Source organism: Leptodactylus fuscus, chromosome 7 (genome assembly GCF_031893055.1).
Source record: "Leptodactylus fuscus isolate aLepFus1 chromosome 7, aLepFus1.hap2, whole genome shotgun sequence".
Classification (NCBI taxonomy): Eukaryota; Metazoa; Chordata; class Amphibia; order Anura; family Leptodactylidae; genus Leptodactylus; species Leptodactylus fuscus.
The window spans coordinates 155136755-155191148 of NC_134271.1; the positions used below are offsets into that span (position 1 = coordinate 155136755).

The 54394-nt window shown below is 47.4% G+C and overlaps 1 protein-coding gene across 1 annotated transcript; it reads right to left on the bottom strand.

The window, feature by feature from the left end:
- Window positions 1-2881: 2881 nt before the first annotated feature.
- Window positions 2882-24331, bottom strand: CHRNB2 (cholinergic receptor nicotinic beta 2 subunit). Its single transcript, XM_075283324.1, has 6 exons — window positions 24169-24331; window positions 16889-17034; window positions 15923-15967; window positions 15733-15842; window positions 5762-6737; window positions 2882-3942 (listed from the first exon to the last, which is right to left on the bottom strand). Exons 1-6 carry the CDS (start codon window positions 24218-24220, stop codon window positions 3772-3774), a joined length of 1500 nt encoding a protein of 499 aa, XP_075139425.1. The 5' UTR covers window positions 24221-24331; the 3' UTR covers window positions 2882-3771.
- Between the last annotated feature and the right edge of the window lie 30063 nt (window positions 24332-54394).

Below are 54394 nucleotides of genomic sequence, written 5' to 3' on the forward strand. Positions count from 1 at the left end.
ATAAATTAAAGTGACACAATAAAGAATGTTAAATCCGGTCCCGTCGTTTGGTTCTTGTCCTGGTGGGTGGGGCTGGTCATGTGGGTGGGCGGAGCTTTCATGTAAAAAATTTGGCTAATTCATTGTAATACCGCGATGCTCCACAAGGTGGTGCCTGAGAACGGATATCTGTTAGGTTGGTATCTACCCACACGCATCGGAATCTCCTGCTGTCTCCTTGGCGGCACAAACATCTGATAAACTTGTGACGTTACGGTACAATGGTATGGACGTATACACGTAAAATGTAACCGGCGTTAAGAATATGGCGGCGATCGTATTAAATGGGGCCCCTATGAGGTTCGATTTGTTTGGCAATATATAACCCCCCCCCCCCCCCCCCCCCACAGGTGTATGACTGGAAAAGCAAAAATTCTTGTGATTTTATAGATTATGTAACATGAGGCAAAACAGGCTTCCGAATATTGATGAGAGATCCTGTTTGTTCGAGTTTTGGGGTCTGGTGCTCTGGACCCCACAGATCAGCTGTTTGGGGAGCACTGTGGCCTCCTCACTGAAGCACAGCGCCATCCATTGTATAGTAGAAGTGTTTGGTATTGCAGCTCAACTCCATTCACTCGTGTGGTGTCTCCTGACCTATTGAGGTTTATCCTTTATAGTGAGGAGTCCTGGTATTGGAGGTCTATCCTCTATAGTGAGGAGTCCTGAAATGGTGGTCTATCCTCTATAGTGATGGGTCCTGGAATGGAGGTCTATCCTCTATAGTGAGGAGTCCTGGAATGGAGGTCTATCCTCTATAGTGAGGAGTCCTGGTATTGGAGGTCTATCCTCTATAGTGAGGAGTCCTGAAATGGTGGTCTATCCTCTATAGTGATGGGTCCTGGAATGGAGGTCTATCCTCTATAGTGAGGAGTCCTGGAATGGAGGTCTATCCTCTATAGTGAGGAGTCCTGGAATGGGGGTCTATCCTCTATAGTGAGGAGTCCTGGAATGGAGGTCTATCCTCTATAGTGAGGAGTCCTGGAATGGAGGTCTATCCTCTATAGTGAGGAGTCCTGGAATGGTGGTCTATCCTCTATAGTGATGGGTCCTGGAATGGAGGTCTATCTTCTACAGTGAGGATTCCTGTAATGGAGGTCTATCCTCTATAGTGAGGTGTCCTGGAATGGAGGTCTATCCTCTACAGTGAGGTGTCCTGGAATGGAGGTCTATCCTCTACAGTGAGGAGTCCTGGAATGGAGGTCTATCCTCTACAGTGATGTGTCCTGGAATGGAGGTCTATCCTCTATAGTGATGTGTCCTGGAATGGAGGTCTATCCTCTATAGTGATGAGTCCTGGAATGGAGGTCTATCCTCTATAGTGAGGAGTCCTGGAATGGAGGTCTATCCTCTATAGTGAGGAGTCCTGGAATGGAGGTCTATCCTCTATAGTGATGAGTCCTGGAATGGAGGTCTATCCTCTATAGTGAGGAGTCCTGGAATGGAGGTCTATCCTCTATAGTGAGGAGTCCTGGAATGGAGGTCTATCCTCTATAGTGATGTGTCCTGGTATTGGAGGTCTATCCTCTATAGTGAGGAGTCCTGGAATGGAGGTCTATCCTCTGTAGCGAGGAGTCCTGGAATGGAGGTCTATCCTCTGTAGCGAGGAGTCCTGGAATGGAGGTCTATCCTCTATAGTGAGGAGTCCTGGAATGGAGGTCTATCCTCTGTAGCGAGGAGTCCCCTGGTATTGGAGGTCTATCCTCTGTAGCGAGGAGTCCTGGAATGGAGGTCTATCCTCTGTAGCGAGGAGTCCCCTGGTATTGGAGGTCTATCCTCTATGGTGAGGAGTCCTGGAATGGAGGTCTATCCTCTGTAGCGAGGAGTCCCCTGGAATGGAGGTCTATCCTCTATAGTGATGGGTCCTGGAATGGAGGTCTATCCTCTATAGTGAGGAGTCCTGGAATGGAGGTCTATCCTCTATAGTGAGGAGTCCTGGAATGGAGGTCTATTCTCTATAGCAAGGAGTCCTGGAATGGAGGTCTATCCTCTATAGTGATGTGTCCTGGAATGGAGGTCTATCCTCTATAGTGATGTGTCCTGGAATGGAGGTCTATCCTCTATAGTGATGGGTCCTGGAATGGAGGTCTATCCTCTATAGTGAGGAGTCCTGGTATTGGAGGTCTATCCTCTATAGTGAGGAGTCCTGGAATGGAGTTCTATCCTCTATAGTGATGGGTCCTGGAATGGAGGTCTATCCTCCATAGTGATGTGTCCTGGAATGGAGGTCTATCCTCTGTAGCGAGGAGTCCTGGAATGGAGGTCTATCCTCTATGGTGAGGAGTCCCACGTTGTCTCAAACTCAGCGATAGCCGGAGATTGGTCAGGAGACCACGTGGGCAACAGCATGAAGGTACCTTCACAAAGGGCCATCACACCGGACTTACTCCTGAATTGTTCTCATCCCTTCATTGTCTCAGAATCCTTTACAACAGGGCTCCGGATTGTGCCCCTGTGAGCAGCTGCATAGCCTAAACCTGCACCCGTGTCTTGCAGCCTCTGGTCATTGAGGACTGTACTTTTGGGTAGTGTACTCCTAGGTGAGAGATCCTCCGTCCTCTATAGTGATGGAGCCAGGATGTGTTTGGGATCTGATGGTCAGGTTGGAGTTTGGAGGACTCAGACTGAGCGCCTCAGTCCTGCCTGTACTGTGGGGTGACACAATGCCCCCTGCTGGTGTGATGATGTGGGGGCCATCACCTAGGACATCCGGTCACCCCAAGGAGTGACTGATAGGAGGACACTAACCAGTGACATTTGACCTCAGTGGTGACCGCCGATTTCCCCGTGCCCCACCCCCTTGTACAACAAACCACAGCCGTGAGACGTTTGATACAAACAGTTTATCCTTTTATATGAGAACCTGCGGTGAACAGTGTACGCCCGGCCCCTGAGCTCGCACATGGGGGATGGGGGGGTTGTGTGCGGCGCTGACTGCATCCCCACGTACAAATCTTTTCCCCCCTCTGAAAATTATGGAATAAGTGATCTCAGTCCTGGGGTCACATGACATGGGTGAGTGGCGGCCGCCCGGTCAGCGCTCCTACAATACAACAGACGGGTGCAGAACTACGGGGACCAAACAGGTGAGGGGCAAGGAGAGGGGAAAGAGATGACCCCGGGGGGGAGAGAGAAGGGACACATTTCTAAATACAGGGGTGCAAAGTGATCCTCCCCAGTATAGAGGTCCTCCAGCCGGCCCCTTCCATCAACTCTCTGCTTGCTGGCTCAATAACAGCAAGCAGAGAGCGTGAACGTGGTGAAAATCTGTAAGTGCTGCACAGTTCTCCATCAGAGAGCACATAAAGAGAATTGTGCAGCACAGTTTGCAGATTTCCAAGGATGGGAGAACCCTGTACCCGGCGACCAACTTTCCATTCCTGACGTACAGACAGAGTTTGCGGCCTTGGCTGCAGCTTTTCCCCCTCGTGTTTTATTGCTCGGAATAAGAAGTGATTTCCGCATGATACACGCCCCCCCTCCCCCTCCTTGTTTTTCGGGTTGTGCTGGGATCTTTGCCATCATCATGAAGCTTCCATCGGTGAAGGGCCTGTCCTTGGCAGAAATCCTATAGTAAGAGTGGTGATGGGGGGGCGCGCCTCGCCTCGCCCCTGGACAAGAGTAAAGGGTTAGCTCATGTGGTTTTGGCTGGAAGAGCATCAGTTTAGTTTATTCTTAATAAGTCATGTCCATGTTCAGGTTGCAGCATGGTGAGTGCGCCCCCCTGCAAGATTAGTTGGAGGCGGGAACTGCGTGGTTCAGCTGTAGTAACGTGTTCGATGTGTAGTTCTGGAAGAGCGGCTGCAGGAACATGCCAATCGTCCCGAAGACACAGACAAAGACGAAGATCCACAGGAAGAGGCGGTCAATCACCATGGCCACGTACTTCCAGTCCTCGCTCACCTGCAGTGGGCGGAGACATAAATGTCACATGGCGACAAATCGTATGTTAGTTACAGGGGGCGGGGCTGTGACAACCTCTCAGACATGATATATACAGGCTGGTTGTCAGTAACAGGAGGCGGGGCTGTGACAACCTCTCAGACATGATATATACAGGCTGGTTGTCAGTAACAGGGGGCGGGGCTGTGACTACCTCTCAGACATGATATATACAGGCTGGTTGTCAGTAACAGGGGGCGGGGCTGTGACAACCTCTCAGACATGATATATACAGCTGGTTGTCAGTAACAGGGGGCGGGGCTGTGACTACCTCTCAGACATGATATATACAGGCTGGTTGTCAGTGACAGGGGGCGGGGCTGTGAATACCTCTCAGACATGATATATACAGCTGGTTGTCAGTAACAGGGGGCGGGGCTGTGACAACCTCTCACACATGATATATACAGGCTGGTTGTCAGTACCAGGGGGCGGGGCTGTGACAACCTCTCACACATGATATATACAGGCTGGGTGTCAGTAACGGGGCGGAGCTGTGACAACCTCTCAGACATGATATATACAGCTGGTTGTCAGTACCAGGGGGCGGGGCTGTGACAACCTCTCAGACATGATATATACAGGCTGGTTGTCAGTACCAGGGGGCGGGGCTGTGACTACCTCTCAGACATGATATATACAGGCTGGTTGTCAGTGACAGGGGGCGGGGATGTGACTACCTCTCAGACATGATATATACAGGTGGTTGTCAGTAACAGGGGGCGGGGCTGTGACAACCTGTCAGATATAATATATACAGGCTGGTTGTCAGTAACAGGGGGCGGGGCTGTGACAACCTCTCAGACATGATATATACAGGCTGGTTGTCAGTACCAGGGGGCGGGGCTGTGACAACCTCTCAGACATGATATATACAGCTGGTTGTCAGTAACAGGGGGCGGGGCTGTGACAACCTGTCAGATATAATATATACAGGCTGGTTGTCAGTAACAGGGGGCGGGGCTGTGACTACCTCTCAGACATGATATATACAGGCTGGTTGTCAGTAACAGGGGGCGGGGCTGTGACAACCCCTCACACATGATATATACAGGCTGGTTGTCAGTAACAGGGGGCGGGGCTGTGACAACCTCTCAGACATGATATATACAGGCTGGTTGTCAGTAACAGGGGGCGGGGCTGTGACAACCTCTCAGACATGATATATACAGGCTGGTTGTCAGTAACAGGGGGCGGGGCTGTGACAACCTCTCAGACATGATATATACAGGCTGGTTGTCAGTAACAGGGGGCGGGGCTGTGACAACCCCTCACACATGATATATACAGGCTGGTTGTCAGTAACAGGGGGCGGGGCTGTGACAACCCCTCAGACATGATATATACAGGCTGGTTGTCAGTAACAGGGGGCGGGGCTGTGACAACCTCTCAGACATGATATATACAGGTGGTTGTCAGTAACAGGGGGCGGGGCTGTGACAACCTCTCACACATGATATATACAGCTGGTTGTCAGTAACAGGGGGCGGGGCTGTGACAACCTCTCACACATGATATATACAGGCTGGTTGTCAGTAACAGGGGGCGGGGCTGTGACAACCCCTCACACATGATATATACAGCTGGTTGTCAGTAACAGGGGGCGGGGCTGTGACAACCCCTCAGACATGATATATACAGGCTGGTTGTCAGTAACAGGGGGCGGGGCTGTGACAACCCCTCACACATGATATATACAGGCTGGTTGTCAGTAACAGGGGGCGGGGCTGTGACAACCCCTCACACATGATATATACAGGCTGGTTGTCAGTATACTCACGCTCTGATCGTCATCCTCACTCTTCATGTGGTCTGCGATGAAGCGCACTCCGTCCACGGCCTCCTCCAGACCGCAAAGACATTGCCGGACTTTTCCCTGCCTATCCCGGAAGCCGTTCACCCCCTCCGGTAATTCCGGCAGCGCCCCGCCACCATATTTTTTGACTGTGGCTTGGTTGACATAACAGGTGCACGATTTGGCGCTATCTCGGAGGAAGAAGCTCCCCGTCGCCCTCTCCTGGCTCTGCCTCTGCTGGCGTAGGCGCTGCCGGGCGCAGTTCTGCCTGGGTTGTTTCATGAATAGGAGCGTGGGCAGCTTGTCCAGGAAGACGACCTTCACCCACGGCGGCATGGTGTGTGTGGTGGGGGAGCGGTGGTGAACGTTGAGGACGCAGACGCTGGTGACAATGGAAAACGTCACGAGGACCATGGTGAACATCAGGTACTTCCCGACGAGTGGGACATCCAGGGACGTAGGGGGCACAATCTTAGATATAAGCAATAAGAAGACAGTGAGTGCCAGGAGCACAGAAATACAGAGCGTCATCTTCTCACCACAGTCTGAGGGCAGGTAAAAGACCAAGATGGCCAGCGAGGTGATGAGGATGCAGGGGATGATGAGGTTGATGGTGTAGAATAGCGGCTTGCGTCTAATGATGAAGTCGTAGGTGATATCCACGTAGGTGGAGTCCTCGGGGTTCTCGTTCCTCCTCCCTGGCAGGGCGATGATGTCCCATTCTCCGCTGGGGGTGAAGTCGTCCAGGCTGGCCACGTCACTTTTCAGCACCAAGTCGAGCTCTGTGCGGTCGTACGTCCACGATCGGAACTTCATGGTGCAGTTCTGCTGGTCAAAGGGGAAGTGCTTGACCTCGATCTTACAGGCACTCTTGTAGATGGCGGGAGGAAGCCAGAAGATGCTCCCGTCGTAGGAGACCACCGCATTGGAGTAGAAGGAAACCTCATACATCCCGTCAGCGCTGGAAGAAAACGAAGCGTTGTTAGTCTGTGTACAAGGTTCTATACAAGGACAGGAGGTTCTGTACGACAAGGAGATGAGGCTCTGTACCACAAGGGCAGGAGGTTCTATACAAGGACAGGAGGCTCTGTACGACAAGGATGGGAGATTCTGTACAACAAGGGCGGGAGGTTCTATACAAGGACAGGAGGCTCTGTACAACAAGAAGGGGAGGCTCTGTACGACAAGGATGGCAGATTCTGTACAACAAGGACGGGAGGTTCTATACAAGGACAGGAGGCTCTGTACCATAAGGACGGGAGGTTCTGTACAAGGATGGGAAGTTCTGTACAACAAGGAGAGGAGGCTCTGTATGACAAGGACGGGAGGTTCTGTACGACAAGGAGAGGAGGCTCTGTATGACAAGGACGGGAGGTTCTGTACAACAAGGACGGGAGGCTCTGTACCACAAGGGCGGAAGGTTCTGTATGACAAGGACGGGAGGTTCTGTACGACAAGGAGAGGAGGCTCTGTATGACAAGGACGGGAGGTTCTGTACAACAAGGACGGGAGGTTCTGTATGACAAGGACGGGAGGTTCTTTACAACAAGGAGATGAGGCTCTGTACCACAAGGACGGGAGGTTCTGTACAACGACAAGGACGGAAGGATCTATACAACAAGGATAGGAGGTTCTGTGTGACAAGGACGGAGGCTCTGTACCACAAGGACGGGAGGCTCTGTACCACAAGGACGGGGAGGCTCTGTACAAGGATGGGAGGTTCTATACCACAAGGACGGGAGGCTCTGTACAAGGATGGGAGGCTCTGTACAACGACAAGGACGGGAGGCTCTGTACAACAAGGACGGGAGGTTCTATACAAGGACGGGAGGTTCTATATAACAAGGACGGGAGGCTCTGTACAAGGATGGGAGGCTCTGTACAACGACAAGGACGGGAGGCTCTGTACAACAAGGACGGGAGGTTCTATACAAGGACGGGAGGTTCTACACAAGGACGGGAGGTTCTGTACAACAAGGAGATGAGGCTCTGTACTACAAGGGCGGGAGGTTCTATACAAGGACGGGAGGCTCTGTATGACAAGAAGGGGAGGTTCTGTACGACAAGGATGGGAGATTCTGTACAACAAGGACGGGAGGTTCTATACAAGGACAGGAGGCTCTGTACCATAAGGACGGGAGGTTCTGTACAAGGACGGGAAGTTCTGTACAACAAGGATGGGAGGATCTGTAGGACAAGGACGAGAGGTACTGTACAAGGACGGGAGGATCCGATCTGTACAAGGACGGAAGGTTCTGTACGACAAGGGCGGGAGGCTCTGTACCACAAGGACGGGAGGCCGTATACAACAAGGATGGGAGGTTCTATACAACAACAAGGACGGGAGGCTCTGTACAAGGATGGGAGGTTCTATACCACAAGGACGGGAGGCTCTGTACAAGGATGGGAGGCTCTGTACAACGACAAGGACGGGAGGCTCTGTACAACAAGGACGGGAGGTTCTATACAAGGACGGGAGGTTCTATATAACAAGGACGGGAGGCTCTGTACAAGGATGGGAGGCTCTGTACAACGACAAGGACGGGAGGCTCTGTACAACAAGGACGGGAGGTTCTATACAAGGACGGGAGGTTCTACACAAGGACGGGAGGTTCTGTACAACAAGGAGATGAGGCTCTGTACTACAAGGGCGGGAGGTTCTATACAAGGACGGGAGGCTCTGTATGACAAGAAGGGGAGGTTCTGTACGACAAGGATGGGAGATTCTGTACAACAAGGACGGGAGGTTCTATACAAGGACAGGAGGCTCTGTACCATAAGGACGGGAGGTTCTGTACAAGGACGGGAAGTTCTGTACAACAAGGATGGGAGGATCTGTAGGACAAGGACGAGAGGTACTGTACAAGGACGGGAGGATCCGATCTGTACAAGGACGGAAGGTTCTGTACGACAAGGGCGGGAGGCTCTGTACCACAAGGACGGGAGGCCGTATACAACAAGGATGGGAGGTTCTATACAACAACAAGGACGGGAGGTTCTGCGCGACAAGGACGGGAGGTTCTGCGCGACAAGGACGGGAGGTTCTGCGCGACAAGGACGGGAGGTTCTGTCTGAAAAGGACGGGAGGTTCTGTGCGACAAGGACGGGAGGTTCTGTGCGACAAGGAGGGGAGGATCTGTCTGAAAAGGACGGGAGGTTCTGTCTGAAAAGGACGGGAGGTTCTGTGTGAAAAGGAGGGGAGGATCTGTCTGAAAAGGACGGGAGGTTCTGTCTGAAAAGGACGGGAGGTTCTGTGCGACAAGGAGGGGAGGATCTGTCTGAAAAGGACGGGAGGTTCTGTACAAAAAGGATCTGTACATTTGACATTAACACCACCTGAGATAGGGCGTGAATGAATTTAGGAGTGTTTCCTGCAGGATGAATTAATGAACGGGGTTCTCCTTAGGACAAGTCACCAACATCGGCTAAGTCAGGTTCAACACCCAGTAACCCCATCAGCAGGTCAGAGCACAGTGTACAGAAGCAAATACTGCAGCTCACTAGGCATTGCACTGAACAGCAGTGGTGGGGGTCTGAATTACTATAGGGATCTAATTTAGGTTCTGAATTACTACAAGGATCTGCTGTGGAGTCTGAATTACTATAGGGATCTGGTGTGGGGTCTGAATTACTATAGGGATCTGGTGTGGGGTCTGAATTACTATAGGGATCTGATTTAGGTTCTGAATTACTACAGGGATCTGCTCTGGAGTCTGAATTACTATAGGGATCTGGTGTGGGGTCTGAATTACTCTAGGGATCTGATTTAGGTTCTGAATTACTACAGGGATCTGCTGTGGGATCTGAATTACTACAGGACTGCTGTGGAGGCTGAATTACTACAGGGATCTGCTGTGGAGTCTGAATTACTACAGGGATCTGGTGTGGGGCCTGAATTACTATAGGGATCTGATTTAGGTTCTGAATTACTATAGGGATCTGCAGTGGTATCTGAATTACTAGAGATCTGCTGTGGGATCTGAATTACTACAGGGATCTGCTGTGGAGTCTGAATTACTACAGGGATTTGGTGTGGTATCTGAATTACTATAGGGATCTGATTTAGGTTCTGAATTACTACAGGGATCTGCTGTGGGATCTGAATTACTACAGGGATCTGCTATGGGGACTGAATTACTATAGGGATCTGCTGTGGAGTCGGATTTACTGAAGGTATCTGCTGTGGGATCTGAATTACTACAGGGAATTGCTGTGGGATCTGAATTGCTACAGGGATCTGCTGTGGGATCTGAATTACTACAGGGATCTGCTGTGGAATCTGAATTACTATAAGGATCTGCTGTGGGATCTGAATTACTAGAAGGATCTGGTGTGGAGTCTGAATTACTACAGGGATCTGCTGTGGGATCTGAATTACTACAGAGATCTGCTGTGGAGTCTGAATTACTATAGGGATCTGCTGTGGAGTCTGAATTACTATAGGGATCTGAATTACTACAGGGATCTGCTGTGGGATCTGAATTACTAAAGGGAATTGCTGTGGTATCTGAATTACTATAGGGATCTGCAGTGGAGTATGAATTAATATAGGGATCTGAATTACTACAGGAATCTGCTGTGGGATCTGAATTACTATAGGGATCTGCTGTGGGATCTGAATTACTACAGGGATCTGGTGTGGTATCTGAATTACTACAGGGATCTGCTGTGGAGTCTGAATTACTATAGGGTTCTGCTATGGGGTCTCAATTACAATAAGGATCTGCTGTGGGATCTGTATTACTACAGGGATCTGGTGTGGGATCTGAATTACTATAGGGATCTGCTGTGGGATCTGAATTACTACAGGGATATGATTTAGGTTCTGAATTACTATAGGGATCTGCTGTGGGGTCTAAATTACTATAGGGATCTGCTGTGGTATCTGAATTACTACAGAGATCTGCTGTGGGATCTGAATTACTACAGGGATCTGCTGTGGAGTCTGAATTACTACAGGGATTTGGTGTGGTATCTGAATTACTATAGGGATCTGATTTAGGTTCTGAATTACTATAGGGATCTGCTGTGGGGTCTGAATTACTATAGGGATCTGCTGTGGAGTCTGAATTACTACAGGGATCTGCTGTGGGATCTGAATTACTACAGGGATCTGCTATGGGGACTGAATTACTATAGGGATCTGCTGTGGAGTCTGAATTACTACAGGGATCTGGTGTGGAGTCTGATTTACTGAAGGTATCTGCTGTGGGATCTGAATTGCTACAGTGATCTGCTGTGGGATCTGAATTACTACAGGGATCTGCTGTGGGATCTGAATTACTACAGAGATCTGCTGTGGAGTCTGAATTACTATAGGGATCTGCTGTGGGATCTGAATTACTAAAGGGATCTGCTGTGGGATCTGAATTACTAAAGGGAATTGCTGTGGAGGCTGAATTAGTATAGGGATCTGCTGGGGGATCTGAATTACTAAAGGGAATTGCTGTGGTATCGGAATTACTATAGGGATCTGCCGTGGAGGCTGAATTACTATAGGGATCTGCAGTGGGATCTGAATTACTATAAGGATCTGCTGTGGAGTCTGAATTACTACAGGGATCTGGTGTGGGGCGTTAATTACTATAGGGATCTGATTTAGGTTCTGAATTACTATGGGGATCTGCTGTATAGTCTGAATTACTATAGGGATCTGAATTACTAAAGGGATCTGCTGTGGGATCTGAATTACTATAGGGATCTGCTGTGGGATCTGAATTACTACAGGAATCTGCTGTGGAGTATGAATTAATATAGGGATCTGAATTACTACAGGGATCTGCTGTGGAGTCTGAATTACTATAGGGTTCTGCTATGGGGTCTCAATTACAATAGGGATCTGCTGTGGGATCTGAGTTACTACAGGGATCTTCTGTGGGATCTGAATTACTACAGGGATCTACTGTGGAGTCTGAATTACTACAGGGATCTTCTGTGGGATCTGAATTACTACAGGGATCTGCTGTGGGATCTGAATTACTACAGGGATCTGCTATGGGGACTGAATTACTATAGGGATCTGCTGTGGAGTCTGATTTACTGAAGGTATCTGCTGTGGGATCTGAATTACTACAGGGAATTGCTGTGGGATCTGAATTGCTACAGGGATCTGGTGTGGGATCTGAATTACTACAGGGAATTGCTGTGGGATCTGAATTGCTACAGGGATCTGCTGTGGGATCTGAATTACTATAGGGATCTGCTGTGGGGTCTGAATTACTATAAGGATCTGGTGTGGAGTCTGAATTACTACAGGGATCTGCTGTGGGATCTGAATTACTACAGAGATTTGCTGTAGAGTCTGAATTACTATAGGCATCTGCTGTGGGATCTGAATTACTATAGGGATCTGCTGTGGAGTTTGAATTATTATAGGGATCTAAATTACTACAGGGATCTGCTGTGGGATCTGAATTACTACAGGGATCTGCTGTGGAGTGTGAATTACAACAGGGATCTGCTGTAGGATCTGAATTACTATAGGGATTGGAATTACTACAGTGATCTGCTGTGGGGTCTGAATTACTGCAGGAATCGGCTGTGGGATCTGAATTACTACAGGGATCTACTGTGGAGTCTGAATTACTACAGGGATCTGATGTGGGATCTGAATTACTATAGGGATCTGCTGTGGAGTCTGAATTACTATAGTAATCTTCTGTGGAGTCTGAATTACTACAGGGATCTGCTGTGGAGTCTGAATTACTACAGGGATCTGCTGTGGGATCTGAATTACTATAGGGATTGGAATTACTACAGGGATCTGCTGTGGAGTCTGAATTACTACAGGGATCTGCTGTGGGATCTGAATTACTACAGGGATCTACTGTGGAGTCTGAATTACTACAGGGATCTGGTGTGAGATCTGAATTACTACAGGGAATTGCTGTGGGATCTGAATTACTACATGGATCTACTGTGGAGTCTGAATTACTAAAGCGATCTGCTGTGGGATCTGAATTACTACAGGGATCTGCTGTGGAGTCTGAATTACTAAAGGGATCTGCTGTGAGATCTGAATTACTACAGGGATCTGCTGTGGGATCTGAATTACTATAATCTGCTGTGGAGTCTGAATTACTACAGGGATCTGCTGTGGGATCTGAATTACTATAGGGATTGGAATTACTACAGGGATCTGCTGTGGAGTCTGAATTACTACAGGGATCTGCTGTGGGATCTGAATTACTACAGGGATCTACTGTGGAGTCTGAATTACTACAGGGATCTGGTGTGAGATCTGAATTACTACAGGGAATTGCTGTGGGATCTGAATTACTACATGGATCTACTGTGGAGTCTGAATTACTACAGGGATCTGCTGTGGGATCTGAATTACTACAGGGATCTGCTGTGGAGTCTGAATTACTAAAGGGATCTGCTGTGAGATCTGAATTACTACAGGGATCTGCTGTGAGTCTGAATTACTACAGGGATCTGAATTACTACATGGATCTACTGTGGAGTCTGAATTACTACAAGGATCTGGAAAATGTTTGTTCTTGTACCATTAGCCAGTGGGTTGGAAATTTAAAAAAAACAAAAAAACTTGATCGTCTTCAGTAGTTGATACCTTTTTGATGGCTAACTCATAATGATGACAGATTACAACGTTTCGGAACCTCTTGGGTCCTTTATCAGAGTAAATTTAAAACATTTCTGAAGGATGCATATTTATATGCAGAGAAGGCACATGGGGTGTTAGAATTCCAGGAGGAAGGGGGGGGGGGGTTGTTAGTAATTGGTAATGACAATGTAAACACTTACAGGTCCTTATCAGTTCACACTTTCCTGTAAAGAGACATGAAACTCTGTGACACGTTCAATCCACACTCCAGTGTCTGATGCAGGGTCATGAATTTACACTCATGAATGCATCGTTCTCTCTTTGATCTGAAATTCCCTTTCAAAACCAAAATTTTCATGTGATTGGTGATATTATGATCCTCATTGCAGAAATGTTTTGATACGGGAAGGTCCATTCTTCGTTCTTTAATAGTATGGTGATGTAAGTTCATCCGCATTCTAAGCTGCTGTCCGGTCTCTCCAACATACAGATTATCAGTGGAACATTTGGTGCATATTATTAAATACACCACATTGGGTGTGCTGCAGGTGGACGTACCTGGGATTTTATATTCCTTGTTCGAGTTTGGTATCTTTATCCTGTCAGTCGTTAGTATGTGAGGGCAGGTTTTGCAACGTTGCTGACCGCATGGAAATGATCCTGTGTTAGTTGGGGGTGACAGGGAGCTACTGACAACCATATTCCTGAGGTTTGGTGGCTGTCTGTAGCACAGGAGAGCACTTCTCGGAAATAAACTTCCTGGACACAGTCATCAAGATACAAGACAACAAAATTGAGACATCGCTGTATCGGAAGCCGATTGACCGCCCTACCTACCTAAGATGGGATAGCTTTCATCCAAAACACATAAAGAACTCCATTGTATACAGCCAGGCCATCAGATACCATCGCATATGTTCAGACCCTGCAGATAGAGACGAACACCTTGTAGGCCTCAGAGACACATTCTGGAGGCAGGGTTACTATCCAAGAACAATTGATAACCAAATCACCAGGGCCACCAGGATACCAAGATCGGAGTTATTAAGATACAATACCAAAAAGGAAAACAATCAAGTGCCCCTGGTTGTCACATACAACCCCCACCTGGAGACGCTGAGAGGAATCACACGCAAATTACATCCACTACTGCAAAAAGACAACCGTCTAAAATCCATATTTCCAGACCCCCCTCTCCTGTGCTATAGACAGCCACCAAACCTCAGGAATATGGTTGTCAGCAGCTCACTGTCACCTCCAACTAACACAGGATCATTTCCATGCGGTCAGCAACGTTGCAAAACCTGCCCCAATGTGGTGTATTTAATAATATGCATCAAATGTTCCACTGATAATCTGTATGTTGGAGAGACCGGCCAGCAGCTTAGAATGCGGATGAACTCACATCGCCATACTATTAAAGAACGAAGACTGGACCTCCCGGTATCAAAACATTTCTGCAATGAGGATCATAATATCACCGATCACATGAAAATTTTGGTTTTGAGAGGGAATTTCAGATCAAAGAGAGAACGATGCATTCATGAGTGTAAATTCATGACCCTGCATCAGACACTGGAGTGTGGATTGAACGTGTCACAGAGTTTCATGTCTCTTTACAGGAAAGTGTGAACTGATAAGGACCTGTAAGTGTTTACATTGTCTCTACCAATTACTAACACCCCCCCCTCCTTCCTCCTGGAATTCTAACACCCCATGTGCCTGCTCTGTATATAAATCTGCTCCTTCAGAAATGTTTTAAATTTACTCTGATAAAGGACCCAAGAGGTTCCGAAACGTCAGTAATTTGTCCTCATTATGAGTTAGCCATCAAAAAGGTATCAACTACTGAAGACCATCAAGTTTTTTTGTTTTTTTTTTAATATTTACAAGGATCTGGTGTGGGATCTGAATTACTAAAGGGATCTGCTGTGGGATCTGAATTACTAAAGGGATCTGCTGTGGGATCTGAATTACTACAGGGATCTGCTAACAAGCTGCCACCTTCTACTCCACAGAACTGCTCCAGTATTGGGGCACTAAATTGAACTGCCTCATTAACCCCCCAACCTTTATTAACCAGGGTGAAGAGATCCCCCAATGAGAGGTCCTGAGCAGCGTCTTCATAGGGTTATACATACTCTATTTGTTAGTACAACCCCGCATATAGCCACTAGGGGGTGATGTACTCTTATCATATAACATATTATGATGATGTGCTATAGTTGGTTCCACACAGCCAAGTCTGGACCAGGAGACTAGGGAAGGATTTGTTGATCAGTTGATCGGACAATCTCCAGGTCCAGTACAGATTGTGGCACTGACCGTTACATACCCCGCCCTGTCCTTGTTCTCCAGTAACCGAGCTGTAGGGGGCGCCTGCACTCACTTGTTGTAAAGGACGACGTCCGGGAGCCAAATATGTTTGGATGGCAAACGCACTTTCTTCATGTTGTCGAACTCATCTGGGTTCCAGGTCAGTCTGTAATCCTCCCATTCCTGCAGCGGAAAAGACGAGACGGGATTGTGAGGAAAGAGACAGAACCGAACACCAACGGAGGAGAGAAGAGGGAACGCACCTGAGTCAGCCAAACATTCGTCGTCATTATCTGCTCCCGCTCATGCTAAATACAAACAGAAAGTCCTGTTATTAACAGTATACTAGAGAGCGGTGGCAACACTGAGAATACAGCCTATCCGTATACTAGAGAGCGGTGACATCACTGAGAATACAGCCTATCCGTATACTAGAGAGCGGTGACATCACTGAGAATACAGCCTATCCGTATACTAGAGAGCGGTGACATCACTGAGAATACAGCCTATCCGTATACTAGAGAGCGGTGACATCACTGAGAATACAGCCTATCCGTATACTAGAGAGCGGTGACATCACTGAGAATACAGCCTATCCGTATACTAGAGAGCGGTGACATCACTGAGAATACAGCCTATCCGTATACTAGAGAGCGGTGACATCACTGAGAATACAGCCTATCCGTATACTAGAGAGCGGTGACATCACTGAGAATACAGCCTATCCGTATACTAGAGAGCGGTGACATCACTGAGAATACAGCCTATCCGTATACTAGAGAGCGGTGACATCACTGAGAATACAGCCTATCCGTATACTAGAGAGCGGTGACATCACTGAGAATACAGCCTATCCGTATACTAGAGAGCGGTGACATCACTGAGAATACAGCCTATCCGTATACTAGAGAGCGGTGACATCACTGAGAATACAGCCTATCCGTATACTAGAGAGCGGTGACATCACTGAGTATACAGCCTATCCGTATACTAGAGAGCGGTGACATCACTGAGTATACAGCCTATCTATATACTAGAGAGCGGTGACATCACAGAGAATACAGCCTGTCCGTATACTAGAAAGCGGTGACATCACTGAGAATACAGCCTATCCATATACTAGAGAGCGGTGACATCACTGAGAATACAGCCTATCCGTATACTAGAGAGCAGTGACATCACTGAGAATACAGCCTATCTGTATACTAGAGAGCGGTGACATCACTCACCACACTGATCAGTTGAGCCAGGGATACCATTAGTTGAACGGTGACCTGTTCAGATCCATTGGTAGCAGGGCGGATCAGTTTGTTATATCGGGATGGATCCAGAAGGAATTCCACCAGACGCTCCTCAGTGTCCGTGCACAGGCATCCTAAAAAACAATCATTATGGTAACAACAGTCGGTCTCTCCTCTCCTGACATGGCTGATAACAGATAGTAATAGATTGTATTCCCCTGTCCTACAGTCAGCCTCTCCCCTCCTGACATGGCTGATAACAGATAGTAATAGATTGTATTCCCCTGTCCTACAGTCGGCCTCTCCTCTCCTGACATGGCTGATAACAGATAGTAATAGATTGTATTCCCCTGTCCTACAGTCAGCCTCTCCCCTCCTGACATGGCTGATAACAGATAGTAATAAATTGTATTCACCTGTCCTACAGTCGGCCTCTCCTGACATGGCTGATAACAGATAGTAATAGATTGTATTCCCCTGTCCTACAGTCGGCCTCTCCTGACATGGCTGATAACAGATAGTAATAGATTGTATTCTCCTGTCCTACAGTCGGCCTCTCCTGACATGGCTGATAACAGATAGTAATAGATTGTATTCTCCTGTCCTACAGTCGGCCTCTCCTGACATGGCTGATAACAGATAGTAATAGATTGTATTCCCCTGTCCTACAGTCGGCCTCTCCTCTCCTGACATGGCTGATAACAGATAGTAATAGATTGTATTCCCCTGTCCTACAGTCGGCCTCTCCTCTCCTGACATGGCTGATAACAGATAGTAATAGATTGTATTCCCCTGTCCTACAGTCGGCCTCTCCCCTCCTGACATGGCTGATAACAGATAGTAATAGATTGTATTCCCCTGTCCTACAGTCGGCCTCTCCTGACATGGCTGATACCAGATAGTAATAGATTGTATTCCCCTGTCCTACAGTCAGCCTCTCCCCTCCTGACATGGCTGATAACAGATAGTAATAGATTGTATTCCCCTGTCCTACAGTCGGCCTCTCCTGACATGGCTGATACCAGATAGTAATAGATTGTATTCTCCTGTCCTACAGTCAGCCTCTCCCCTCCTGACATGGCTGATAACAGATAGTAATAGATTGTATTCTCCTGTCCTACAGTCGGTCTCTCCTCTCCTGACATGGCTGATAACAGATAGTAATAGATTGTATTCCCCTGTCCTACAGTCGGCCTCTCCTGACATGGCTGATAACAGATAGTAATAGATTGTATTCTCCTGTCCTACAGTCAGCCTCTCCTCTCCTGACATGGCTGATAACAGATAGTAATAGATTGTATTCTCCTGTCCTACAGTCAGCCTCTCCCCTCCTGACATGGCTGATAACAGATAGTAATAGATTGTATTCTCCTGTCCTACAGTCGGTCTCTCCTCTCCTGACATGGCTGATAACAGACAGTAATAGATTGTATTCCCCTGTCCTACAGTCGGCCTCTCCCCTCCTGACATGGCTGATAACAGATAGTAATAGATTGTATTCCCCTGTCCTACAGTCGGCCTCTCCTGACATGGCTGATAACAGATAGTAATAGATTGTATTCCCCTGTCCTACAGTCGGCCTCTCCTCACATGGGTGATAACAGATAGTAATAGATTGTATTCCCCTGTCCTACAGTCGGCCTCTCCTCTCCTGACATGGCTGATAACAGATAGTAATAGATTGTATTCTCCTGTCCTACAGTCGGCCTCTCCTGACATGGCTGATAACAGATAGTAATAGATTGTATTCCCCTGTCCTACAGTCGGCCTCTCCTCTCCTGACATGGCTGATAACAGATAGTAATAGATTGTATTCCCCTGTCCTACAGTCGGCCTCTCCCCTCCTGACACAGCTGATAACAGATAGTAATAGATTGTATTCCCCTGTCCTACAGTCGGTCTCTCCTGACATGGCTGATAACAGATAGTAATAGATTGTATTCTCCTGTCCTACAGTCGGCCTCTCCTCTCCTGACATGGCTGATATCAGATAGTAATAGATTGTATTCCCCTGTCCTACAGTCGGCCTCTCCTCTCCTGACATGGCTGATAACAGATAGTAATAGATTGTATTCCCCTGTCCTACAGTCGGCCTCTCCTGACATGGCTGATAACAGATAGTAATAGATTGTATTCCCCTGTCCTACAGTCGGCCTCTCCTCTCCTGACATGGCTGATAACAGATAGTAATAGATTGTATTCTCCTGTCCTACAGTCGGCCTCTCCTCTCCTGACATGGCTGATAACAGATAGTAATAGATTGTATTCCCCTGTCCTACAGTCGGCCTCTCCTCTCCTCACATGGGTGATAACAGATAGTAATAGATTGTATTCTCCTGTCCTACAGTCGGCCTCTCCTCTCCTGACATGGCTGATAACAGATAGTAATAGATTGTATTCCCCTGTCCTACAGTCGGCCTCTCCCCTCCTGACATGGCTGATAACAGATAGTAATAGGTTGTATTCCCCTGTCCTACAGTCGGCCTCTCCTGACATGGCTGATAACAGATAGTAATAGATTGTATTCCCCTGTCCTACAGTCGGCCTCTCCTCTCCTCACATGGCTGATAACAGATAGTAATAGATTGTATTCTCCTGTCCTACAGTCGGCCTCTCCTCTCCTGACATGGCTGATAACAGATAGTAATAGATTGTATTCCCCTGTCCTACAGTCGGCCTCTCCCCTCCTGACATGGCTGATAACAGATAGTAATAGGTTGTATTCCCCTGTCCTACAGTCGGCCTCTCCTGACATGGCTGATAACAGATAGTAATAGATTGTATTCCCCTGTCCTACAGTCGGCCTCTCCTCTCCTCACATGGCTGATAACAGATAGTAATAGATTGTATTCCCCTGTCCTACAGTCGGCCTCTCCTCTCCTGACATGGTTGATACAAGAGAGCAGTAGACTGTATTCGCCTGTTTAAGGCTCCACCTCTCTGTGGCGCCCCCTCCTGTTCATTCTCAGTCTCTCTTGAATAATAAATTAAGCACGCTTAGCCATTCAGACCCCTGGAGAGCTGGATTACAGTCATACAATGGTGGCCACAATGACTCAGCTTTTCCTGTAGGAGATATTCTTGGCTGTACCAGGCTCGCCCGCACCTGCTCGGAGCCCCGTGAAGGTCACAGCTTCACACTTTCCGGGTGAGCAGTGCAGGGACTCTTCACAGCTTCACACTGTGACACAAGGAGCCATCGACTAATGGAGTCAGAGTCCCCGGGGGTTGTCAGAGGATGGGGCAGAGGGTCAGTGGCACAGCATGGACAGGCGCTGACTTAGATACATCACACCTGGGAGACTGAGATACACAGCTCAGCAGACAGTATCACACATGGTAGGATTAGATACACAGCCAGTAAACAGTATCACACAGGATAGGATTAGATACAGCTCAGTATACAGTATCACACAGGATAGGATTAGATACACTGCTCAGTATACAGTATCACACAGGATAGGATTAGATACACAGCTCAGTATACAGTATCACACAGGATAGGATTAGATACAGCTCAGTATACAGTATCACACAGGATAGGATTAGATACACAGCTCAATATACAGTATCACACAGGATAGGATTAGATACACAGCTCAGTATACAGTATCACACAGGATAGGATTAGATACACAGCTCAGTATACAGTATCACACAGGAAAGGATTAGATACACCGCTCAGTATACAGTATCACACAGGATAGGATTAGATACACAGCTCAGTATACAGTATCACACAGGAAAGGATTAGATACACAGCTCAGTATACAGTATCACACAGGATAGGATTAGATACACAGCTCAGTATACAGTATCACACAGGATAGGATTAGATACACAGCTCAGTATACAGTATCACACAGGATAGGATTAGATACAGCTCAGTATACAGTATCACACAGGATAGGATTAGATACAGCTCAGTATACAGTATCACACAGGATAGGATTAGATACACAGCTCAATATACAGTATCACACAGGATAGGATTAGATACAGCTCAGTATACAGTATCACACAGGATAGGATTAGATACACAGCTCAGTATACAGTATCACACAGGATAGGATTAGATACACAGCTCAGTATACAGTATCACACAGGATAGGATTAGATACACAGCTCAGTATACAGTATCACACAGGAAAGGATTAGATACACAGCTCAGGATACAGTATCACACAGGATAGGATTAGATACACAGCTCAGTATACAGTATCACACAGGATAGGATTAGATACACTGCTCAGTATACCGTATCACACAGGATAGGATTAGATACACAGCTCAGTATACAGTATCACACAGGATAGGATTAGATACACAGCTCAGTATACAGTATCACACAGGATAGGATTAGATACACGGCTCAGTATACAGTATCACACAGGAAAGGATTAGATACACGGCTCAGGATACAGTATCACACAGGATAGGATTAGATACACAGCTCAGTATACAGTATCACACAGGATAGGATTAGATACACATCTCAGTATACAGTATCACACAGGATAGGATTAGATACACAGCTCAGTATACAGTATCACACAGGATAGGATTAGATACACAGCTCAGTATACAGTATCACACAGGATAGGATTAGATACACAGCTCAGTATACAGTATCACACAGGATAGGATTAGATACACAGCTCAGTATACAGTATCACACTATAGGATTAGATACACAGCTCAGTATACAGTATCACACAGGATAGGATTAGATACACAGCTCAGTATACAGTATCACACTATAGGATTAGATACACAGCTCAGTATACAGTATCACACAGGATAGGATTAGATACACATCTCAGTATACAGTATCACACAGGATAGGATTAGATACACAGCTCAGTATACAGTATCACACAGGATAGGATTAGATACACAGCTCAGTATACAGTATCACACAGGATAGGATTAGATACACAGCTCAGTATACAGTATCACACAGGATAGGATTAGATACACAGCTCAGTATACAGTATCACACAGGATAGGATTAGATACACAGCTCAGTATACAGTATCACACTATAGGATTAGATACACAGCTCAGTATACAGTATCACACAGGATAGGATTAGATACACAGCTCAGTATACAGTATCACACAGGATAGGATTAGATACACGGCTCAGTATACAGTATCACACAGGATAGGATTAGATACACAGCTCAGTATACAGTATCACACAGGATAGGATTAGATACACAGGCAGGCAGTATATAGGTTAGCTCCAGTACAGGGGTACACACGCACACATGGTATATATGACGGTATACATCTCTCCCCCGCCATGTGTTGTCCCTCCCCAGGTCACATGACCAGTGACAGCCGTATACCCTGGCAGATAATGTACATGATACGTGCAGCCTATAAATTATACACGCTCTCCTCTTCCTCTTCTGCAAGACTGAGCTGAGCAGCAGTGACGGCGACCACAGATCCTGCGCAGACCGACCGTCAATGCTGCAAAGAGCGTCTCCCTCTGGAGGACCCGACGCGTCCACTCAACAGTACAATGACTTCTATAGGATTTCTGTACTGCCCCAAGCCTCCTGTAGTGGCGCTGCAGACACCCTGGGCACAGCTGATCCCAGCAACTACTAAACCCTGATGTACATGGACATGAAGACTGAACACACAATGGATATACGCACCGTGTACATACACACAGAGAATTCAACACCCAAAGGATAAACACTGTGTGCATAGACACCATGTACATACACACAGATAATACACACTGTGCACATACACACAGAGGATTTACAGGATACACTCGACGTACATACACACAGAGGATTCAAACCGTGTACATAGACACAGAGGATACACATCGTGAACATACACACAGAGGATACATACCATGTACATACACACAGAGGATACACACCGTGTACATACACACAGAGGATACACATCGTGAACATACACACAGAGGATACATACCATGTACATACACACAGAGGATACACACCATGTACATACACACAGAGGATACACACTGTGTACATACACACAGAGGATACATACCATGTACATATACACAGAGGATACATACCATGTACATACACACAGAGGATTTACAGGATACACTCCACATACATACACACAGAGGATACACACCGTGTACATACACACAGAGGATACACACCGTGTACATACACACAGAGGATACACACCGTGTACATACACACAGAGGATACACACCGTGTACATACACACAGAGGATACACACCGTGTACATACACACAGAGGATACACACTGTGTACATACACACAGAGGATACATACCATGTACATACACACAGAGGATACACACCGTGAACATACACACAGAGGATACACACTGTGTACATACACACAGAGGATACATACCATGTACATACACACAGAGGATACAGAGAATGCACACTATGTACATACACACAGAGGATACATACCTTGTACATATACACAGAGGATACACACCATGTACATACACACAGAGGATTTACAGGATACACTCCACATACATACACACAGAGGATACACACCGTGTACATACACACAGAGGATACACACCGTGAACATACACACAGAGGATACACACTGTGTACATACACACAGAGGATACATACCATGTACATACACACAGAGGATACAGAGAATGCACACTATGTACATACACACAGAGGATACATACCTTGTACATACACACAGAGGATACACACCATGTACATACACACAAGGTACATATCTATATACACAGTATATATACACCTTCTTCCTCTGTATCTGCACCATTATACCTGATGTATATATATATATATATATATATATATATATATACAGTACATAGCTATATGACTATCAGTATACATCTACATGGGGTATATAAAATATACAGTCACATCATCTGCTCTCCCGGCCAGACTCCTATGTTCTCTGCTCCCCGATTCCTATCAGCTACGGCTGTAGTCCCCGGCCCCTGGTTCTGATGCTGCGGGGCCCCGGTTACAGTAACTGGTACTGATGCTGCGGGGCCCCGGTTACAGTAACTGGTACTGATGCTGCGGAGCCCCGGCCCCTGGTACTGATTCTGCGGGGCCCCGGTTACAGTAACTGGTACTGATGCTGCGGAGCCCCGGCCCCTGGTACTGATTCTGCGGGGCCCCGGTTACAGTAACTGGTACTGATGCTGCGGGGCCCCGGCCCCTGGTTCTGATGCTGCGGGGCCCCGGCTCCCGTGACTGCTGCTCCCCGGTACTCACTTGTGACGAGGCCGAGCAGGCTGAGGTGCAGGACGAGGAGGAGAACCGTCATCCTGCCGCCGCCTCACAGCCTCATGTGTCCCCGGCCGCCGAGCTCTCCACACCCGGGACTAGTTCGCAGCCTGCCCGGGGCTCATCCTGCCGCGTCCTGTATCCCGGTACTGAGAGCCCGGAGCCAGTGCGCAGACTCCGGGGGGAGGAGGAGGAGGCCGCGGAGGAGAGGGGTCTAGTCACCGGTATACAGGGCAGAGTGTATATACCTCTAGTCACTGGTATACAGGGCAGGAGTATATACCTCTAGTCACCGGTATACAGGGCAGAGTGTATATACTGCTAGTCACCGGTATACAGGACAGAGTGTATATACTGCTAGTCACCGGTATACAGGGCAGAGTGTATATACCTCTAGTCACTGGTATACAGGGCAGAGTGTATATACCTCTAGTCACCGGTATACAGGGCAGAGTGTATATACCTCTAGTCACCGGTATACAGGGCAGAGTGTATATACTGCTAGTCACCGGTATACAGGGCAGAGTGTATATACTGCTAGTCACCGGTATACAGGGCAGAGTGTATATACCTCTAGTCACCGGTATACAGGGCAGAGTGTATATACCTCTAGTCACCGGTATACAGGGCAGAGTGTATATACCTCTAGTCACCGGTATACAGGGCAGAGTGTATATACCTCTAGTCACTGGTATACAGGGCAGGAGTATATACCTCTAGTCACCGGTATACAGGGCAGAGTGTATATACTGCTAGTCACCGGTATACAGGGCAGAGTGTATATACCTCTAGTCACCGGTATACAGGGCAGAGTGTATATACCTCTAGTCACCGGTATACAGGGCAGGAGTATATACCTCTAGTCACCGGTATACAGGGCAGAGTGTATATACTGCTAGTCACCGGTATACAGGACAGAGTGTATATACTGCTAGTCACCGGTATACAGGGCAGAGTGTATATACCTCTAGTCACCGGTATACAGGGCAGAGTGTATATACCTCTAGTCACCGGTATACAGGGCAGAGTGTATATACCTCTAGTCACCGGTATACAGGGCAGAGTGTATATACCTCTAGTCACCGGTATACAGGGCAGGAGTATATACCTCTAGTCACCGGTATACAGGGCAGAGTGTATATACTGCTAGTCACCGGTATACAGGACAGAGTGTATATACTGCTAGTCACCGGTATACAGGGCAGAGTGTATATACCTCTAGTCACCGGTATACAGGGCAGAGTGTATATACCTCTAGTCACCGGTATACAGGGCAGGAGTATATACCTCTAGTCACCGGTATACAGGGCAGAGTGTATATACCTCTAGTCACCGGTATACAGGGCAGAGTGTATATACCTCTAGTCACCGGTATACAGGGCAGAGTGTATATACCTCTAGTCACCGGTATACAGGGCAGAGTGTATATACCTCTAGTCACTGGTATACAGGGCAGGAGTATATACCTCTAGTCACCGGTATACAGGGCAGAGTGTATATACTGCTAGTCACCGGTATACAGGACAGAGTGTATATACCGCTAGTCACCGGTATACAGGGCAGAGTGTATATACCTCTAGTCACCGGTATACAGGGCAGAGTGTATATACCTCTAGTCACCGGTATACAGGGCAGAGTGTATATACCTCTAGTCACCGGTATACAGGGCAGAGTGTATATACCTCTAGTCACTGGTATACAGGGCAGGAGTATATACCTCTAGTCACCGGTATACAGGGCAGAGTGTATATACCTCTAGTCACCGGTATACAGGGCAGAGTGTATATACCTCTAGTCACCGGTATACAGGGCAGAGTGTATATACCTCTAGTCACCGGTATACAGGGCAGGAGTATATACTGCTAGTCACCGGTATACAGGGCAGAGTGCATATACTGCTAGTCACCGGTATACAGGGCAGAGTGCATATACTGCTAGTCACCGGTATACAGGGCAGAGTGTATATACCTCTAGTCACCGGTATACAGGACAGAGTGTATATACCTCTAGTCACCGGTATACAGGGCAGAGTGTATATACCTCTAGTCACCGGTATACAGGACAGAGTGTATATACCTCTAGTCACTGGTATACAGGGCAGGAGTATATACCTCTAGTCACCGGTATACAGGGCAGAGTGTATATACCTCTAGTCACCGGTATACAGGGCAGAGTGTATATACCTCTAGTCACCGGTATACAGGGCAGAGTGTATATACTGCTAGTCACCGGTATACAGGACAGAGTGTATATACTGCTAGTCACCGGTATACAGGGCAGAGTGTATATACCTCTAGTCACCGGTATACAGGGCAGGAATATATACCTCTAGTCACCGGTATACAAGGCAGACTGTATATACCTCTAGTCACCGGTATACAGGGCAGAGTGTATATACCGCTAGTCACCGGTATACAGGGCAGAGTGTATATACCTCTAGTCACCGGTATACAGGGCAGAGTGTATATACCTCTAGTCACCGGTATACAGGGCAGAGTGTATATACCTCTAGTCACCGGTATACAGGGCAGGAGTATATACCTCTAGTCACCGGTATACAGGGCAGAGTGTATATACCTCTAGTCACCAGTATACAGGGCAGAGTGTATATACCTCTAGTCACCGGTATACAAGGCAGGAGTATATACTGCTAGTCACCGGTATACAGGGCAGGAGTATATACTGCTAGTCACCGGTATACAGGGCAGAGTGTATATACTGCTAGTCACCGGTATACAGGACAGAGTGTATATACTGCTAGTCACCGGTATACAAGGCAGGAGTATATACTGCTAGTCACCGGTATACAGGGCAGGAGTATATACTGCTAGTCACCGGTATACATGACAGAGTGTATATACCTCTAGTCACCGGTATACAGGGCAGGAGTATATACTGCTAGTCACCGGTATACAGGACAGAGTGTATATACTGCTAGTCACCGGTATACAAGGCAGGAGTATATACTGCTAGTCACCGGTATACAGGGCAGGAGTATATACTGCTAGTCACCGGTATACAGGACAGAGTGTATATACTGCTAGTCACCGGTATACAGGGCAGAGTGTATATACCTCTAGTCACCGGTATACAGGGCAGGAGTATATACTGCTAGTCACCGGTATACAGGGCAGGAGTATATACCGCTAGTCACCGGTATACAGGGCAGAGTGTATATACTGCTAGTCACCGGTATACAGGGCAGGAGTATATACTGCTAGTCACCGGTATACAGGACAGAGTGTATATACTGCTAGTCACCGGTATACAGGACAGAGTGTATATACTGCTAGTCACCGGTATACAAGGCAGGAGTATATACTGCTAGTCACCGGTATACAGGGCAGGAGTATATACTGCTAGTCACCGGTATACAGGACAGAGTGTATATACTGCTAGTCACCGGTATACAAGGCAGAGTGTATATACCTCTAGTCACCGGTATACAGGGCAGAGTGTATATACTGCTAGTCACCGGTATACAGGGCAGAGTGTATATACTGCTAGTCACCGGTATACAAGGCAGGAGTATATACCTCTAGTCACCGGTATACAGGGCAGGAGTATATACTGCTAGTCACCGGTATACAAGGCAGAGTGTATATACCTCTAGTCACCGGTATACAGGGCAGGAGTATATACTGCTAGTCACCGGTATACAAGGCAGAAGTATATACCTCTAGTCACCGGTATACAGGACAGAGTGTATATACCTCTAGTCACCGGTATACAGGGCAGGAGTATATACTGCTAGTCACCGGTATACAAGGCAGAGTGTATATACCTCTAGTCACCGTTATACAGGGCAGGGGTGTACAGTGTTGGCCAAAAGTATCGCCCCCCCTGCAGTTCTGTCAGATAATCCTCGGTGTCCCCCAGATAATGATTACAAGCACAAACTCTTTGGTAATATCTTCAGTTATTTTGCTTGCAATGAAAAAACACAAAAGAGAATGAAAAAAAAAAGTCACATCATTGATCATTTTACACAAAACTCCAAAAATGGGCCGGACAGAAGTATTGGCACCCTCAGCCTAATACTTGGTAGCACAACCTTTAGACACAATAACTGCACACAACCGCTTCCGCTAACCAGCAATGAGTTTCTTACAAGACTCTGCTGGAATCTTAGACCCTTCTTCTTTGGCTCCTGCTCGCGGTCCCCCCTGAGATGTGAAGGGGGCCTTCTCCAAACTGCCACCAAGAGATCTCTCCCCCTCCCCCACAGGTGTTCTATGGGATTCAGGGCTGGACTCATTGCTGCCACTTTACAAGTCTCCAGGGCTTTCTCTCACCACCATTTTCTAGTGCTGACCTGAAGTGTGTTTTGGGTCCTTGTCCTGCTGGAAGAGCCCTGACCTCTGAGGGAGACCCCGCTTTCTCACACTGGGCCCTACATTATGCTGCACAATGTGTTGGTCGTCTTCAGACTTCATAATGCCATGCACACGGTCAAGCAGTCCAGTGCCAGAGGCAGCAAAGCAACCCCAAACCATCAGGGATCTCCGCCATGTCTGACTGTAGGGGGCGTCTTCTTCTCTTTGAAGGCCTCTTTTTTTCCTGTAAACTCTATGTTGAGGCCTTTTCCTACTTTTGTCTCCTCTGACCAGAGAACATTCTTCCAGAACGGTTTTGGCTTTCTCAGGTAAGTTTTGGCAAACTCCAGCCTGGCTTATGTCTGTGGGTAAGAAGTGGGGTCTTCCTGGGTCTCCTCCCATACAGTCCCTTCTCATTCAGACGCTGACGCTGGATAGTACGGGGTGACACTGTTGTACCCTCGGACTGCAGGGCAGCTTGGACTTGTTTGGGTGTTAGTCGAGGTTCTTTATCCGCCATCCGCACAATCTTGCGGTGAAATCTCTGGTCAGTGTTTCTTTTGCGTCCACATCTCGGGAGGTTAGCCACAGTGCCATGGGCTTTACACTTCTTGATGACACTGCGCACGGTAGACACAGAAACATTCAGGTCTTTGGAGATGGACTTGTAGCCTTGAGATTGCTCATGCTTCCTCACAAGTCCTCAGACAGTTCTTTGGTCTTCTTTCTTTTCTCCATGCTCAATGTGGTCACACAAGGACACAGGACAGAGGTGGAGTCAACTTTAATCCATTTGAACTGGCTGCAAGTGTGATTTAGTTATTGCCACCACCTGTTAGGTGCCTCAGGTAAGTAACAGGTGCTGTTAATTACACAAATTACAGAAGCATCACATGATTTTTCAAACAGTGCCAATACTTTTGTCCACCCCCTTTTTTATGTTTGGTGTGGAATTATATCCAATTTGGCTTTTTGACAATTCTTTTTGTGGTTTTCCATTGAAGACAAAATAAATGAAGAAAATACCAAAGAATTTGTGACTGCAATCATTATCTGGAAGAAACTGAGTATTATCTGACAGAATTGCAGGGGTGCCAATACTATTGGCCAACACTGTATATACCTCTAGTCACCGGTATATAGGGCAGGCGTATATACTGCTAGTCACCAGTATACAGGGCAGGGGTCTAGACACCGGTATACAGGGCAGGGTGTATATACCTCTAGTCACCAGTATACAGGGCAGGGGTATATACTTCTAATCACTAGGGTATACATATATATATATAGTAGGGTATACACCTCCAGTCACCAGTATAAAGATCAGGATATATACCTCCAGTAATCGGTATACAGAGCCTGTAAGATTGGGAGGGATATAAAGCAAAGGTTTTTTTTTTTACCGACACGAAGCCTCAAAAATTGGATCCAGTGTTATGAGATGATTGTGCGACGTCTCCTGCTCACCGACACACCGGTTACCACCATTTGTCACACACGTCAGGGACAGAATCCTCAACCGGACAGACCTCGTGTTATCACTCCGGCAGATCACTACACACCTAGACCGAGATGTCCACGCTAGTCAATGTGGTGGATCCTGGAGGTTCAGAGAACAGCAAATTGGATTGACAGCGAGAGGTGAGCGGAGGTGATCACTGTGCGGTCCGATCGTCTGATTGGAGGAATGGGGCGTAGTGATCCATTCTACTGCAAGTGAAACTGGACGCCACATCCCAAGTCTAAGCTGGCGAATAGAGCGGACACAAACCATCAGAAAGGGTTAACACCACATTGGGCTATGAGCCAAACATCCAGCTACAAGTGATCCACTTAGGTCACGTTACATCCGTACTGACTATCCTCTTCAGTAATGGAGGTCTATCCTCTGTATAGTGAGGAGTCCTGGAATGGAGGTCTATCCTCTATAGTGATGTGTCCTGGAATGGAGGTCTATCCTCTATGGTGAGGAGTCCTGGAATGGAGGTCTATCCTCTATAGCGAGGAGTCCCCTGGTATTGGAGGTCTATCCTCTATGGTGAGGAGTCCTGGAATGGAGGTCTATCCTCTATAGTGAGGAGTCCTGAAATGGAGGTCTATCCTCTATAGTGAGGAGTCCTGGAATGGAGGTCTATCCTCTATAGTGAGGAGTCCTGGAATGGAGGTCTATCCTCTTCAGTGAGGAGTCCTGGAATGGAGGTCTATCCTCTATAGTGATGTGTCCTGGAATGGAGGTCTATCCTCTACAGTGAGGAGTCCTGGAATGGAGGTCTATCCTCTATAGTGAGGAGTCCTGGAATGGAGGTCTATCCTCTATAGTGAGGAGTCCTGGAATGGAGGTCTATCCTCTACAGTGATGTGTCCTGGAATGTAGGTCTATCCTCTATAGCGAGGAGTCCTGGAATGGAGGTCTATCCTCTATAGTGAGGAGTCCTGGAATGTAGGTCTATCCTTTATAGTGAGGAGTCCTGTAATGGAGGTCTATCCTCTATAGTGAGGAGTCCTGGAATGGAGGTCTATCCTCTATAGTGAGGAGTCCTGGAATGGAGGTCTATCCTCTATAGTGAGGAGTCCTGGAATTGAGGTCTATCCTCTACAGTGATGTGTCCTGTAATGGAGGTCTATCCTCTATAGCGAGGAGTCCTGGAATGGAGGTCTATCCTCTATAGTGATGTGTCCTGGAATGGAGGTCTATCCTCTACAGTGAGGAGTCCTGGAATGGAGGTCTATCCTCTATAGTGAGGAGTCCTGGAATGGAGGTCTATCCTCTATAGTGAGGAGTCCTGGAATGGAGGTCTATCCTCTATAGTGAGGAGTCCTGGAATGGAGGTCTATCCTCTATAGTGAGGAGTCCTGGAATGGAGGTCTATCCTCTATAGTGAGGAGTCCTGGAATGGAGGTCTATCCTCTACAGTGATGTGTCCTGGAATGGAGGTCTATCCTCTATAGCGAGGAGTCCTGGAATGGAGGTCTATCCTCTATAGTGATGTGTCCTGGAATGGAGGTCTATCCTCTATAGTGAGGAGTCCAGGAATGGAGGTCTATCCTCTATAATGAGGAGTCCTGGAATGGAGGTCTATCCTCTATATATTGAGGAGTCCTGGAATGGAGGTCTATCCTCTATAGTGATGTGTCCTGGAATGGAGGTCTATCCTCTATAGCGAGGAGTACTGGAATGGAGGTCTATCCTCTATAGTGAGGAGTCCTGGAATGGAGGTCTATCCTCTATAGTGAGGAGTTCTGGAATGGAGGTCTATCCTCTATAGTGAGGAGTCCTGGAATGGAGGTCTATCCTCTATAGCGAGGAGTCCTGGAATGGAGGTCTATCCTCTATAGCGAGGAGTCCTAGAATGGAGGTCTATCCTCTATAGCGAGGCGTCCTGGAATGGAGGTCTATCCTCTTCAGTGAGGAGTCCTGGAATGGAGGTTTATCCTCTACAGTGAGGAGTCCTGTATTGGAGGTCTATCCTCTATAGTGAGGATTCCTGGATTGGAGGTCTATCTTCTACAGTGAGGAGTCCTGTAATGGAGGTCTATCCTCTACAGTGAGGATTCCTGGAATGGAGGTCTATCCTCTATAGTGAGGAGTTCTGGAATGGAGTTCTATCCTCTATATAGTGAGGAGTCCTGGAATGGAGGTCTATCCTCTATAGTGATGTGTCCTGGAATGGAGGTCTATCCTCTATAGTGAGGAGTCCTGGAATGGAGTTCTATCCGCTATAGTGAGGAGTCCTGGATTGGAGGTCTATCCTCTATAGTGAGGAGTCCTGGAATGGAGGTCTATCCTCTATAGTGATGAGTCCTGGAATGGAGGTCTATCCTCTATATAGTGATGTGTCCTGGAATGGAGGTCTATCCTCTACATTGAGGAGTCCTGGAATGGAGGTCTATCCTCTACAGTGAGGATTCCTGTAATGGGGGTCTATCCTCTACAGTGAGGAGTCCTGGAATGGAGGTCTATCCTCTATAGTGATGAGTCCTGGAATGGAGGTCTATCCTCTATAGTGATGTGTCCTGGAATGGAGGTCTATCCTCTATAGTGAGGAGTCCTGGAATGGAGGTCTATCCGCTATAGTGAGGAGTCCTGGATTGGAGGTCTATCCTCTATAGTGAGGAGTCCTGGATTGGAGGTCTATCCTCTATAGTGATGAGTCCTGGAATGGAGGTCTATCCTCTATATAGTGATGTGTCCTGGAATGGAGGTCTATCCTCTACATTGAGGAGTCCTGGAATGGAGGTCTATCTTCTACAGTGAGGATTCCTGTAATGGGGGTCTATCCTCTACAGTGAGGATTCCTGGAATGGAGGTCTATCCTCTACAGTGAGGATTCCTGGAATGGAGGTCTATCCTCTACAGTGAGGATTCCTGGAATGGAGGTCTATCCTCTACAGTGAGGATTCCTGGAATGGAGGTCTATCTTCTACAGTGAGGATTCCTGGAATGGAGGTCTATCCTCTATAGTGAGGAGTCCTGGAATGGAGGTCTATCCTCTATAGTGAGGAGTCCTGGAATGGAGGTCTATCCTCTACAGTGAGGAGTCCTGGAATGGAGGTCTATCCTCTATAGTGATGTGTCCTGGAATGGAGGTCTATCCTCTATAGTGAGGAGTCCTGGAATGGAGGTCTATCCTCTATAGTGATGTGTCCTGGAATGGAGGTCTATCCTCTACATTGAGGAGTCCTGGAATGGAGGTCTATCCTCTACAGTGAGGATTCCTGTAATGGAGGTCTATCCTCTACAGTGAGGATTCCTGGAATGGAGGTCTATCCTCTACAGTGAGGATTCCTGGAATGGAGGTCTATCCTCTATAGTGAGGATTCCTGGAATGGAGGTCTAAGTAAGTGTCCCAGGAGCTTCTTTTTAACACAACACCAGGCCACAAGTTGCTCGTGTTATGGTGAGCGGTCTGTGTGATCTAAATGCCCTCCCGTGTGCAATATCATGTACAGTGTAAAAATAAATAATACCACACCCTTTCGCCTTAAGTCCACTCTGATTTCTGCTCTGAGCGGCTTGGAGCAGCAGGCGCCATGCAGTTACACCAGCAGCAGCGATGGGGGTGAATACTAAATCAAGGGTCTGTTGTCATCATGTTATATTTATCCATATACTCAGGACACAGAGGTGAAGTCAGTATATACCACCTGCTACACCGCGAGTCCCCGCGCCCTGGACATACCTGGTCCTTTTGCTGGTTCGCCTTTCTTAGTGCACCTTAGGTAGGTGCTAACCACTGTTTATCGGAACCATTCTGGAGGTGCTCCAGCACACACGTTGGCCCAGTGTCCATCAGATCCTTACACTTGGCCATTTTTCTGGCTTTCTGTACATCAACGTTAAGAACTGTTCACCGGATGCATTATACAATCCATTGTCACCAAGTAATCGGAGGCAGTACCTAGAAGTACACTACCCAAAAGTAGCCTCTGAAAGCCTTTTTTTATAGGTCAATGGGGGAAACACTGTTACGCCCTCTTGTGGTCTGATTAGACACTTCTTGCCACATCTATATCATTTACATACAGACCTGCAGGACAAGATTTACAGCGAGCCGTCATTTCTATTGGGTGCGGTATTTTTTATCAGCGAGTGTATTACATATACATATGCCAGGGCTCCTTCCTAATATACTGGAGGACTGCCCCACTGATATATAGCTGAGGGTCCCGAGCACTGCAGGGGATACACGAGCGTCTAATAAGTGTTCTCTTGCCCTGACAAATCACCGCTGCCGTGCCGTGTAGCTGAGTTGTCCGACACATTGATCAATAAACCGAATAATTGCCCTGCATCGTCCTGGCAACGAGAAGCCAGCGACCCGTCGCCCATCCATCAATCCCCCCCTATTGGTAATCGCTTGATCTCCGTGCAGCGCCCCCCTCCTCCGCCCCCTACCCTCGCACTACAGAGGCAGCGTCGTCTATGGCGTCTGCACAAATCCAAATTACTTTTCCGCCCGGCCTCTTATCTGCGCCGCAGTCTTATAATGGAACGGAATTAAAAGATCTGAGCGCCACGACGGCACTTTAATGAGAACATAAATAGGTTTTCTCGGTTCTCTGCTTCCTGAAAAAACATTTCAAAGCTTTATTGTAATTGGCGAGGACGACGCTAGCGGAATTAGATCTCATAAAGCGGAGGCGGCCGGGGCTTTCATGTCCTAGGCTGATTATTAGTTGTGGCCTGGTCAACCCCCCCGGATACCCCCTGAAATGGGGACGGCGCAAAGGACATTGATGCTGCCGTATACGTAAAGTTTCCTGAAGGTTTTATACAGGCTCCCTACAGGGCCGCCTCAATGGTATTATTAGGCCCCGTTCCCACGGAGTAATGCGCCGCTTATTCTGACACGTAAACACTTGTCAGAGTGAGCGCTGTAAAACAGAATCCCATTGACTTCAATGGGTGCCGTCTTATGTGCGCTACACATTGAAATCAATGGGTTAAAAAAGCCTCCCATTGATTTCAATGTGTAACGCGTGTAAGATGGCACCCATTGAAGTCAATGGGATTCTGTTTTACAGCGCTCACTCTGACACGTGTTTACGTGTCAGAATGAGCGACGCGTTACTCCGTGGGAACGGAGCCTTAGACCTCCAGGATAGGACTGCACCCATGGGACGGAGGAGCTAGACACATATCGTACTCTCTTCTGTGTCAAGTAGCCGTATAGAGTCACGTGACTCACAGAAAGAGCAGGATCCATGTTAGTTCGGAGTCCAGTGGTCAGGCCTACACTCGACGACAGTGCCATAGCACCCCCTAGTACACCATTCATTCACATGCTCGGGAATTACAAGCTTAATTCAGAGGAGCAATATAGCCTCTTCTCTGCTTACCAAGCACAGTGCCGTACACGGTATAGTGGCTGTGCCTGGTATTGCAGCTAAGCCCCTTTAATGTGAATGGGACTGAACTGCAGACAGGTCATGTGACTGATGAACGTGACAACACTGGCTTGCAAATTGGACGTAGAAGATTTAAAGGGGCTCTATCAGCAAAATCATGCTGCTAGAGCCCCACATATGCGTGCATAGCCTTTAAAAAGGCTATTCAGGCACCGTAAATGTTATATTACTTTACCCCCCCCCCCGTTTTAAAATAATACCCTAAAAAAGAATGTGCTCTACTTACCGAACGTGCACGCTGGGCGGGCATTCAAGGTGTGTCTTCATCTTCATCACCGCCTCTTCTTCCTCCGATGTCTTCGGGTCCCGTTCTCCTCCGGCGCATGCTCTCGGACACTGATAAAAAAAAAAATAGCTTGGGCGCATGCGCAGTAGCACGCGGATTCTACTACGGCTACTGCGCATGCGCCCAGGCCATTTTTTTTATCAGTGTCCGCAAGCAAGCGCCGGAGGAGGTCGGGACCCGAAGACATTGGAGGAAGAAGAGGCGGGGAAGAAGAAGAAGACACACCCTGAATGCCCGCCCACAGTGCACGATCCGTAAGTAGATCATATTCTTTTTTAGGTTATTATTTTAAAACGGGGGGGGGGGGGGTAGTTTAATATAACATTTACGGTGCCTGAATAGCCTTTTTAAAGGCTATGCACGCATATGTGGGGCTCTAGCAGCATGATTTTGCTGATAGAGCCCCTTTAAGAGAATTATAGGAGTCGCACTTAAAGGGGTTCTCCAGGTAAGTCAACCATCTTACTTCCTCCTGGGATTTGTATATGACAAATCTAGGGTCCCTGGGTTGACCCAAATGCAAACATTCACAGGTGTGACACTGTTTTTTTCCATTCCTGTAAAACCCCTTTAAGAGGGTAAAAGGATTGCCCCGACCAAAAAACTTAAATCTGGAATCTGATTGGTTGTTAAAAGCCACACCCCCTCCTTGGGTTCCATAGAGAAATGCATTATATAGAAATTTAGGACCATCACAGACTCATAGCTGAAAATGTCTAGAACCTTCCGTGTTCAGGAAACATAATCCCGGCACGGAGATCCCTATCGATTTCTAAATCCTATAATCAGATTGAACACCCAGGATGACATCTGTAGGTCGTACACGCCTCGCCAAACGTATTGAACGTTACACGTGGAAATATCCTTAATAATACAATATCAGCCGCTATACGAGTTACACACATGAACTACATGGCACAATGGTGCACAATGCCAGTCTGAGGCCTGAGGAAGCGACGGGGGGCAGAGACGTAGATATTCTCCACCCCTGGACTGGGTCCTAGGAGTCATTACAGGGAGACTCTCTGGTTCTTCATCAGGGGACATGCTTACATATCACATCAGACAATAGCCGGGCTGCACAATGGCAGTGAATGTGATCGGTGACAGCACGACCTCTGACCTCTGTATGGCGTCTTATAGGCAGACATCCATTACATAGGGGTTTCTATATCCAGAGGGATTTCACACTAATGCAATGAACATTTGTAATGGTCCTGAGGGGACAAAGGTCATCAGTCCTCTGCTGGTCATCTGTCCACATCTAATATATAGCTTTACAATGAACGCTTAATGAGACCGACCGCTCTGTCCCATATCACCTACAAGACATGTCCCATCATTGATTACCATTTATAGACACTGCACAGTACTACTTCTATTGTCCTGTATATATGGACAGTGCACAGTACCACTTCTCTTATTCTATATATATAGACAGTGCACAGTACCACTTCTCTTGTCCTGTATATATATACAGTGCACAGTACCACTTCTCTAGTCCTGTATATAAGGACACTGCACAGTACCACTTCTCTAATCCTGTATATATGGACACTGCACAGTACCACTTCTCTAGTCCTGTATATAAGGAAAGTGCACAGTACCACTTCTCTAATCCTGTATATATGGACAGTGCACAGTACCACTTCTCTAGTCCTGTATATATGGACAGTGCACAGTACCACTTCTCTAATCCTGTATGTATGGACAGTGCACAGTACCACTTCTCTTAGGGGCCACACGGTGGCTCAGTGGTTAGCACTGCAGCCTTGCAGCGCTGGAGTCCTTGGTTCGAATCCCGCCAAGGGCAAAAAACCATCTGCAAGCAGTTTGTATGTTCTCCCCGTGTTTGCGTGGATTTCCATCCCATACTCCAAAGACATACTGATAGGGAAAAAATGTACATTGTGAGCTCTATGTGGGCTCACAATCTACATTTAAAAAAAAAAGAAAAAAAAAAGTACCACTTCTCTTGTCCTGTATATATGGACAGTGCACAGTACCACTTCTCTAGTCCTGTATATATGGACACTGCACAGTACCACTTCTCCTGTCCTGTATATATGGACAGTGCACAGTACCACTTCTCTAGTCCTGTATATATGGACAATGCACAGTACCACTTCTCTAGTCCTGTATATATGGACAGTGCACAGTACCACTTCTCTAATCCTGTATATATGGACAGTGCACAGTACCACTTCTCTAGTCCTGTATATATGGACAGTGCACAGTACCACTTCTCTTGTCCTGTATATATGGACACTGCACAGTACCACTTCTCTTGTCCTGTATATATGGACACTGCACAGTACCACTTCTCTTATTCTGTATATATGGACACTGCACAGTACCACTTCTCTAGTCCTGTATATATGGACAGTGCACAGTACCACTTCTCTAGTCCTGTATATATGGACAATGCACAGTACCACTTCTCTAGTCCTGTATATATGGACAGTGCACAGTACCACTTCTCTAATCCTGTATATATGGACAGTGCACAGTACCACTTCTCTTGTCCTGTATATATGGACACTGCACAGTACCACTTCTCTTATTCTGTATATATGGACACTGCACAGTACCACTTCTCTTGTCCTGTATATATGGACAGTGCACAGTACCACTTCTCTTGTCCTGTATATATGGACACTGCACAGTACCACTTATCTTATTCTGTATATATAGACAGTGCACAGTACCACTTCTCTAGTCCTGTATATATATATACAGTGCACAGTACCACTTCTCTAGTCCTGTATATAAGGACAGTGCACAGTACCACTTCTCCTGTCCTGTATATATGGAAAGTGCACAGTACGACATCTCTAGTCCTGTATATATGGACAGTGCACAGTACCACTTCTCTAGTCCTGTATATATGGACAATGCACAGTACCACTTCTCTAGTCCTGTATATATGGACAGTGCACAGTACCACTTCTCTAATCCTGTATATATGGACACTGCACAGTACCACTTCTCTTGTCCTGTATATATGGACAGTGCACAGTACCACTTCTCTTGTCCTGTATATATGGACACTGCACAGTACCACTTATCTTATTCTGTATATATAGACAGTGCACAGTACCACTTCTCTAGTCCTGTATATATATATACAGTGCACAGTACCACTTCTCTAGTCCTGTATATAAGGACAGTGCACAGTACCACTTCTCTAGTCCTGTATATAAGGAAAGTGCACAGTACCACTTCTCTAATCCTGTATATATGGACAGTGCACAGTACGACATCTCTAGTCCTGTATATATGGACAGTGCACAGTACCACTTCTCCTGTCCTGTATATATGGACACTGCACAGTACTACTTCTCTAGTCCTGTATATATGGACAGTGCACAGTACCACTTCTCTAATCCTGTATATATGGACACTGCACAGTACCACTTCTCTTGTCCTGTATATATGGACAGTGCACAGTACCACTTCTCTTGTCCTGTATATATGGACACTGCACAGTACCACTTATCTTATTCTGTATATATAGACAGTGCACAGTACCACTTCTCTAGTCCTGTATATATATATACAGTGCACAGTACCACTTCTCTAGTCCTGTATATAAGGACAGTGCACAGTACCACTTCTCTAGTCCTGTATATAAGGAAAGTGCACAGTACCACTTCTCTAATCCTGTATATATGGACAGTGCACAGTACGACATCTCTAGTCCTGTATATATGGACAGTGCACAGTACCACTTCTCTAGTCCTGTATATATGGACACTGCACAGTACCACTTCTCTAGTCCTGTATATATGGACAGGGCACAGCACCACTTCTCTTGTCCTTTATATATGGACACTGCACAGTACCACTTCTCCTGTCCTGTATATATGGACACTGCACAGTACCACTTCTCTAGTCCTGTATATATGGACACTGCACAGTACCACTTCTCTTGTTCTGTATATATGGACAGTGCACAGTACAACTTCTCTTGTCCTGTATGCATGGACACTGCACAGTACCACTTCTCTAGTCCTGTATATATGGACAGTGCACAGTACAACTTCTCTAGTCCTGTATATATGGAGAGTGCACAGTACCACTTCTTTTGTCCTGTATATATGGACACTGCACAGTACCACTTCTCACAATGGAGACTGGTCTGTAAAGCTCTTGCTCCTTGACCTTGCTGTCTAACCTGCCCCCTCCCCTTATCGCCCAGTCTTTTAGGTGTGTGGTGTCCCCTGGGTCCGCTCTGTGCTGGCGGTGAGTGACAGCTCCTCTGATGGCAGCCGACTGACCTCAATCCTCCCTGCACTCAGAGACTCCCAGCCGCACACAGTCACCTTGCTGAGAGGCTGGAGGTCACAGACTACCTTCCTGCTGTATTATATAATATTGTCCCGTATACACTGCTGCCCGCCCGATGACATCGCAGCTGATATTTATGTGTCAATGATAGGAGGGATTTAGTAAACTGGGAGCTCTTTTTTATAAGATAAGATAATCCTTTAATAGTCCCACAGTGGAGAAATTCCAGCATGTTACAGCAGCCTAGTAATACAGATACAGGATAATACACAGTAATATATTACAGACGTAGACACACATAAGCTGAGAAGAGAAGATATACTAGGAGTCCATGGCAGCTAAGGAACAGAAGAAGAAAGAAGGAAGACTTCATAGTCATAATCATTAGTTCTCTGTGCGGAGTGATCTTCGCTTGGTTTGATGTAGATTATACAACCTGGTCGCAGTTGGGAGGAAGGATCTCCGCTAGCTCCTTCTCACACTTGGGGTGAAGCAGACGGTCACTTACAGTGCTGCCAAGTCCCATCAAGGTCCCATACATGGGGTGGGATTTGTTCTCCAGCATGGAGGTCACCATGGACAGTGTTCTTCTGTCACCCACCACCTGTGCTGGGTCCAGGGGGCTCCCCAGGACAGAGCTGGCCCTCCTGATCAGCCTCTCAAGTCTATTTCTGTCCCTGGTTGATATACTGCTCCCCCAGCAGGCCACACCGAAAAAGATGGCTGAAGCAACCACAGAGTTGAAAAAGGCCCTAAAAAGTGGCCCCTGGACTCCGAAGGCCCTCAGCCTCCTGAGCAGGTAGAGTCTGCTGTGGCCCTTTCTGTGCAGCGCCTCCAGGTGATCGGCCCAGTCTAGTTTATTACTGAGGAGCACGCCCAAATACTTATAGGTCCTGACTATCTCAATGCATGTCCCTTGGATCTCCACCGGGGTCGGAGCACTTCTCTGTTTACTAAAGTCCACCACCATCTCCTTGGTCTTCCCAGCATTAATCGTGAGCTGGTTCTGCTGGCACCATTCAACAAAATCCCGGTTTAAGTCTCTGTATTCCATATCGTCGCCATCAGTGATAAGACCGACTATAGCAGAGTCATCGGAGTACTTCTGTAAGTAACAGCTGGATGAGTTGTGCCTAAAGTCAGCAGTGTACAGTGTGAAGAGGAATGGGGCAAGAACTGTACCTTGTGGTGCCCCGTACTACAGATCACAGTGTCAGACACACAGTCCTGGGCTCTCACATACTGAGGGCGGTTTGTCAGGTAGTCTAGTATCCAGTTGGACAGGTGATGTCCCCTCCACCAAGGTTCAGCTTCTCCCTCAGTAGTCCTGGCTGAATGGTGTTGAAGGCACTGGAGAAATCAAAGAACATTATTCTCACAGTGTTCCCGGATTTCTTCAGGTGAGAGAGAGCTCTGTGAAGAAGGTGGATGATGGCGTCATCTACCCCAATGCCCGGCCGATAGGCAAACTGGAGGGGGTCCAGAGCGGAGCTCACTAGGGGGCGTAGGTGTGTCAGGACCAGTCTCTCTAGGACCTTCATCAGGTGAGATGTCAGTGCTGCAGGTCGATAGTCATTGTAGCCCATTGGGTTGGGGTTCTTTGGTACTGGTACCACACAAGATGTCTTCCATAGTTGAGGTACCACTCCCAGCTTTAGACTCATACTGTACATGTGCGTAGTAATACCGCACATTTTATGAACTCTTGCGCTTATCCCATCAGGTCCTCCGGCCTTGTCTGGTTTAATCCTCTTGATTTCCCTACACACTTGAGACTTCCTGAGGATCAGATAGCCAGATTGCAATTGACTGCAGGTCGGTGGGGGTTGAGTCTTGGTGTGTGAGGGGAGGGGGGATGACTGACATGCTGGTGAAGGGAGAGTTGGCTTGGAGTCAAATCTATTGAAGAATAGATTATTCACATATAACCGGTCTATAACCCATGTGCGACTTCACTGTCACTCTGTACTTTTCCTTTACTCCTCGTTGACCATCATCTTACTGTCACGACACTTGTGATTGTAACGTCACCGCCGAATCTTCTACATCCCATCATAGTCTACAGCAATATCTGCAGCCGTTTCTCCTTGTAAGACCATGATGACCTGTGCAGACTGCTCATTAATAAGTGACTATCTCCTGCCATACAGCGAGTCTGCGGGGGGGTGTTGCAATAACTGTAATAATTGGCCTCAGTCTGTATATACAGCCTATCTATATACTAGAGAGCAGTGACATCACCGAGAATAAAGCCTATCCATATACTAGAGAGCGGTGACATCACTGAGAATACAGCCTATCCGTATACTAGAGAGCAGTGACATCACTGAGTAGATCACTTACCTGTGTAAGAGATGGTACACTATGCGAAGCAGGCAGGAGCAGTGTGTTTGGGTAACGTTCTCCTGTAACTTTGGGTCCTGACATCACATTCATGTTAATATGACATTTACCACCTACCGAATGTTAGGAGTATTTAGGTTCATTACTTTCTATTTTTCTTACCTGGGGAGTTTTTGGCTGCGCAGTGTCTGGGGTGGCATCCTGGCGCTGCGGGGTTGTCCTGTCGTGGGTATTGGTGCACACCTTCTGACTTGCACGCGCGCACTGCTGGTAGGCAGCTTTATTTCCTGGTTGATTAGTCTGTCCTCCCATTTGCACCTGGGAGGAGTGGTCTCTACTCTGTATTTAAACCCATGCCTCCCATGGTTCTGTGCTGAGTGTCGCTTTTACAGAGCTAGGCCTTAGCAGGAGGAGTAGGTGGTTATCTTGGATAGAGGAAGTTCCGTGGTTGGTTTTTGGGAGGTTTGGGTGAACGAGTTGGTTTGTGTGTTTTCCCTTCTGTGTTCACCAATCCTCCCTCTGTGTATAATTGACTGTGTGAGTGAATTGCCTTATCCTTTGATTTCTACTCAGTTTCCCTGTGTTTGTTTCCTAGTGTAAGGTTCCTTCCCATATTGGTTTGGGGGAATCCTTTCCCACATTTTTCCTGTGTGCTGCTTGTGTTGTTAGTCAGCGCACACCCTTGTCAGTCCCTGTCAGTAGCAGCTTCACTTGTTCGTTAGGGGTGACCCCCTTTAGTCTCCAGTCCCTAGAGGTCTTATAGGGCATTCCTTCTCCCACTTCCCTCTAGGCCTACGGTATCAGTGAGAGAGGAGCTGTCGGGGTCAGGCTTAGCCTGAGTACAGCCGACCCACACCCGTGAGGCAGGGACCGGGATAGCTAGTGGGAGTAGTGCAGGGCGAGATTCCCTACTGCTATTCCTTAGCCCCGTTGCAGCTACCTGGACTGACATAACAGTACACTCAGCCGGTAAAAAAAAAAGGTTCGTTTGCATTATGACGGACCTGAAACAGTTGTACCAGGCGGTGCAGCAGATTTCCACTGAGATGGAGGGGATCAAGCTACGAATGGATGCCATCCAAGCTTCTGGTGTATCTCAGTTACAGCAGTTGGCTCAACACACAGCCTCTCAGGTGGAGGGCATACAGAAGCAGGTGAGTAGCGCCCCTGTGGGTCGGCCTCTGGAGCCAAAAGTCAACTTACCTGAACCCTTCCGAGGTAAGAGGTCAGATTTTTTCCGATTTCAAAAGGACTGTCTTTTGTATTTCCGGCTACGGCCGTTTTCCTCCGGTTCTGAGGTACAGAGAGTTGGGATTATTATTACTTTATTGAGAGATGATCCCCTCATCTGGGCACATTCGTTACCAGCCAACTCAGCTTGCTTACTAACTGTAGAGGCGTTTTTCTCCACAATGGGGTTACTGTATGACGACCCAGACAGGGTACGCACGGCGGAGTATAACCTACGACGTGTGGTGCAAGGGGATCACGCTATAGAGAAATATTGCACAGAAATTCGTAGGTGGGCAGCAGAAGTACACTGGAATGACCCCGCTCTACTTAGTCAGTTTGAGACAGGGCTCTCGGACCAGGTTAAAGACCATCTAGTTTCTCACCCTGTTCCGGGAGATCTAGATGAGGCCATGCAGCTGGCAATTAGAGTTGGACGGCGCCTCCGGGAGCGTGGAGACAAGAGTTCTGGGGGGCTTAGCCCTCCTCAATTCTCTGTTTTTAGAGAGGACCCGGGGGACCAATCCATGCAGATTGGGGCCACTGTGCGAAGTGCTAGACTCAAGAGTGAAGGGTCCTGCACAGTACGCTGTTTTGTGTGTGGAGGGATGGGACATGTAGCAAGGGTATGCCCCTCCAGAGAATGGTTCGCCAAGGAGAGTAATAACCCCAGGTCTATTGAGGGTAAAGGGAGAAAACCTACTAAGGAGGGAGGTGTGCATATTTCCTGTACTCAGACTGCCGGGTTGACCCTTGAAGGATGGGTAAATGGGCAGAAGTGCCGGATTTTGGTTGATTGTGGTTCGGCAGTCAACCTTATTGACTCAGAGTTTTGTGAGCAATTAAGGGTGAGTCCTTTGGTCTTGAAGTCTCAGATACCGGTGTGGGCTATTGATAAGACCCCTCTACAGCAAGCTGTCATCTCCAAACAGGTGGAGGGTCTGGAGTTTATTGTGGGTGGCCACAGGGAAGAGATTGACTTGTTCTTGTTGTCTAAGTTACCAGCACAAGTAGTGTTGGGGTGGCCCTGGCTGAAGCAGCATAACCCTATTATCAACTGGGAGACCGAGTCAGTAGTTTCTTGGGGGCAGGGGTGTAATGGTCGATGTCTGCCCATATCCGTTATGTCTTTGTCTATAGACAATTTGCCTCAAGAAATATGTGAGTTCAGGGAGGTCTTTGAGGAAAGGGCAGCCAAGACATTACCACCACATCGCACCTATGATTGCTCGATTAAATTTATACCTAATGCAGTGTTACCCAAGACAAGGTTGTACAATCTCACTATTCCGGAGAGGGAGGCGCTCAAAGTGTATATTGAGGGGAGTCTAGAGGTGGGGCATATTCGCCCATCTAAGTCCCCAGTAGCAGTGGGGTTTTTCTTTGTAAAGAAGAAAGATGGAGGGTTGCGCCCTTGTTTGGATTTTAGGGAGATTAACAAAATCACGGTGTGGAATCCCTATCCCATCCTGTTGATCTCGGATCTATTCAGCCAGATTACGGGAGCCCGCTGGTTTAGTAAAATAGATTTACGTGGGGCGTATAACTTGCTGAGAATCAAGAAGGGGGATGAGTGGAAAACAGCGTTTAACACACCCCTAGGACACTTTGAGAATCTTGTGATGCCTTTCGGTCTAACCAATGCGCCTGCGTTTTTTCAGAATTTTATTAATGATGTACTAAGTGCCGTCATAGGGAGGGGGGTTGTGGTCTATCTGGACGATATACTCATTTACACCCCGGATTTGGAGACTCATTGGGAGAGAGTGAGAGAGGTTTTAGATCTCCTGAGGGTTAACCAATTAAGTGCTAAGCTGGAGAAATGTGTGTTCGCGGTCAATAAATTATGTTTCCTTGGCTATATCCTATCGGAAAAGGGATTCGAGATGGACCCTGAGAAGGTCAGGGCAGTCTTGGAGTGGCCGCGACCCGAGAACCTAAAGGCGGTCCAACGGTTCTTGGGGTTCTCCAACTATTATCGCCAGTTTATCAAGGGATTTTCTGAGGTTGTGAAACCTATCTCGGACTTGACTAAGAAGGGGGCTGACTGTGCTAAGTGGTCGCCAGAGGCGCTAGCTGCGTTTGAAGAACTGAAGAAGCGATTCTCGTCCGCTCCCATTTTGAAACAGCCAGATGAGAGGTTGGCCTTCCGAGTGGAGGTGGATGCCTCCTCGGTGGGGGTGGGAGCAGTACTTTCTCAGGAGTTCGAGGAGGGTACGCATCCCTGTGCCTTCTTTTCTAAGAAATTCTCTGCCTCTGAACGGAATTATGACATCGGAGATAGGGAACTACTGGCAATAAAACTAGCGTTCGAACATTGGCGTCATTTCCTGGAGGGGGCCAGAAGGCCAGTCCAGGTATTTACTGACCACAAGAATTTGGTTTATCTTGGGTCGGCGAAGAGATTAAATGCACGGCAGGCCAGATGGGCTCTATTTTTTGCGCGGTTCCATTTTACCGTGACTTATGTGCCGGGTTCAAAGAATGTTAAGGCTGATGCTTTATCCCGGTATATGTCGACTGAGGAGGAACGAGAGGCGCCTGCCACTATTCTTGGGGATGGAGTGGTGGTAGCAGTATTGGGCGCGAAATTGGAGAAGGCCTTGATCGAAGCGCAACACGCTGCACCTTCCAAGATACCTAGAAACAAGCTTTTTGTCCCAACTACTCTCCGACAAAGTCTCCTGAGGGAGTGTCACGAGTCGGTTCTTGTTGGTCACCCGGGGGTTTCAGAGACCATGAGATTGGTGTCTAGGAATTTTTGGTGGCCAGGGTGGAGTAAGGATGTCTTGCAGTTTGTTCAAAATTGTTCGGTCTGTGCAAGAGCCAAGGCTTCGCATACCCGTCCCCACGGTCTTCTACATCCATTGGAACCTCCTAAGGCACCTTGGACTCATCTGTCTATGGATTTCATCACGGGCCTTCCGGTGTCTAAGGGTTTCACGGTCATTTGGGTAGTCGTTGACCGCTTCACGAAAATGTGCCATTTGATCCCGTTTTCCAGGCTGCCATGTGCCAAGACACTATCAGAGGCGTTTATTAAAGAAGTTGTAAGGTTGCATGGTCTTCCTGAGGAGATCGTTTCGGACAGGGGACCGCAATTTGTGGCTAAATTCTGGCGGGCTTTTTGCAGCAGGTTGGGAGTTACACTGTCGATTTCCTCCGGGTTTCACCCAGAGTCTAACGGACAAACAGAGAGGAAGAATCAGGATGTGGAACAGTTTTTGAGGTGTTTTGTTCGAGAGAACCAGAATAATTGGGCTGCCTTTCTCCCCCTGGCAGAATTTTCCCTAAACAACCATGATTCCAATGCCACAGGTACCACACCTTTTTTTTGCTCCGGTGGTAGACATCCTGTTTTCGGAGTATTTTCTTCCATTTCTTCCCCAGTTCCGGAGGAGGAGCTATTTTCTAAAAAGCTGCAAGGGGTATGGTCCCGTATCCGAGAGAATCTGGTGCGGGCGTCGCACCAGGCTAAGGTCCAGGCGGATCGGAAGAGAGGAGAGTTGCAGTTCTTCCCTGGTGAGATGGTTTGGTTGTCCACCAAGAATATCAGGTTGAAGGTTCCTAGCAAGAAGCTGGGTCCCAGGTTTGTGGGTCCTTTTAAGATCATCAAGATGGTAAATGAAGTGGCGGCGCAGCTGCAACTACCTAAAAGGTGGAAGATAAACCGGGTGTTCCATGTCACCTTGTTAAAGAAGGCCAAGAAGGGAACGTCTCCAGTTAAGGTTCCACCAGTTTCTGAGTCCGGGGAGTATGAGATATCCCGAGTTCTGGATAGCAAATATGTTCGGGGGAAGCTACGGTATCTGGTGGCATGGAAGGGATACGGTCCTGAGGATAATTCTTGGGTCCTGGAGTCGGATATGTCAGCCCCCAGACTCGTGGAGAAATTCCACAAGGAGTTCCCGAAGAAGGATGCTCCTAGAGAATCCGGAGTCTTCTCCTTGAGGGGAGGATCCTGTTAGGAGTATTTAGGTTCATTACTTTCTATTTTTCTTACCTGGGGAGTTTTTGGCTGCGCAGTGTCTGGGGTGGCATCCTGGCGCTGCGGGGTTGTCCTGTCGTGGGTATTGGTGCACACCTTCTGACTTGCACGCGCGCACTGCTGGTAGGCAGCTTTATTTCCTGGTTGATTAGTCTGTCCTCCCATTTGCACCTGGGAGGAGTGGTCTCTACTCTGTATTTAAACCCATGCCTCCCATGGTTCTGTGCTGAGTGTCGCTTTTGCAGAGCTAGGCCTTAGCAGGAGGAGTAAGTGGTTATCTTGGATAGAGGAAGTTCCGTGGTTGGTTTTTGGGAGGTTTGGGTGAACGAGTTGGTTTGTGTGTTTTCCCTTCTGTGTTCACCAATCCTCCCTCTGTGTATAATTGACTGTGTGAGTGAATTGCCTTATCCTTTGATTTCTACTCAGTTTCCCTGTGTTTGTTTCCTAGTGTAAGGTTCCTTCCCATATTGGTTTGGGGGAATCCTTTCCCACATTTTTCCTGTGTGCTGCTTGTGTTGTTAGTCAGCGCACACCCTTGTCAGTCCCTGTCAGTAGCAGCTTCACTTGTTCGTTAGGGGTGACCCCCTTTAGTCTCCAGTCCCTAGAGATCTTATAGGGCATTCCTTCTCCCACTTCCCTCTAGGCCTACGGTATCAGTGAGAGAGGAGCTGTCGGGGTCAGGCTTAGCCTGAGTACAGCCGACCCACACCCGTGAGGCAGGGACCGGGATAGCTAGTGGGAGTAGTGCAGGGCGAGGTTTCCTACTGCTATTCCTTAGCCCCGTTGCAGCTACCTGGACTGACATAACACCGAATCCTTGTATACATTAGGTGCCTCACCCACCCTTTTGGTAAAGATATCTTGCAATTGACCTGTCTGGTTTTAATGTTATGGCTGATCAGTCCCTGCCTACCTCCGATTCAGTAATAAATCATTCTGTCTCTCGCCTCTCCCATTATCCACAATTAACCAAAGTCACTTATTGCTTTTCTGTCGGCCATAATTTATTTGCAGGCCGCTCTCGCTGCGGCGTATTCTCAGGAACGGAACGCTCTTTGTTACGGCCAGTCCCGGGCCTCTTCTCTCACTAATCAGCCTGTAAGTGGTTGCTGACATCTGGGCCTTCTGCTCAGGGTGAACGCCGCCAGTTTCAGGGATTAATAGCCCCTTAATTGCCCTTGTCTACGCTCAGTTGCCAGTCCAATTTATAGACCTGTCGCCCTAGACTGATGCTTTTATGTGGTGGTTCCCCTTTATATTACTTTCCATCAATGCAGCCTTAGACGACATATTAATATGCCGGCCCTGGTGAAAGAGAAATGCGTCTGTACATAAAGGGTTAAATTGGGGGAATGTAAAGAGCACAGGCTGGATGATCTTGTGTAAGGGAATGCAGCTATACACAGCACCCAGTGCACCAGCCAGGTGCACATAACATATATAGGAAAGACTCTTGTGGTAAGATGTCTATGTGCGTTTTCATATAGTCTTCCACCAGCAACAAAAAAAATGCTGTCTCCGGTCTGATATCTCTACATTTAATGTTCCTGTAGTTGGCCTCAACAAAGACAGCCAAGCACTAGCCATTATGCCCACACTTCCCTTGTAACAGGCTGTGCGTCTGTCTCTGGGACCACCACAGGGTTGTGAAAGGTGTGTAGGTGTTGGAGATGATCTTGACTCACTGCTTTCTGTAGGAAATGTGTCCATTAAGACGTCCAACAGTTTTTGATAGTTCATATCGATGTCCCTATAAGCCTGTGGTGTGATAGAAATGAAGCCCGGAACTTTATCTCTGAAGTGAGGATCAAGTAGGGTTGCCACCCAGTATTCAGGATCTGCAAGCATGTTTTTTACTCGTTTATCTTCCAGAACACAATTTAGCATGAAATGACACGTGTGCCAATGTACCTGGTGGTGATTCATGACTATCCACCTTATCTAAGCTGTCTATAGTCTCTTCTGCATCCCCCCCATCCACACACAATGCCTGTTGACTGGGACTGCTGGAGTGACTCCTCCTCAGTGACATCAATCTCCTGATCAAAATCGTCCTCATCCTCCTACTGTGAATAAGTACCCACACAGGCTATTCGAGTCTGTGACCCAGTCTCCAACCATTGCCTGATCTGTCCAGCCCTGTAGTCATGGTGGCCATGTTGGTCTTCCAAGTCCTGGCTCTCTTCAAAGTAAATCTCCTCTTCCTCCTCTGTTGCACACACTTGATCCCTCAAAGTTATGAGACTGTCCTTCAATGTGCACAAAAGTGGCACGGTCATGCTGACGCTGGTGTTGTTTGCGCTGACCACTTTTGTGCAGTATTCCAGACACTGAAGAATCAAACAGACGTCATGCAGCTGTGCCCACTCCACAGCCATAAGATGGAGGTGTACCGGGGGAACATTTGTACATCAGCCCCCTCTCGCCATCCAAAAATCGATTACTGCTAGCTTCTCTGCAACATATGCAATGTCGAATTCCACCTGGTGGGGACATCCCATATGAGCCTGTGAACGGGCAAGCGGTGTTTGCGCTAAACCTGAGCCATGAGAGATGAAGCTACCTTGGACCGTCATATAAAGGAACACAATATTCGTACTTTGTCAATCAGGGGTGCAAGATCAGGATAGTGTTTCAAGAACGCTTGCACCACCAAACTGAATACTTGAGCAAGTCAAGGTATATGCATCAATAGGAACAAATTCAGGGCCGCCACCAAATTTCTACCATTGTCACAGACCACGGTGCCTATTTTGAGGTCTAGCGGACCAAACCATAACTCAGTTTCTCCAATTATAGCATCTTTGATGTTTTCAGCAGTGTGACTCAGTTCCCCCAAACTAATTAATTTCAGTACTGCTTGCTGCCTTCGCCCGCTAGCCCACCAATACAAATGAGGTGCATTTCCAGACCCATGATTTGGTGGAGGTTCTGGTATGGAAGTCATTCCGTCCCTGGAACTCTCAGGAAATGAAGTTGAATTTGTTGAAGGGGACGTTGGAACCCCCAATGACTTATGAACGACCCTCCTTGGTGGACGATAAACGGCCGTCAACATTTTGACAAGGGTAAAAAATGTTGACCCAATGTGTGGTCAGAGATAGCTAGTGGCCCTGCCCATGCTGGCTAGTCCATGTGTCCGTTGTTAAATGCACACATGCACTAACAGATTGCTTTAGGGCACGTATGATCTGTTGCTTGACATGCTCCTGCAAGTCAGGGACCGCCTTTCGTGAAAAGTAATGGCGGCTGGGTACAACATATTGGGACACAGCATGGGCCATCAGGGAGCGAAAAGCCTTTGATTCCACAAAGCGGAAAGGGACCATTTGCAAGGCCAGTAGTGAAATGCTGGAGGTAAGCAGCTTAGCACGCTCATGTGTGGCTGGAGAGGTTTTCTCCTTTCCATTACTTGCTGGAGGGTGGGCTGAATATTAGAGCCAAAAAGAGAGGAACATGGAGCAATTGGCATGTGAAATTCAGACGTGGCTCTTTGGCCAGTGGTTCCTGTAATTCTTTTATGCTAATTGCTTAACTGCTGCCTGGCACACATGAAGTTGGTGTATACATGGCACTACCATTGGAAAAGTAGGTGGGAGAACTCACCAAAGCTCGTGGTAGTTCAACATCACAGGCACATCCCTGTCTTTACTTTCTTGTACAGATTTCAGATGCCTAGGCATAGCATTTATATTGAGGTGCCTAGTGTCCTCACCTTGGCTAAGTGACTGCTTGCAATTCTTGCCTATTGCCCTCGTTGGGTCATTTTCATCTTTGGTGAAGTATAACCACACAATTTGTTTGGAGCCTTTTTTTTTGTATTAGCACTTTTAGGCGCTTTGGGTCGCACAATGCGGGCGGGAGTCGTGTTTACTGGTGTGCATGTTATAACTGGGATTTGTGCATTACTTGGATGACTTTTTGGTGGCAATGACAAACGAACATGAACCCCATCATCAGAAGTAGCTCCCTGATCCTCTTCACATGTCAACATTGTCATCATCCACTGGCTCTTCTGAACAATCTTCCACACTAACACATGGACTGGCCTGAATGATGGTGAAGGAGCCGCATCTGGAATTTGTGTTTCATCATCGTCAGCTGTATGTCTGGGAACTTGGACATTGAATGATCAAATAATACAGCAGATCCCTCAGCTTCTGCCAAATCTTTGTGACAGGTTAGTTTAGAAGGGGGTGAACTGGATCCCCATTGAACATTTTGCACAGCAGATGACCCAAAGCTTCGTTCAGTGGAATATGAGGAGGAATTCCTTCCAGAAGAAGATGCTTCAATATATGAAGTAATAAGTTCTCTGTGGACTGACTTATCAGCATCCAGAATACCGGATTCGCCGCACACCAGCAATGCTAACGACTGGTTTTTTTACCTTTCACGACAGGTGGTTGAGCACTGGCCAGAGCACCACTGTTGGGTCCTTTTACTTTTTTATTTTCAGGGGACAAGTTTTTTTTTTAATAAAATTGTAACTTTCAAGTGAAAAAGCAGATTTTATTTAGTTGAGTGACTTGAGAGTTCCCCTTTTTGATGTAAACAGCCTGTTTTTCAGAAAAAAACGTATACCTTTTTCTGAAAGGTACCGTATTTTTCGGACTATAAGACGCACCTAGGTTTTAGAGGAGGAAAATAGGGGGAAAAAAATTTTGAAGCAAAAAATGGTAAAATATTTAATATATGGGAGTTGTAGTTTTGCAACAGCTGCAAGGCCACATTGACAGGTGACCCTGCAGCTGTACGGGGATGCATAGTGTTTTTTTTTGCGGGGCCAGAAGTACTTTTTAGTTATACCATTTTGGGGAATATCTATTGCTTAGATCACCTTGTATTGAAAAAAACCCCGGTGGTTTATGATATATGATTTTCTACTTTTATATATATATTCTAGGGACAGGAGGTGATTTAGAACTTTTATTTATTTCATATTTTTATTATATATTTTTAAAGCTTTTTAATTTTTTTACTATTTTATTCCCCCCCCGGGGGCTTGAACCTGCGGTCACTTGATTGCAAGTCCCATAGACGGCAATACAACTGTATTGCCGTCTATGGGACATTCTGTCTATTAGTATTACGACTGGTCATAGACCCAGCCGCAATACTAATACAGCAGTGACAGGCCTGGGAGCCTCATTAGGCTCCCTGCTGTCACCAGAACAGGTCGGCTCCTGTGATATCGCCGCGCAGGAGCCGGCCTGCAACTTCACAGGTACGGGGCCGGTGGGGACCGGCCCCGGGGGAGAAGGCGCCGCCAAGCCAGACTACAGACCCGGCATCCACTGTACTAGAGAGGCGGATGCCGGCAAGGGATAGACGCCAGCACAGGTGCCGGGGCCTGAGACATCGCTGCGCTCCTCTGCCCTGCATGAAGCCAGCGGCGGGGAGACGGAGGAGCGGAATAGCATCGCCCCTGCTGGCTTCATGCAGGGCAGAGGAGCGCAGCGATGTCTCAGGCCCCGGCGTCTATCCCTTGCCGGCATCCGCCTCTCTATTACAGTGGGTGCCAGGTGCCACATTCGGACTATAAGACGCACCCTTCTTTTCCCCCCAAATAAGTGCGTCTTATAGTACGAAAAATACGGTATATACAGTAGTCTGAGAACACAGCTATGTTTTAGATGGGAACAGCTGCTGTTTCTCAGAAAAAAAGGTATAGATTTTTCTCAAAGGTGTATATACTTTGAGAACACAGCTCCCTTCTTGACAGAAGCTTGTTCTTAGTTTTATATTGAAAATGAGCCTCTCAATGGCACAGCTAAGCACCTGCCTACTCTGACCCTAGCTATAACTGAGCTCCTCTCCCTAGCTACAACTGAGCTCCTCTCCCTAGCTAGCATCTGCAGCAAAATGGTGGCATCAGCATCATCACCGCCGTTATATAGAGGGGTGTGATGATGCTGCCGACAACCGGTCACATTACTGCCCATAGCTAACATGGTGGATGAGTTTCAGGCATCATGTTAGCTTTTCCCATAATGATTGGGCAGTAGCCAAGCATTGTGGGAACTAACCTCCGACCTCGATCCCGCTGGAAAAGATCTGGATCAGAAGTCCAAACGCGATCGTGAAATTTACTCGATCACCGTTCGGAATCCGATCTTTTCCATCTCTCAACCCCAAATCGGTCATCCTGGTGAGTATTCCTCAGTGTGATGTTCATCTATGGAAGTGATGGCAATATTACAGCCAAAGAAGAAGGTTATTGGGATATCTCTACAATTAGATGGCCGCTCTAGGACCCTGTTTGTCGGTCCTGCTGTGAGAAACAACAGTGTCAGGAGGTCCTGTACATATCACTGAGCTGTGACCGACTTTCCTATGTAACAGCTCCCAGCAGCAGGGGGCAGTGTGTCCCCCCCATAGTACAGACAGGCTAAAAGCACTCACCACTAGGCCTCCAAACTCCAAACCTAACCTTCATCAGATCCCAAACACATCCTGGATCCATCACTATAGAAGAATCAGCTACAGGCTGTACAGTCCAGGTCGCTCATTCACAACACCACTACAGATGTCAGTGTCAGGGCATGTAATGGGCTCTGGGACACCAAATATCCTTTCAAGTGCCTGGAAATGGTGCAGGCAGAGCCAGGGGGTGTAATGAAGGAACCCTCTGAATCCGGATGGTAGACAAGGAAACTGCTCAAAACGTTGGCAACTCAACCCAACCTCTTTACTGATGATCGGCCTGGTCCTCTGTGCGCATACTCACAAAAGATACACCTCATAACAGCTAGGGAAGAACAGCCTAGATCAGATAACTGGAACAGATTTCCCTCCAGGAGTACGGGTCAGTGGAGAATACAGCTTTTCCTATAAGAGATGCACCCTCTG

What these genes read in the sequence shown, in the direction of transcription:
- CHRNB2 (XM_075283324.1), bottom strand. Translation starts at nt 24,220, where the DNA reads ATGACGGTTCTCCTCCTCGTCCTGCACCTCAGCCTGCTCGGCCTCGTC. An exon ending in CGAATGTTTGGCTGACTCAG is followed by an intron (nt 15,843 to 15,922) that starts GTGCGTTCCCTC and finishes TTTCCGCTGCAG; the next exon opens with GAATGGGAGGATTACAGACT. An exon ending in GTGAGGATGACGATCAGAGC is followed by an intron (nt 3,943 to 5,761) that starts GTGAGTATACTG and finishes CGCCCACTGCAG; the next exon opens with GTGAGCGAGGACTGGAAGTA.